Source organism: Canis lupus, chromosome 34 (genome assembly GCF_003254725.2).
Source record: "Canis lupus dingo isolate Sandy chromosome 34, ASM325472v2, whole genome shotgun sequence".
Lineage (NCBI taxonomy): Eukaryota > Metazoa > Chordata > Mammalia > Carnivora > Canidae > Canis > Canis lupus.
The window spans coordinates 26,298,756-26,357,089 of record NC_064276.1 but is presented as its reverse complement, the minus strand read 5'-3'; the positions used below and the strand labels follow the sequence as shown (position 1 = coordinate 26,357,089).

The 58,334-nt window shown below is 41.6% G+C and overlaps 1 long non-coding RNA gene across 1 annotated transcript; it reads right to left on the bottom strand.

Moving 5' to 3' along the window:
• Positions 1–14,969: 14,969 nt before the first annotated feature.
• Positions 14,970–53,288, bottom strand: LOC112645869 (uncharacterized). The gene is made up of 3 exons (XR_007408151.1): positions 53,153–53,288; positions 51,125–51,275; positions 14,970–15,379 (listed from the first exon to the last, which is right to left on the bottom strand). It is a non-coding gene; the product is annotated as an uncharacterized LOC112645869 (long non-coding RNA).
• Between the last annotated feature and the right edge of the window lie 5,046 nt (positions 53,289–58,334).

The following is a 58,334-nucleotide window of genomic DNA, read 5'->3' as shown; positions in this document are numbered from 1 at the left end:
AGGTCCATAAGCAAGCCCTGGATTAAATGGTCTCTCTGAGCCATTCTTGGTCTTGTTCAAAGTTCTGAGGCTTCTATAAAACGTGGAGAAAGAAAAAGTTCGTTTCTTAAATTCTGGAGAGGGAATTAAGAAATGTTGCCATCCTTCACAACTCTGTGGCTGCTTAAATTTAATTAATCTAGCTAATGAAATAACCATAGTCTGGTAAAAATGGTTGGTTTCAGGATAGAGAAATGAGAAACTTATTGTCAGCCTCTAGATGGAAAAAAAAAAAAAAGCTAAGAGTTCATACATTATTTATGAAGTAAAAATAAAAGTTTTATATTTTCTTTAGGTTTGTTTTCATTTTTTATTTTCAACAATGTTAGACAGGAGGCAGCCAATCAGAACTGTGGAGCTCTTTGGTAGTAATTAGCCTTCATCTGCTAATTTCTAAGCAGGAAAAATATGATTAAAATGAGTTTCTGCACGGCTGTTGATTGGGCATAATGGCAAAGTAATCATCATAAAGCTAATAAGAGTGGAGCTAACATTTCGAAAGTTATTGTTGAGTAACCAGAAGACTCTAAAAGCCAAAAACAACATCAAACTAACTAGAAAATGACACCTCACCCCACACACACTTTTTTGTCTGCAATTCAACATCAATTAAACAGAGCAAATGAAAACCAGTTAATTATATCAATTTTGAGGTCAACTTTCAACAGCTCAAACCTCCATGATAAGCAAACCACAATATTGAAAGCTCTTTTGAAAAATCAATAAATAAACAGCCATCATACCAGGAAAAGCTGCAACACATTTAACATCACGTCAATAAATTCTAAACAAGCCTTGTACTTTGATTAGCTCAAACCCCCTGCTGCCTGCCCTTACTATGCATTCCTGGTCCACTTAGGCAAGTGTGCCTGCAGCCTGGTGGCACTGCAATTGGACAGGTGTGACAGACCTCCACTGAGTAGTTCTTTGGGATTGTGTGGTTCCCTGGAAAATGGAGATTAATGAGCTCACAAAAGGGACAACGCATAACTTCAGATCTTGGTGATGATCACAAGGAGCTATTTAGGATGCTTGATTAATAAAACCAATTTCTTATATTCATTATCCAAAAGTCCAAAGTCAGTGGCATTAAGGGAAAGTTGAGTTAATGTGGAGGTATTCCAAACAGAGTAAGAGCAAATGAGGTTCTTGGCTTGTCTTTCACTGTGATCCTGATTGAAGACCATCATACAAGGTCTGTTAGGATTCTAACCACAATCCAATAGAAATCACTGGAGAGTCAAGGGTGAATTGAGAGATATGAGAGAGGGGTGGTTAGATGCCCAGTGGCAGAGAAAATTGTGATCCAAGGGCATACTGATTTGGGGTCCCAACATCCTTTGTTGTTTTCTCTCTACTTTTGCCTTCTCTTACCTTTTTTTTTTTTTTTTTTTTAATATGTGTAAGTTCCTTAGAATTATCTCCTACCACCCTGGGTGGAAGCACTGGATTTCCTCTAATAAACTAGGAAGTTTCCCATGATGTCAGGTCACTCTAGGCAGATTTTCTCAGCATAACCACCCCTACACTTTAACATTCTTTAAAAATTTTTTTCCTTTAAAAATAAATGTGTACTTCTAAAAGTCACTGAATCGCATAGACTCTGGCCAATCACTGCTTTGAGACCATCTAGATGCTCTGCCATGTGATTTTATATTTTAATAGAAGAAGGCTGACTATGGATTTCAAAATTATCTAACTCCTTTCCCATTGTAAAATCATGTCAAATCATTAATCTTAATGCTTCTAATAGCAGTCCTTTTAAGTGGGTAAAATTCCACAATGTTAAAGTCAGTGCTTTACAAAGACACCATTAGACTCTAGTTCCACAGAAACGCCAAATTTCTAGTGTCATGAGTGTTAGTCACTTTGACAGGAGAAGAGACATGGTCAAATATTTGCAATTTATCAGGGAACTACAAATCAAAACCACAATGGGATATCATGTCACACCAGTCAGAATGGCTAAAATGAACAACTCAGGAAACAGATGTTGGCAAAGACACAAAGAAAGGGGAACCCTCTTATACTCCTGGGGGGAATGCAAACTGGTGCAGCCACTCTGGAAAACAGTACAGAGGTTCTCAAAAAGGTAAAAATAGAACTACCCTAAGACCCAGCAATTGCACTCCTGGGTATTTATCCAAAAGACACAAACATAGTGATTCAAAGGGACACATGCCCCTCAATGTTTATAGCAGCAATGTCCACAATAGCCAAAATACGAAAAGAGCCCAGATGTCCATTGACAGATGAATGGGTGAAGATGTGGTATACATATATATAGTGGACTATCAATCAGCCACCAAAAAGGATGAAATCTTGCCATTTGCAAAGACATGGATGGAACTAGAGTGTAGTATGCTAAGTGAAATAAGTCAGTCAGAGAAAGACAAGTACCAAAGTATTTCACTCATATGTGGAATTTAAGAAACAAAAGAGATAAACATTGGGGAAGAAAAGGGGGGAAAATAAGATAAAAACCGAGAGGGAGGCAAACCATAAGATACTCTTTAACTATAGGAAACAAACTGAGGGTTGCTGGAGGGGAGGTGGGCGGGAGGATGGGGTGATTGGGTGATGGGCATTAAAGAGGTCACATGATGGAATGAGCACAGGGTGTTATATGCAACTGATGAATCACTAAATTCTACCCCTGAAACTGATAATGCACTGTATGTTAATTAACTCGAACTTAAATAAAATCTTTTAAAAAATATTTGAAACTTGTGTTGAGATTCAGAATTATCTAGATTGTTTTCCCCTGGGATCTCTTTGAACAAAAGGAAGAAGATGTAGAAGTTCTGCCTGGAAGAAGCACAGACAAAGGAGACAAAGGATGGGAATTATAGTGGCTGCTGAATTAGCAGGGACTAGGCATGGGACTCTCCTAAATCCTAAATAATATTGGTCAATATATTTTCCTCAGTTCTGCATACAAGTCGTGGGCCTCATACCCTTCTCTTTGTGTACAAGTGAAGCTAAGAATCATGTTTCCCTGGGATCAGATGGGAGTTCAGGTCCCTCCCCATTCCTGGTTCTGGGCCGGAACCAATTCCTACCTACCCCCTTTATGGAGATGCTCTTCTTCCCTGCCTGGTGAAGGATTCCTAACAGTGTGCCAGAAGGTATTCCTAGAGATTTTGTGGGATCTCAAGGGAAAACTGTCCCATAGTTTCTTCCTTACTTCCTATATTCCTACCCCCATATTTTAGGACATCTCTATTAATGTCATTGTGTAGAATGGTTTGAGGTTGACTAAGGTAAAATTACTAAAGTCTTGGGATGTTAAGATTTTTTGTTTCTACTGTAAGTTTTATTTCTATAAGCATTGGAAGCTTTGCCAAAGAATGTCTAGAGACCTCAGAACTACTTATTAAATCTTTGCTTCTCGTAGTTACCATGTTCTAGATTCTAGGAGGCCTCATTTTAACTTCACTGAATTTCTCAAATTTTACCACCTATAGCCCAAATTAGACCCTCTGCCTCTCCTGCCCTTGCCATCGCCAGGAAAAGGGTAGGAAGAGTGATGTTGAATAGAAAATAATTGCAGAGGGATGCCTGGGTGGCTCAGCGGCTTGGTGCCTGCCTTTGGCTCAGAGTGTGATCCTGGAGTCCTGGGAGCAAGTCCCACATCGGGCTCCCTGCAGGGGGCCTGCTTCTCCCTCTGCCTGTATCTCTGCCTCTCTCTGTGTGTGTGTCTCTTATGAATAAATAAATAAAATCTTAAAAAAAAAAAAGAAAAGAATTGCAGGAACTTACTTTGACCTAGTGTGAGAAAATAACTCTATGCCCATCTCTGCATGAGTTGGTATTAGACAAGACAGTTTGATGGGCTGAGTGGATTGACTGGATATCAGAAACTAGCTCCTTTTTCTCAACCTTTTATACCCTTATTGCTACTGATATTTTCAGCTGAGGATTTCATTTTCTTTTTTTCTTTTTTTTTTTTAAAGAGAGGGAGAGAGACAGAGAGAGAGGGAGAGAGCCCATGCACATGCATGAGTGGGTGAGGGGCAGAGGAAGAGGAAGAGGAAGAGAATCTCAGGAAGACTCCACGTCCAGCATGGAACCCGACTTAGGGCTCAATTACCATGACCCTGAGATCATGACCTGAGCCAAAATCAAGAGTTGGACACTCAACTGACTGAGCCATACAAGCACCTCTTTATTTTCTATTTTATTAGGAAAATAGAAGCCAAACTTACAAATCTATTGACATAAGCCTTCCTCCTCTCCTGTTTCAGTTGAGGAAGTGCCTCTCCTTGTCCCAAAGCTCAACTCCCACCATACCAAAGGGTATACCAGCCATATAAATTTCCTTTTAAAAGCTTTCCTGGGATCTCCACCCAGGGAATTCCACTTATATCTCATTGGTCAGACCTATGTTGTGTGGGCCTCTTAGCTGCAAGGGAGTCTAGGAGGGAAAGTATTTTATTTATGTATTTATGTATGTATGTATGTATTTATTTATTTTATTGGAGTTCGATTTGCCAACATATGGCATAACACCCAGTGCTCATCCCATCAAATGCCCCCAGGAGGGAAAGTATTTTAGTTTTTTAGCCTTTTTTTGAGAAGAAGACAAGGGAAAATTGATCTATGGGTGACTTTTGGGTAGCTAACAGTGTGTGGCAGATACTAAGATGGTAGAGCAGGAAAAGAAAAGTTTTCTCCCAAACCAGGGGTTCTCAGTCTAGATGTGCCTTAGTATTCCTAGGGGGTTTCTAAAATTAAAGCCCAGCCGGGATGCCTGGGTGGCTCAGTGGTTGAGCATCTGCCTTCGGCTCAGGGCATGATCCCAGGGTCCTGGGATCAAGCCCCACATTGGGCTCCCTGCATGGGGCCTGCTTCTCCCTCTGCCTATATCTCTGTGTCTCTCATGAGTGAATGAATAAAAGAAAAAGAAAGAAAGAAAAAGAAAAGAAAGAAAGAAAGAAGGAAAGAAAGAAGGAAAGAAAGAAAGAAAGAAAGAAAGAAAGAAAGAAAGAAAGAAAGCAAGCCTACTCTCAGACCAGTTAAATTCGAATCTCTGGGTGGGACTAACATCATTAATTGTTAAAGCTTCTCGGGTGATTTCAATGTGTGGCCAATGTCTGGAATCACTGCTACATTTTTACCTGAGGACTTGAAAGGAGGTCCGAAGCATCAATTTTGACATGATTCTCATTAAAAAAGAGTGATAGATTGTAAAATGTTAGAAGTGGGCAGGACCTTAGTGATCACAGAATAAAATTTTCTCAAGGTCAAATATGTAGTTGGTCAACAGTTTGGGTGTTCTCAACCCCACCCTCTACCCCTCCAGCTAGCAGTATCTCCTATACCACATCCAAGTTTCTCATTATATCCAGACAAATGCAGGGTGAGCTATGTGGCAGTTTGGGAGAATTTAACCTTGATCCAATTAGCACTGAAGGTTGAGGAGAGCAGGTGACCTTGGGCTGCAGCTGTCTCTTCTCCACTTCAGTAATGACACTCAGCCTGAAATCTAATTTGGTATGAGTGTGTAATTTCAATGTGTGTTTAATCCAGAGCCACTTCTCAGTAAAGAGGATGCTTAGGGGCTTGAATTATTAAGACTTTTCTATGCCAGCCTCCCTTACTAATCTGCTCTCAGCAATGTTCACTGGGTGTGTGCAACTGCCAAAAAGTCCAAAGTAAATGCCCCTCATTCATCTGGAGGTTCCATCTTCCAAAGCCCAACAGCTGATATGTCTGAACCTGTAGTGATGTTGATTAATACAGAATTTTCTAGACTGTTAGTATTGGAGGCAGACTTACAGATCACCCATTCATGCTGAAGCTTGGGGAGGTGGAGGGATTCACCTCCAGCATTGTGAAAATAGCAGTTGCCTTTAGGTTAAATTGATTGGATGTTTTTTATACAGCAGAAACCTAACAAATGTGACCAAAGATACATTGACGTCTAATTATTGCCCTCTAAGTTTTCAGTATAAATCTTTAAGTAATTCAGGACCCCAAACAAGTTAATCCCATTTTGCGGGATTAACTCAGTTAAGTGGAGGGCAAAGCAAACACATATTTCTATATGCATTTCCTGGATTGGTTGCTGGTGCTGCTCAATGACACTGGAAGCCCTTTTCAGAACCTAGCACATACTTGGCCTGTGTAGGTTTGCTCCGCATGTTTATTGGTTTGAATTGATCCCTGCAAGCCCTTCACTTTGCTACCCATTATTTAGAACACCGCTGCAGAACTACATTATTACTAGCTATTACACTGAAAGCAAAGCAACAAGAAATCAACTATCTTTGGGATTTATGTGAAAAAGACTTGGAGTAGCTGGAAGTCATACATAGACCGATGAGTGTTTTACGGTAATGTGCTCTCAAGTTCAATTTCTTAAGTTCTCTAGGTGATGCAAAATGATTGATTCTGAAAATGAACACTGAAGAAATAAATTGATTCCTTTGAAGTAAGCGGACCATTAATTCTTGACCTTAAAATCTCTAAAATGTTTTAAAAGGAGTTGACTTAGCAGTTATTGCATTTTATAGAATTAACTCTTTTTTCTTCTTTTGTTAATCTCTTATCTTAGTGGGAGTTATCCACAAACTTCATAGTTTCTAGAAAAATAGGATGGAGCTGGCTGTATGCCACACATGCAGTCAGTGGTTGAAGGAAGGCATAGTGGGGGGAATTAAATCCACAGAAAAACTCAAAAGCTGCCTTCTGGACCACCTTAGAAATTGGCTGGTTATTTTGGCTACGGTTCTAATTTGATCTCATTAGTGAGGCTGACTCTGTCCTACAGCAATCCCCAAGGCAGACTGATTTGACCCACTCTGGCACAAGCTCCTTAGGAGCAAGCATATCCATGAGAGGGGCGGCTTCATTCTTTCTAGAAACTTCACCCAACTGCCACTATGGAAACTTTGGTGTAGGGTCCTAAACTTCATTCATTTGATCATTCACTTACATATTTAGTTAGCCAATGCTTAATGTTGTCTGCTGTATGTTAACAGGCCTATCCCTAACATTTGTCAGGCTCTGAGTGAGAGAATAATTGGAAGCCCCCAAAGTTATAAATCAAAATAATACACTGTTCAATAATAGACCCTTATAATGACCAGGAAGACCAGGTTCAAATGTACAGTTCTAGGGCTTCCTGGAGTTCTGCATTAAAACTCAGTGGCACAGAGAGCTTCCTCACCATCTCCATATCCCCAGCCCTTAGCTGGAAATCCCTCTTTTCTCCCCATCATCCTGCCCTGTTTGCCTCAGGGTCTGAGGAGCCTCAGTTGCATATGCTTCTTCTTAGCCACTCCTCAGGCTTCAAGGTCTCATACCAGTGGTGTGATTTGCCCTTGGAAAGATGAATCTCACACAAGCCCCAGAAGTGCTTTAGGGCCACGTGGCCAGGAAACTCCCAGCTCTGGAGTTCCCCAGGGCGTAGTCTAGAAGGGGAGGCAGTAGCTCTGGATGGGCTTGGCCCTGTGGACTCCTTACCCCACAGGGAGGGCACAGCTTCAAGGGCCCAAGGCAGGTCCTCTGGGACCAGTTCAAGGGTCTTAGCTGCTGAGTCTGAGGATGGTACTGTGTGCCAAGTTCTGGGAGACAGTAGCAAACACAATTCCTGAGGCTCTTGCCTAAAGAAAGAATCAAAAATAAAATGACTGAGGTAAGGAATGTGAAGGCATTGAGATGGATGATGAGATACAGAGTGACTGGTGAATGCTCCTTTAGAGTAACCAGGGAAGGCTTCTTAGAGGCAATGACATGCATACTGAAGGAACATCTACTTCCAATGTGACAGAGTGCTTTCTAAGCCAAGGGAGCACAGGGAGTGCAAAGGCCCAGAGGCAGGAAAGGACTAATTTGTCTGAAGAACAGGAAGGTGGCCAGGGGTGGCAGCAGTGGGAGATAAGCTGTTTGTGGAGGTCAGCAGGGGACATGCCATCCCCAAGAGGAAAGAAACACGGGCTAACACTTAGAAAAACAGACGGAGGCATGGGTTCTCTGCTTAATCATTGGCTGCCCCTGAGCAAAGCCTGTCTCCTGGCCTCCATCATTTTACCTGTAAACTCAAGATCCTGTCTCCATCAGAGCATTGCAGGAGGACCAGATGGGAAGCTGCTGCTCTACATATTAGACACTAAGTAACTAAGCAGTGATGAGCAGGGATAAGCTCACCTAAGCTGTTCCAGGGGCTTGTTGCTGGGAAATGTTTGATAGTCACAGGAAGTATCTTGTTGTGGCTTAAATGGGGGATTGATTTTCAGGCAGACTCAAGGCCACCTTCCTACCTCCACTCTCAGATGGGCTTTGAAGCCCACCTCATGTGCTGTGTATCCTGGCAGAGAGCAGAGGATGCCCTACGTGCTATGGAACAAACAGTCTGGACAAAGTAGCTCTTTTGCCATCCTTCTTCTCCCGTCAACAAGTAAAACCCAGCCTCCCTCAGAACATTCCCTGGCTAGGAGCTTAAGCAATGACTCAGCTCCAGATGTCAACAGCCAGCTTGGCACAAGGGCAGCATGGGCCCACCAATCGCTGACTGGCCAGGACCAGCACTGAGGCTGTTAGCCCAACTGCTCCTGGCTAAGGACACTGCTTAGCAAAGAGGAACCAGAGATCAATATTAGATCCTTGTGTTTCTTTTATAGGTCATCGCCTAGGCTTTGTCTTGTGAGTTATCTATTATCAGTACAGACTGTTAGCTCAGACATTTCCAAAAGATCCTTTTGCTATCTCTACAAGGTCTCAAGTTAAAGATGCCCTTGAGGTGTGATGTAATAGCAATGATTTCAACAATGACCATAGCTACCATTTGTTGACCTCTTACTATGTGCCAGGACCTGCGCTGAACCCTAATTTCACAACCACTCTACAAGGGAGGATCTCATTATTATCCCACTTTACAGATTTATTATCCCATTTTACAGAGGAAATGGAAACTTAAAGAGATTGAGTAACTTCCTCAAGGTTGTACACCTGGGATTTGAACTTAAGTTTGACTCCAAAGTAATACTTAATCACAGTGCTATGAAACCACCACCAGAACCATCACTAGTAACAACATCATCATCACCAGAATCAACCCCATTTTTTTAAGCAGAGTTTTGCAGATTAACTCCATGGTATAGATAGTACTGTTATCCTCATTTTGCAGTTAAGGAAACTAGGGTACAGAACTTTTAAACAAATTAAGTCTCATTGCTTGGAGATAGATAGTTTTTAAAATAAACATCTGTCACTCAGAGGGGTCAGCTAAGGCTGGGTGACATAACCAGGGCACATGACCAGTAAGTGCCAGAGCAGGGACTAAAGCTAAGGTTTATCTGTCTATAGGTTTGAACCACCTCAACAGAGAGCCCTCAGTCCATATTTCAGTGCCCAGAGTGGGAAAACCTGGTTAGGGGGTGCCAGAGTCATTTTCATGGAGTTCCTTCATGCCTGGGTATGTTGTGAGGGGCTTGAGCACTTAGGCAACTGAGAGTTCTATGGTCATCACCCAGGCTGCCCCTGTGGGGTGAGTTTTAACAAGTGTCACCCAGAGACAGAAGATGAGAGAAGAAAGGAAAGCACAGGAGCTGGGTGATCAACAAACTGGATACTTAGGGTAATTCAGAACAGTCACTACTGAGAACTACCTGGCAAGAGTCTCCTGCTGGTTCCAATATCAGAACTGATAGTTGAACCTGAAGGTTAAATGGCTAATTTTAACTGGATTCCAGTGCTTGGGCAAAATCATCTTTAAAAATGTTTGTTTTCCAAAGGGAGGAGACAAACCTAGCATTTTTTTGTTCCCCAGCAAATTTGTACAATTGAGATCATTTAACTGAAGACTTTGGTCCATTAATGATAGTAATGATAATGATGTTCCACTTTACTTTAAGGTGATAGTTATAATTGAAGACATGGAGACGAATAAAGACCATTTGTTCCCTTCCTTAATGCCATTGGTTTAGATTAAGTGTATATGATGTGTCAACCTTTGAGTTAGGCAGTGAAAACCCATGTGCGAATGTGGTTTGTGTTCCTGGGGGGCCGGGGTGGGTAGATGTCAACCAAGTACCATATAAGTAACTTTCAAAATCTCAAGAGTCATAAGAGTTAAGCAGGACACCTGCGTCTCTGAGGGGTCCTTGAGTCTCTGAGGGGGACCTTCCGTAGAACGGAGGACCAGGAATGACAGTCTATCGAGATGGAGGAATAAAGGGAATTGGCAAGAAGTAGGAGGTAGGAAGAGGGTGCAAGTAGGCTGGGGCCATGTTTGCAGAGTCTCTGAGAACAAGAATGTGGAGTGTGGAGGGCAGAGAGAGGGCTGGAGTGGCCAGAATGAAGGAAGCAGGAGCGGGGCAAAGGCCTGGAGTTAAGTAAGGGCCACCTAAGGCAGATTAAAGATCTTTAATTTGAGCCTAATAGTAAAGCCAGAAGTGCAGAGAAGTATTATCAGCAGGACCAATCACATGCAAAGGTAAACCAGGTGAGACTTTGGGAGATTGGGATGTCTCCATTGCTCTTTCCTCAATTCCCCTTCCCATGTCTGAAATTTCACCATTAATTGCAGTCTTTTTCCTCTCCCATAATTCCCTGTTGAGGTGCAGGAGGTACTCCAGTACTCCTGGGAGTAGGGGAGGGCTGCCAATTCTGACGTGATGGCAGCTAAGGCTGAGTGAAGCTTTCAGAGCAGACCCCCTGGTGCTTGGAGAAGCTGGGTGGCACCAGGGTCTCAGCATGGAGGGGAAGCTGGAATAGCAAGGGAGGGGCAGGGCTCTGGGCCCACTCTTTTCCCCAGAGGGGCTTTGACTGACAGCTGCACTAATTGTGGATTCCATTGCTGATACATTATCCGTAGGCTGAATTGATAATGCTTTGGCAGCTAAATGTTTTATGATTAAAGACTCCCGCGGTGAAGGCAACCAATTAGGGACCATGACGGAGAATCCGCAGAAGCTTATTCTACTGCTCTCCTCGTGGGCACGGCTGTGTGCGGATCCTGTGTCCGTCCTGGGCCATGCTCTCAGCACTGAGAGGAACCCCCTGCCAGCCCGCATCTCACTCCAGCTCTGACTTAGCTCTTCCAGGGGGTCTCATGCAGTCCCTCTCCCCTCCTGCTCTCTGAAGCCTCATGCTCATTCCTAAAACCATTGTCAGCCAAAGGACTTAATTTAAAAAAAAAAAAGATTTCATTTATTTATTCATGAGAGACACACAGAGAGAGAGAGAGAGGCACAGACACAGGCAGAGGGAGAAGCAGGCTCCATGCACGGAGCCCGATGTGGGACTTGATCCTGTGACTTCAGGATCACGCCCTGGGCCAAAGGCAGGTACAAAACCGCTGAGCCACCCAGGCGTCCCAAAGCCCTCTTTACCCCAAATTCATACATTTCATACATTCCTCTCTTAGTATCTGAGAGTAGCATTGGAGTGTCATCCATTCATTCACTCATTTATTCTAACAGGCAGCATTCATTAAATGCCCACTATATCTATTTAAGCTAAACATACACCTACCCCATTACTCATCATTTCACTCCTAGGTGTTTCCTCCAGAGAAGTGAGCGCATATGTTTATGGAAACATATTAGGTGCATGTTTATGGCAGCTTTATTCACAATTGCCCCAAATTGAAAACAAACTCAAATGACCATCAAGGTGAACGGATAGACAAATTGTAGTTATCTTCATACAATGGAATATCACTCAGCAATGAAAAGGAATAAGCTATGGGGGCACCTGGGTGGCTCAGTGATTGAGTGTCTGCCTTTGGCTCAGGTCAATCCCAGGATCGAGTCCCACATAGGGCTCCCCACAGGGAGCCTGCTTCTCCCTCCGCCTATGTCTCTGCCTCTCTCTATGTGTCTGTCATGAATGAATAAATAAAATCTTTTAAAAAAAAAAGAAAAGGAACAAGCTATGGATACATGCTACACCATGGATGACTCTCAAAGACATGCGGAGCAAGGTAAGGCAGGGAGTAGAGACTACATACAGTACAATTCTAGGGAGGAGTTCAGACACAGGCGAACACATTTGTGGCTTAAATGTCAGAATGTTGGTTGCCTCTGGCAGAGGCGGTGATTGACTGGGAAGGAGCATGGGAAGACTTTTGGGGTGATATACTTTTTAAAGTCTTTGACCAGGTAAGTACTTCCATGGCTGTATCCATATGTAAGAATTCATCAAGCTGTACACTTAAGATCTGTACACTTTACCATAGATAAGTTATGCGTTGATTTTTTAAAAATGTCTGCTAGCAAGGCTCTGTGCTATGAGCTGGGCCCAGCTGTTCCAGGCTGACATTGCTGAGAAGAGTCAGTGGCTCAGAAGAGGGCCCGGATCAGCTCCTCTTAGAGGGGAATGGGTAGTCCCCGGGGGCAGCGCTAGCTCTGGGGTCCCAGGTTCTCAAAGGGACAGAAGATTGTTGTTGAGGCAGAAAGAAGATGCGTCTGGTAGTCACTGCTGAGGGCCTGCAAGGGAAACTTATCCAGCATGGAATGGAGGGGGATCTGAGAGGACCCCTGGGTAGGAAAGAACCTTACTGGGACTCCTGGGTGGCTCAGTGGTTGAGCGTTTGCCTTTCACTCAGGGTGTGATCCTGGAGTCCTGGGATCGAGTCCCACATCGGGCTCCCTGCATGGAGCCTGTTCTCCCTCTGCCTGTGTCTCTGTCTCGTCTCTGTCTTTCTCTCTCTCTCTCTCTCCCTCTGTCTCTCATGAATAAATGAATAAAGTCTTTAAAAAAAAAAAAATAGGGCAGCCCCAGTGGCTTAGCGGTTTTGCGCCTGCCTTCAGCCCAGGGCACGATCCTGGAGACCCAGGATCAAGATCCACGTCAGGCTCCCTGCATGGAGCCTGCTTCTCCCTCTGCCTGTTTCTCTCTCTTTCTCTAATAAATAAATGAAAAATCTTTAAAAAAAGAAAAAAGAAAAAAAGAACCTTACTTCACCAGTGGTCACTGACATGCGAACAGGAAAACCTGCTCAGCCATGGATAGGCGAGGAGCAGTGACCCACAGAACTGAAAAGAAGGAGGTCACCTTACTGGGAAGCTGACACACAGAGGGGCAAATAGCAAAAAGCAACTCCTTTTTATTCTTGGATGTGTACAGACCTTATTTCACTTAAACCTCGTAAATCTGGGGCATAGGATTTGTTAGCCCTTCATAAACAGGAAACTGAGAGCTCAGGGACTTCTCTTGATGTGCTGAAGCTCACCCAGCTGCAAAGTGCAGCATTCACCCCCGGCTGTGAGATCCTGGACACGCACCCTACCCACTGTAGTCTCTGCCTGGGAGTCACCTGAGTGTGTAACCAGTTTGACTGCTGGTTATTGAACCCATGGGGGTGCATTTATTAAAGAGCTTTATTTTTCCAAAGCCTGTCCCCAGCTATGCTCTGCAGCTGGATTGAGGGCTCTCTTTAATGCCATCTCAGTCCACTTCTGTAATTCTGCATTATTTCAGTTACTAAAATAGTGAGACCTAGTTGTTAAAATTCAGTTCTGCTTGTTTTAGAACTTCAAACTTATATATTTTTTTAAGATTTTATTTATTTATTCATGAAAGACAGAGAGAGAAGCAGAGACATAAGCAGAGGGAGAAGCAGGTTCCCTGTAGGGAGCCTGATATGAGACTTGATCCCAGAGTCCTGGGATCACGACCTGAGCCAAAGGCAGATGCTCAACCACTGAGCTACCCAGGTGCCCCTCAACCTCATATTTGATTCAAATCTTTCCTTCTTTCCTAAGTTCAGGCCAAGCTTGTGGCTCCAAGGGCCTAGAGTGGGGGCCAGGGTGTGGTCCTCTCCCTTCACCACCTATTTTCTCTTGCCACACTTCTGCACAGAAGAAAGTCTCCTTAAGCAAGAGCCTGCCTCGAAGTTTGGTCCCCTTTCTGATTGTTGTCACAGTGATCCAGTTTCACTGCTGGCAGCATCTCACCCCCGTGGCACTCCATCTATGGCTTTGGTGGCATCTCCAAGACATTCCTTTCCCCCAGCTCTACGATCTTGGCATCTCCAAGACATTCCTTTCCCCCAGCTCTACGATCTTTCTTCCAAGCTCAGCAATCTGGTAACCTGGTAGCCTCAATCTCCTCCTCCTTGCCTAGACTTCAAAACTGGCAGAGCTATCAGAGCCCTCCTTTATCTCTCTGAGGCCTGGGAATGTGAGAAGTCTCCTTGCACCCCTCCCGCTAGTCCATCTACCATGCCACCTCTCCCCAGTGCTCCTTGCCCAATTTGCAAGCCCTTGGATAGGAGTTCAGTGGCCAAGCAAATAACCAGACAAAGGGCAAGACATCAGTCTTTCTTTCTGGAATAAAACTTTATGAGCAAGTCTTTTGAGGACCTCCTTTCTAAACTTCAGCTTTCAATCAGCAATCCCAAAGGAACAAAAGAGCACCTACTCCCTCTCCTCTCTAGGGTGGGGAGGAAAGTGACTTATCTTCATGAACACAATTCTCCCTCCAAAGGCAGCCTCCTCCTCACTCCCAATCCTTCTGTCCATGATATCTCTATGATGAAAGCCCAAACCTGGGGTGTCTTTTGCCTAGAAGGGAAGCTTCTTTGAGCTAAATCCTGGAGAATTTAGTAATTTTATCAATGAGGCCTCTACCTGAAGGGTAATGTCTGAAGTACTGAGTAAGCTTCAGGGGCAGGAAAACATTTCAGTCTAAATTCTCACCAGCTTATAATCATATGTTTGCCACTGAAAACCCTTTTTGTGGGAGCCTATGTTCCTGTCTGAGGCAGTAAAGTGATTTTCTTCCTTTTATTTTTTATTTTTTATTATTTTTTATTATTTTTTATTTTTTATTTTTTTAAATAATAAATTTATTTTTTATTGGTATTCAATTTGCCAACATACAGAATAACACCCAGTGCTCATCCCGTCAAGTGCCCCCCTCAGTGCCTGTCACCCATTCACCCCCACCCCCCGCCCTCCTCCCCTTCCACCACCCCTAGTTCGTTTCCCAGAGTCAGGAGTCTTTATGTTCTGTCTCCCTTTCTGATATTTCCCACACATTTCTTCTCCCTTCCCTTCTATTCCCTTTCACTATTATTTATATTCCCCAAATGAATGAGACCATATAATGTTGGTCCTTCTCCAATTGACTTACTTCACTCAGCATAATACCCTCCAGTTCCATCCATGTTGAAGCAAATGGTGGGTATTTGTCATTTCTAATGGCTGAGGAATATTCCATTGTATACATAGACCACATCTTCTTTATCCATTCATCTGTCGATGGACACCGAGGCTCCTTCCACAGTTTGGCTATTGTGGACATTGCTGCTAGAAACATCGGGGTGCAGGTGTCCCAGAGTTTCATTGCATCTGTATCTTTGGGGTAAATCCCCAGCAGCAAAATCCTAGAGGAGAACACAGGCAACACGCTTTTTGAACTCGGCCCCAGTAACTTCTTGCAAGATACATCCACGAAGGCAAAAGAAACAAAAGCAAAAATGAACTATTGGGACTTCATCAAGTTAAGAAGCTTTTGCACAGCAAAGGATACAGTCAACAAAACTACAAGACAACCTACAGAATGGGAGAAGATATTTGCAGATATAGGGCTAGTTTCCAAGATCTATAAAGAACTTATTAAACTCAACACCAAAGAAACAAACAATCCAATCATGATTTTCTTCCTTTTAATACACCGCCTATCATGCTGCATGGCTTAAGAAAAGTCAGCTTTCCTGGAGATTTGACCTGTCAGAAAAGTCCTTCCAGACCCACTCTACCTTGCCCCAGGGCAGTCGTTGACAGAGTTAATCATGGTAGGGGTGATGAGTGCTTTCTGTTTGGGAACTGCTGGTGGGGAGGTGGGAACTGATGGTTGGTTGTTCATTTCTTGAGACTTATAGAACAATTGTGGATATTATTGCCCCAGATTTAGTGACATAAAACAATGGCCATTTTGTTATGCTTACAGATTCTGTAAGAATGTGAAACTGGCACAACGTTGATGGATTTTTTTCTGCTCCACATGTCTGGGGCCTTAGTTGGGAGGATTGAAAGGCTAGGGTGTTCTGAAACTCCCATTCACATGTCTGATGCCTAAGTGGAAGGACTTGAAGACTACGGGGCCTACTTGCCTCTTCTTGGCTTGCACATCCTCATGGCATGGCAGTCTCACAGAAAGAAGCTGGATTTGTTACATGGTCGATTAGAGCTCCAAGTGTGAGTCACTTGCTTTCCTAAGTCATAAGCCTTCCAAGATTCAAGGGTAGATGAATATGAGAAGGGAGCTATTGTGGTCATCTTTGGAAAGTGCAACCTGTCCTTAGGAGCCCACATGCTGCTTCCAGCCTTTGGCATTTCACATTCCAACAGGGACAGGGGAAAGAACCCTTCATCTCCAAACCAGTGCATATCCACTGAAAGCACAAAGGATGGGATCACTATTCCATGAAAATACTTCATTCTAGTGAATGACTGATTATTGAGGTGCTTTAGAGTGTCAAAAATAAGAATTATTATCCAGGCTTGTTTTCTCAGTGGTGCATTGTGGCAGTGCCTCTAAACTTTACCTCAAGGATAAAGGCATCCGAGGGCAATTTTCTAATTTTGTGACTCTCCTTTGTCCTTTTGTGGCAAAAGGACAAAGAGCCCTCAGAACATTATCGTGAATGTCTTCAGTGGGACTGCAGATGTCTGAATCTGCTGGCCCTCCTGCACGTGGTGATCAGGCAGGGGGTGGAGGGTATCCAAGAGGGTCTATGAAGCCAGGGCTAAAGCAGAGCTTATCCCTCTGAATTGTGGAGTTGCCAAGACAAGAAAGTAATGTTGAGCCAGAGAAGAGATGAGATCCAGGCAACCACATGGGATTGCAGAGAAGAGGAAAGAACTATGCATCAAAATTTTGATTGAAAAAAAATAAAACGAAATTTTGATTGAGCCTGGTATCTGAGAGATAAGGAGGAATGAGTTGGGGAGGAAATGGAGGAAGAGTCTAGAACTGTGCCATCCAATATGGTAGCTATTAGCTACATGTGGCTATTTAAATTTAAATTAGTTAAAATAAATTTTTAAAGATTCAGTTTCTCAGTCACACTGGCCACATTGTAAGTGCTAAATAACCACAGGTGGCTAGTGACTCCTGCTTTGGATGGCACAGATTATAGAATATTTACATTACTACAAAAAGTTCTATTGGAGTGCATTGACTCTAGAACAACTACCTGTAATAGGCAGCTTGTTTCATAAACCAACCTGAGGATGATTGAGGGAGGGTGGTTTAAGGTGAAGGATGGTTAGCTGAATGTAAGGTGCTAAGAGTGTATTTGGATTTTCCAACATAATGTGGAGTCGTTGGAGCCAAGTCATACACTAGATCTGGGGTACTCATGCTCAATGAATTTGTATTGAATTAATGAGTGAGTGAGCTGGACAGTGCTATTTGTTAGGGGTAGAGTATAGGGAGGAAGACAGAAGGCAGCTATAAAGTAAAGGAGCTGAATTTTCTCGTGTTAGCAGCCCCTTTACTAAAATAAGAGAAATTCTGAGGAATTTTTGAGTAGAGATGTTTTGAGTAGTGTCAGCAACATTAGAATAAGTATAAAGCCTCTCCAAAGTAACTAATTAGAAAGGGACCACATTCAACTGGCTTGTTGTTTAACCATGATCAAGACTCCTAACCACTCTGGCCTTCAGTTTCTTGAACTATAAAATAAAGTCAGGACTAAAGACCATCTCAGCTCTTTCTATGTGTCTACAATTTGGATGTTTTAAACCCTGTTATTATCTTTATAAAAGAGCTTTTCTGTCATACCTTGGAGTTGCTGTGAAAGCAGAAAATAATCAGGGAGAGCAAATGGGGTCATGCTTTCCTAATACATCCCAGATCATACATCTGCTTTTCCAGGGCAAATATAAATTGTCTTTGCTAAACTTCTAGGACTCCTCTTTCTCACTTAACTTCCTACTGTCAGTGGGGGCGGGTGGTGGTGGTGATGTATTCCACTTCCTCCCTTCCGTGGGATTTTGAATTTATTATGTGATGGTTGCTGATATTCTGGAGACTTAGCCCTTCATCCAGAGTATCTGCGAATGCTAAAAACCTGGCTATGGGAAGAACACTGACCAGAATGTCAGGAGGTGTGAGTTCCAGTCCTAGCACTGCCACTCACTGTGTGTGCTCCAGCAAGTCACTTGGCCACACTGGACCTCAGTTGCACATCTGCAAAATGAAGTTCTGGATTAGGACATCTCCAAGGTCTCTTTTAGCTCTAACTCCTATGGATGCTGATGGAAGTAGACACAAAGATGTTTCCTTTTCCTTTTCCTTTAAGCTGACCTCTAGGTATCTGGCATATTTTGATGTCAGTAAATTCCAACATACGTTGTCAGAATCCACTCTTGTTGGTGAAGTATAACTCTTTCTTCAAGTTTTTTAGCAAAGAATAATGAGGAGACTTGGGTTGAGGCAATCCTTGGATCAGACACAGCGTTCCATCTCAGAACTGCGATCCTAATATCTGTTCTGTTCTGCCCTTTGCTTGCCTCATATTTGATATTTAAGTTATCCAACAACCTGAGTTTGGGAACTTCCCCCATGTTTTGGATTTCCCCCCCTTGGATTTGTCCTGCTCTGCTCACCCTCCTACCACCAAACCATTTTTCCCCCACCTCTGATAACCCCTCCCCTTTCCTTAGTGTTCAACATTTCTCAACCTGAAATCTGCAGGGTGAGCCCTGTTGTAACCACAGTCCCTGGTTATTGAGGTGACAGTTGGAAAAAATTGTATTGCACTTATACAGAGGCCAATATCTGTGTCTGCAAGTGCTCCCTTGAATTCCTCTTGTCTTCACTATTAGGATCTCCAGTCCCCTCCTTGTTAATGAGCAAGCATGGCAGGGGTGGTAATGTTATCTTCCCTACCCAGGTTCTCAGAGATGGCTAGCCACATGCAATTTGATCTATTAAGTAACTGCCTTGTAAACACACAGCAGCCAAGGAAAGTCCTTTTTAACTATGCTTCCTGTGGACTTTGAAATTTAAGTTCTGTTAGATACATAGCTGATTCCAGCAATTTGATAACATTTCTATAGCAACCTCTTCAGCATTCATGTGAGTCAAGCACTCAGGCACCTTGGTTCCACCTCTGAGGTGTGGGATGGAGTGCTTATCTTGTGACTTTTAAACAACTATCAGCTGTCCCCATGCGTTTTTCAATTTTCCCACTTGTTACTAGCTAAGGAGAGCTGAGCTTTGGAAGCCATAGGAAAATAGCTATAATATGTAACTCAGTCCATCTTGTTAACAAAATTCATTTAGGTGATCATAAGTCTACTTGGCAGTCAAAGGAGCACAGACTTTGAGTGGAAGATTTTTCATCTTCCTGGAGAGTGTGAAGGAGACCTTGCCTCAGAATCATATCTGTAGTCCTTGCTCCATTCTCATGGGCCTTGGCTCATCCTTACCTGCCCTGGTTCTCAGACCTTCAGCGCCTGACTTCTCTTCTCTATGAATTAACTGCCTGGATTTCTGATCTCTTCTGTTACCTGGCTTTTTAAAACAGCATGTCCTTTTAAGCTTATGTACTTTGATCTCTGATCTCTTGCATGTTGTGACTATGATAATTTATATTTTCATTAATATTGCCTATTTTTTTTCATTGTTAACGTTTCTCTAGAGTAGTCCTGCTCACTATAACCCTTACTCAGGATAAAAGCCGGATACAATGATATGTATGTGTACATCTACATGTAAATATTTAATAACAGGCTAATAAAGGGTTATCTCAGAGACTGGTTAACATTTCAGAATACAATGTAAACTCTCACATTAACTCAAACACAAGGTAATCAGCTTTCCTTTAGCTTAGATTAGCTAAATCAGTCTTGAAGAATAAAAACAGATCCAGAAGTCCATGTGTACTTTAATGGGTCTTCCTAAGCTGTCCCTCCCCTGCAGCCCTCTCAGAACATCTGTAGGAAGAGGTAGAAGTTATTTATTTATATGGAGCATGATTATTGGAATAATTCCTGTCAAGTCTTCAAATGGATGGTTAAGTCTTGCTAACAATATCTGATGGAAACTTAAAAAAAAAATCAGATCTCAGTTACATAGTTGGCCCTTGAGATTCACATAAAGGCACATATTCAAAGATGAGGGGAGTTTCTTTCTGGCTTAGAAACCTCCCATCTCTGGCTATGAAACCATTTTAGAAGCAAGATGACTCTGCAAATTGGAACCAAACAAAAGGGATGTGAAACATTCTGCTGCAACCAAGTTATTTCCTTTTAAGCTACGAAGAAAGGCAGATTCAGCACTTCCACAAGATTGTGATACTTTCCTTCTCAGATTAGTGATTTCTTCCAACAAGTTAAAGATAGTAGTATCCAAGAGCAAGCTAAATTACTTAACTTCACTAAATCTTGAAAAATACTGCAACAAAATCACATCAATGCCATGGATATTGTAAGTTTCCAGATTCTGGCCTTGGGTATACTATTCAGTGTATTTATCAATGTGTGTGGGTGTGTGTAAGAATAATAATGATTATCTGAACCTAATAATACTTTCTTTGTCATACAATAACTGGCTAATGTTTAAAATAATAAACATGTCTTTACACTTCACTGCAAAAAATACTGAAAAGCCACCTCAGTCCAGAGCAATAACCCGATGATAGCCCAAGTTGCTTTTCCTAATACATGAAACATTAAAAACCATACATCTTAAATCATTGAAATGTATAAAACCAATTATTACATTTGTAAGCCTGGAAAAAATTCAGAAGAATGACCTGATGTAATAATAGCAATAAAAAGCCATTTATTTTACAATGAATAGGTTTTCCAAACCAGAGTTTTAAGCAGTCACATTTCTCAGGCAGCAGTTAATGTTATTGCCATGGATTTTCCGGAGAACATTTCACTTCATCGTTATTTATAACTTAGCTCAGCCTCTTTCTATTATTTATATTTAAATATAGAAAGAAATCTTCTCCCATTCCTCTTTCTTTGGATTTGTCTTTTTAACACCCACACAAATCCATGAGTCATAAATGAGACTATGAAAATGAATGGTCCCTGTCGCACAAGAACACTCTGGCTACCCGTGTGAATTTAAATGATATAATTGTCAGGGTAAGTTCAAACTGCAAGTGAAACAATGTCTATATGAATTCCATTCACAAAACCCAGAAACTCTGAAATTGAAAGATTGTCTATATGTTCAAATATAAAGCATGGAATTTATACACAAACACCCATTTCTGAACTCTTACACACATCCAATAAAATACATATAGCTAGATGGAATGGGATGGGGGAAACCCAGCTTCCGACATTAGCTCTCTGCTTCCTGAATGATTAGCTAATCTATAACCGTCTGCGAAACAGACATAATAATGTCTGTCTCACCTCCCCTATAGGGTTATTAAGACTGTCAAATGCAATAAAATATGTAAAAGTGTTTTCCAAACTATAATATGCCATCGTGATTTTAAGATATGTTTATTACTGTTTCTTCAGTGAAATTAATTGTATAGGCAGAAGAATGACCAGGCAGTGGAGTGAATTGACAGGCAGATTATGAATTTGTCTGCCACTGCAAACATATTTAATGCTAAACTTAGTCTCCAAGGATCCGATAATGAATTTGGTCCTGTAATACAAAAAGCCATAATTGATCACCATAAGTCAAGTCCAATTCAACTTGAATGATCCAATGATGAATAAGAAACAAATGTCCGGTACAGAGAGATCTATTGCTTCTATAGATGAACTCAATTTACTTATATCCAAGGGTAAGCTGCCCCTGCAAAGCTCCATCTTGATGACTTCACATCTTATAAACTCTTACAAATGTTATTCCCTTAACTTCATAATAATATATCTGTTTTAGAGAGGGAGAAATTGAAGTCTTTAAATAAATTTCTTAGCAACTTATGTTGCTAAAATCTGGACAGAGTTCTTATTAAATGTCATTACTACTATATGTGGACAGAAGTTGTTAGAGTATTTGAATTGCATCTTGTTATGGTTTATCAAATGTACGGGTAAAGGCATAAAACACACAAAAAAATTTTAAAAGATTTTATGTATTTATTCATGAGAGACAGAGAGAGAGAGAGAGAGAGGCAGAGATACAGGCAGAGGGAGAAGCAGGCTCCGTGCAGGGAGCCCGATGTGGGACTCGATCCCAGGACTCCAGGATCATGCCCTGAGCCAAAGGCAGATGGTCAACCGCTGAGCCACCCAGGCCGTCCCATGAAAAAATTTTTCAGTGGATAATAATATACGTGGTAAATGTTCCAACAATATTAAAGAATATATACTGAAAAGTTAGTGGCCCTATCAGGACAAACCCCCAAGTATTCAATTCCCTTTCTTACAAGAACATACTCTTACCAATCTGGTGTATCTATGCTTAGATATATTATTTTAAAAACAAAATACAAAGGGTAGCATAATAAGCATGCTATTCCACATCTTTTTTTTTTATTTAACAATACATCTTGTAGGTAATTCCACACCTAGGAGGTAGTACCTATAGATTTTGATCCATATTTGTAATAGCTACATAGTAATTTATTTCATGTTTGGATGTATAATAATTTAGCTAGTTTCCTATTTGTGAACAATATTTTGCTGCTACCAAAGCTGAAATCCTGTACTCCATCTGCATAATATTTTTAAAGGAAAGAATGAATTGATACTCTTAGATTTCATGAAATACAAGTAAAATAAAAATGAAGAATTATCCATAAATTTTTTAAGACTGGAAAAACCTCTGAGTTGCTTTTTAGCCAAATGAGGAAAACAGGATTGAGTGGCGTAGTTAAAATAGATTTGACACCATGCTGACTAACATTTGGATGTCACATCTGACCACCTAAAGGAAATTATTCTGCAGCCAAGTTCACGTGAAACTAGTGTTTAGACAATAGGAAACTTCTCATAAAAAGTAAACAAACCAAAGTCATCTTTAGCAAGCAAAGGGGAAGCATGAAGAAGATAATCGTCAGCTTTGCTAAATGGAAAAAAATGTGAGATTTTGTTATTTGGATTTGCTTCTGGGGCTCCTCTGTGGTAAGTTTCAGGACATAATACAATTTTACAGAAATGATACTGTGTGTGTCATTTTGTAGTTCAAACACTAGCAGGAATGCTAAGTTAAATCTGGCAACCTGAGACTTGCAGGGGACTCTTGCATTTTTTAAAGCAACTTTATTGAGATGTAATTTATATACTGTAAAATATGCCCACTTAAGAAGTGTATTTTAATGACTGTTAGTAAGTTTAGCAAGTGTGTGGCCATCATCATTCCAGTTTTAGATCATTTTCATCACCTCAGGAAGATCTCTTGAGCCTGCTTACTGTTCATTTCCAGCTTACCCCAGCTCCAGGCAGCCATTAATCTGCCTCCCATTTCTAGAGATCTGTTTATTTTAGACATTTAATATAAATGGAAGCATAATGTGATGTGGACTTTTGTGAATGTCTTCTTTCACTTAACATAATGCTTTGGAGGTTCATTCATGTTGTAGTGTTAATAGTATTTTGGTTCCTTTTTACTGCTGAGTAGTATTCCATTGTATAAATGTACATATACATTTTGTCAATCCAGGGTTCTTGCATGGTTAAGGGAAGAATAATGGATTTTACCTATTGTAGAATCTAGTCCTCATTTGTAAAGACCGCATGTCTCTGCAGGTCTGTTTTCAGGCTGTGTCATTTGCTAGCAGAAAGAAAGCATTAAGAACACCTGGATTCACTTTGAATAAGTAGACTCAGAATATTTTTTATTCCTATTTCCAAACTGCCAGTCCATTTATTAAAGCCTTACTTGGGAATGTGGATAAGGGAGAGGCTTTCCTTTATAGAGGGCCTGCTGAAGACTGAGAAGAAAACATATTCTTCGAGGTTTCTTTTTATTCTTCTAATTTTTAAAGACTAGTTTTGTATCTATAATGTGTTCCAAAACTATTAGAACAAACTGTCTTAAAATATGATATCTAGCCATTTTAGAAACTACTTATTTATTTATTTGAGAGGAGAAGAGATTCCACACAGTGGGGAGAGGCAGAGGGAGAGAGAGAGAGAGTCCCAAGCAGACTCTGTGCTGAGCTTGGAGCCCAACTCGGAGCCTGATCTCACAATCCTGAGATCATACCTTGAGCCGAAACCAAGAGTAATTAGCTTAACTGACTTAACCACCCAAGAACCCCTAGAAACTATTTAAATCATCTCTTTATCTACCTTACTTTATCAATCTATTCCTCTTCCTTCTTTAGCTTAATTAATAGAGCAATGAATTCAGCTCAGTGTGGCAGCGGGAAGGAGGCAAAGGTGGCCAATAAGAAAAAGAGCAATGGTAAGGTTTGTGCTTGTATATATGATGAGAATTAAAATGAGGTTGTGGGCTGTATTCACGTCCTCATGTCTCTCCATTTTGAGGTCTGGCACTGAAGTTGGAGTTGAGAAAAGGTAAGTTTTATTCTTATTTTTGTCCAATCACCTTGAAGAATTTACATAGTGATTTTTCATTTCAATTTTTGCCTTTGTGAAACAAACACTGGCCATCCCAGAGGCCCAGCGATGGCTTCTTAGCTCCCAGGGGAGGAGGGTGCAGCCCCTCAATCAGACTGGCAGGGGAGGGGCTGCTTTCCCTGCATCCTCATTCTCCTCACTGTGTATCAGGACCACTTTGGTGGTGACAGAATGGAGAGGGGACCATACCACGTGCCCACAGACCCAAGACCCTCCTGAGCATTGTACTCCACACCCCTCTCTAAGATTTAGAGAAAGCTGGGCTGACCACTGATTCCCCTCATCTATGGTTTTATTCAGAGGCTCAGTTTCCCTTGCATTTTCTGCATTGTTCACCTGCTACCAGTGTTTCCTCTTTGATGGATACATCATTTGGCTGTTTGGGAAGCAGCATGTTGGCCTAAAAATGAATTGTACTCATTATTAAGCCAGTTAATTCTAGGATGACCACTTTTGCTGGTGAGCATGGGACATTCTGGGGTCTGGTCCTTCTGTGTCTTACTAAAGCGCCTCCTATTCTGAAAAACCTGCTTCCCAAAGTTTCTGGATAGGAAAGCCACACAATGTGGCATAAAATGGATGTGAAAGACTCTGAAATTTGTGGCTCATTGTAAAAATGCCAGCAATTTTAGTGATTATTTATCTTATCTCTGTTGCTTTTATGGCGAGGTAGGTCCCGAGGCCTGATGGGAAGGATGGGGTTCTTTAAAGATGAATTGCACTTAACATCTCTCGTTTTTTCCACAGCCAAACCGGTGTGATTTCATCATGATCCTAATTCCCTTCATTGGCTTAATGGCCACATTTCCTACTGCGGATAGAGACTCAGGGATGGATGTTTTTTATGGATTTTTTCCCTTTGGCCATATTTCCAAGTTGTAATGCCTCTTGGGCTTGTGTTAGAGTTCTCTCAAGCAAGATTTCTAACGACCCTGCTCACCAGTGTCCTGTTGGCAGAAGGATGTGTTGAGAGCCAGCCAGTCATAAAACTCTGTTGCCAGGAAATGAGGCAGCAGTTAACAGACTGAGAGATTAGAGCCCTGCTTCAGGCTGTGTTCCTCCCTACTTAAACATATATTGTTTTCTTCTGTGAATAGGTGCTTGTGAATAATTCAAACAATCCAGAAATATATGATGTAGGAAGTCAAAAGTCATTTGTTATTCCTTCCTCATAACTACTGTTATGAGGGTTTGTTGATTATTTCTCTAGATTTTTAAAATGCATGTACCAACCTACCAGCATTAGTTTTCAAAAGTAGAATCAAATTAGACACACAGTTCTGCACCTCGTTCTTTCACTTCCCATTACATAGGAGAATTTTTTATCTTTAAATTTATCTCAGTTTTTTAAAAAAGATTTTTTTCATTTATTCATGAGAGACACAGAGAGAGAGAGAGAGGCAGAGGCAGAGGCATAGACAGAGGGAGAAGCAGGCTCCCTGCAGGGAGCCTGATGGGGGACTCAATCCCAGGACTCTGGGATCATGACCTGAACCAAAGGCAGATGCTCAATCACTGAGCCATCAGGTGCCCGACCGTAGTCTTGTTAAAAGTTGTGCATGTACCACACTTTAATTAGACCCCTACTGAAGGATATTAGGGTGGCTTCTAATATTTCAGTATTATAGAATGTACAGCAATGAATATTTTTGTTTCTATTTTTTATAGGCTTGTCTGTTTTGGCTGGATAAGTCCCTAGACATTTTTGCCTATTCCTGAATAATGTTAAAATTTTAACTGCAAAATAAAACAAAGTATGTTGCATTTTATTATTGGGTAATAACTGGTGAGTGAACGCAGTTGGTCAGACTAAAGCATGTGAATAAAATGTGTGGATCATTTTCCACGCTTCTTGCCAGCTCTCACAGTTGTGAAAAGCATAAACAATTCCTAATCCCCCTGGCTTACTTCTTGGATTCCTTGTTAAAAAGGGAAATGGATCTGGGATAACAGATTGATTTGGTTCTGGAACTGCTGTGATTCCATTATTAGAGAGTCAGTGTGGCCTAGTAGAGCAGAGACAAGGCTCTGAGGCCAGCCTGCCTCATCTCCCATCCCTGCCTTACTGCTTGCTTACCTTGCTGTTCTCATTTATGGGACCAGAAGCAATGATAGTGTCTACCTCAGAAGATGCAGTGGGGATTCAGTGAATTAATACCTACTAAGCACTTAGTAGCTACGCTGGATATGCCATAAGTACTCAGTACATGTTTAATACCAAAAATAGCAAACCATTTATTGAGCTCATATTCTGTTCTGCACATGGAGGAGGCATTTCACATAGATTGTCTATTTTAATCCTCACAAAACTCTACGAGCTAGATATTACCATCCCTACTTTGCAGATGAGGAAACCAAGACAGAAAAGTTTAAATAATTTGCTAGTTACTGTCCACTAGTCAATGAAGGAGCTGCCCCTCTGGTAGATGAGAACACTCCCTGCATGTAGTGTGGTCAGGAAATCAGGGCTTATGTATGAGAGCAGCAAGAAAGGATTCTACACTAAATTCTTCAGGACAGATCAAAGATATATTCCCAGATAGGAGCCGAAACTGTTGTCTTCCTCCAGTAGCTGTGGACTAAGAGTACCATCAATAAACATTAGCCACAGTATTTATTTATTAATTTATCTACATTTTTAAAGATTTTATTCATCTATTCAAGAGGGACACAGAGAGAGAGGCAGAGGCATAGGCAGACGGAGAAGCAGGCTCCCTGTGGGGAGCCTGATGCGGGACTTGATCCCATGACCTGAGCCAAAGGCAGATGCTCAACCACTGAGCCATGCAGGCATCCGTAGGCACAACTATTTATGAGAAAACTCCATCTGTGTTTGATATTGGCTGTGGTAAAAAAAAGTTTTATGAAGCAAAAGCACAAGCTATGTACTTCATCTCTCCTTGGTTTTGTTGACATTTCTTTAGGCTGAACTGATGCCCTTTCTCTCTCTCACAATCCTTTGCTTCACTTTCTTGTCTTCGAGGGTCAGCCGATGCCACCTGCTCTGAGAAGCCTCATCACTGAGAAGGTGCTGCTTCTTTCTCAAAGTTCTTGCATTCTCATGAAGCCACAGTTCATCCCGTGGTGTTTGCGCTCTGGTGTGTGCTTCACTCACCTGTCTTCCACCTCTGGACTTGATCAACTTGAGGAAAGAGTCCATTCTTTACCATTTCTTTTTCATTCAACACATTTTTATTAAGCGTCTACTAGATGCTAGTTCATTCGTGCACTGGATCCTATCCCCTCCAGTACATTCAAGACTTTGCTCTTGCAATTGTCTTTTCTCTCTCACACACTTCAGATCTTCCCCTCTCCACTGGAGCACTCCCATCAGCACCCAAACATGTTTTAGATAATATATTTCATCTTATAAAAAGAAAAGGCTTGCATCACATTTGCATCTAGCTGTAGCCCCACTTCTCTGTTCTGCTTTGTTGAAATGCCTTTAAATTAAAAAAGAAAGAAAGAAAGAAAGAAAGAAAGAAAGAAAGAAAGAAAGAAAGAAAGAAAGAAAGAAAATGCCTTTAAATGACATGCCTGTGCTGATGTCTTACTTCCTTACCTCCCAGTCCTTTAATCCCCTCCAGTTCAATTCCCCTTTCATCTCCATCATTCCCTACAACCATCCTCATGCAGTCACCAATGGCTACCTCTTGGTCAATTCTTGGCCCTCCTCTTCTGTGACCTCTCAGACTCACTGGACATGGCTTATCACTTCCTCCTTTGTGAAAGACTTCTCTGAATTTTTACAAGCCTATTTGCTGTCTTATCAGAAAGTTTTTATTTGGGGGATGCCTGGTGGCTCAGCCAGTTAAATGTCTGATGGTTGATTTCGGCTCAGGTCATGACGTCAGGGTTGTGAGACTGGGTGCCACGTTGGGCTCTGCACACAGTGTAGAGTCGGCTTCAGATTCTCTCTGTCCCTTTTCCTGCCCTTCCCCTTCGCTTGCACACACTCTCTCTCTAAAATAAATAAATAAGTCTTAAAAAAAAGAATTTTTTAAAATTTTTATGAAAGTTATACATGTCACATCTTTTCACCATTGTTCCCTGCTCTCCCACAGTTCATATCTCATTCATTTTTACGTTCTCTTTGGTCGTAGAGCACAATGTCTAGTATGAGGAAAATCTTATGAATTTATATGGAGTTACTTCATATATATATATAAAATGCAGATGTATTTTAAAAAATAGATGAATTGGCCAGGAAATTTTTAGAATTGTTCTATCAAGGGTGTAGGAGCAGATAGAATGGAGGGAAAAGAGATGAGGAAAAGTTTAAGTATACTTTTTATATAGTTTCAACTTTTGAACTTCCTAAATGTTTTACATATTCAAAAATAACCTCAAGTGTATAATAAATAAGCCCTAATATTAGATAAAAACAGAAACAAATGAATATAAGTATATAACAAATTGATAACTTGGGAAAGAAAAAATAAGTTCAATTAACTTTTGAACACAGCACTCTTCATATTTTTAGTGGAGTATACTCTGAGAACAAAAAGAATAGTGAAGAAATTTTGGGCTTATAATAGGTTTATGATAAATAGTAGTATTGGTATTGGTGATGTAATTTTGAAATAATTTTGTGTATATTATGGGTTAGATCAGGTTAATAAATAGGGGTGCCTGGCTGGTTCACTCGGTGAAACATGCAGCTCTTGATCTCAGGGTGGTGACTTCAAGCCCCATGTTTGTCATAAAAGCTTACTTTAAAAAAGAGTTAATGAATACATTAATGTTTTTATGAGCCAGAGTTTTCACCATGGGTGAAGAGAGCGATACAAACATGGAATGGGGGAAAACTAAGGGAAAACCTTGTGCTATTGGTTTTGAATGGAAGATATTGAAAAAACATATGTGTGTGTGTGTGTATATGTGTGTGTGTGTGTTCTAGTATGTACACTGAAAAGACCTAGAAACAAGGAGACACACTTGTAGAGAGGAGCATACCTAGAGCTCAGATCATGGTTTCTGAATACCATTCTTCCCTGAAAAAGAAACAATACTTTGGGGAAATGAGTGATTCCATGTCAAGGACAGAGAAAATACAACATAAGCCTGGAAATTTCTGTTGTGTCAGACAGTAAGAAAAAGCTCAAAGACTAATGGGGTCATGTCAAAAAGCACAGCTCGAAGGGGCTCCCACAGCCCAAATCTGACAATGTGAGCATCAAAAATCATGGCAGTAGTGGGTGGTAATCACTGGATACAGAAATTTATGAGGATATTATGATAATAAATAAATAAGAAAGAAAGGGGAAAGAGAAGAGAAAGCTTTTCTCTATAGAATTCCAGATAATAAATTTAAAGCCAATTATAAAATCATTTTGAAATCTCTGATCTAATCATTGTGTGAAAGGGTGTTAGGAAACAATATTCTCAACAGTATCATTCATCACAGATTAATTATTAATTCCAAAGGGGAAAAGTATCTTTCTGAGATATCTGGCCAACAACCTTAACCAAGTGATCAAATTTTGTATTGTGAATAGTGAGGAACCCAGTATAAACCCAGCATTATGTTCCTCTTGATATGATGTAACAAGAAGTACACAATGTTACCTACGGAATGTTTTTGCCAAAATCCTTTAGTCTGGATCTAATCATAAGGAAATAAGCTAATCCAGAACAAGAAAACTGGACTTTTAAAGAAAATCAGTATCTTAAAGAGTAAAAATAAGGCAAGGAGACTGTTTTAAAATAAAAGAGTCTTGGGACATCTGGGTGGCTTAGTGGTTGAGTATCTGCCTTCTCCTCAGGGTGTGATCCTAGGGTCCTGGAATCGAGTCCACATCGGGCTTCCTGCATGGAGTCTGCTTCTCCCTCTGCCTATGTCTCTGCCTCTCTGTGTGTGTGTCTCTCATGAATAAATAAATAAATCTTTAAAAAAATAAAAGAAAACATTCTTTTAAAGAGAGGTGGCAGTTAAAGAGACTACTGTAAAAAATTTTTCAGAGACAGGGAAATTTGCATATGGGCTCTATACTAGATATATTATTGAACTAAAATTAATTTTCTGTGAGGAAGGGGAAATAGGAAATTGTTTCATTTTGCAAGATGAAAGAGTTTTGGAGATCTGTTGTACAACAATGTACATATAGTCAACACTACTGAACTGTACACTTAGAAATGATTAAAATGGTAAATTTTATGTTTTTTACAGTGATTTTTAAAAAAATGTTAAATCCTTAAATGGCCTACATAAGGACATATATAAGAAAATACATGTTGAAATATTTAAGGATCAAATGTCAGGCTATCTGCAACTTTCTTTCAAGTGGTTCAGTGGGAAAAAAATGTGTGTGTTCTTGGGTATGTGTGTTGAAAGAAAGATGAGTAAGCAGTAAAATGTTAACAAATGTTGAATCTAGATGATGACTATCCAGATGTTTATTATTCTACTCTGCCCGCTTTTCTATAAATTTGAAAACTGTCTAACTAAATATTTGAAAAAAAAGGCAATTACTCAAAACTGTATCCTGTTTTGATTTCCATTTCTTTCATAAGTCAGGTTGAATATTTTTCCTTGTGTTGATTTACCAATCCTCATTTAATTATGTGACAGGTCTGATATGACCCTTTATTCTTCAGTGAAGTCTTAATTATTTCTTGCCTACTTACATAAGCACTTTGTGGATATAGACATTAAAACCCTAAGCCATATAACTACAAATATCTTTTTCTCAGACTATTTTCCTTTAGAGATCCTGAGTCTAGTCTGTGTCCTCTTCTCTCCGCGCTTTTCTCTGAGTAATCTTACTTAGTCCCACAGCTATATAGATCATCTATATGCTAATGATTTCTAATTTTAGATCTATAACCATGAGCTTTCCAGTGTTTTCCAGTAACACCCCAAGGACAATACCAGACATTGGTTTTTAAATACCACTTCCAACTAAAAGAAACCAAGGTTCCTTGGAGAAATTGGCGATTCCATGGAAAAAGTAGGAAAAGCCTAGAAAATCTTGTATCAGAAAGCAAGGAAGGATTCAAAGAACAATGGAAACCTGTCAAAAGGACACAAGAACCAATTATGGCTGATTCTAGGACAATTAGAGCATCAAATAAATAATGATAGCAATAGCATAAAATAAGACTACATGAGTCTACACGATATAAATCAGGAACTGGCTTTTTCTGCAAAGGGCCTTATAATAGATTTTTAGGTTTGGTGAGTCATGCAGTCTCTGACACAACTGTTCAATTCTGCCACTGTAGCACAAAAGGAGCCGTAGATAATACATAAATGAATGAATGGCTGTATTCCAATAAAACTTTATTTACAAAAATAGACAGCAGGCTGGATATGGCCCATGGGTCACAGTTCTCCTACCTCTGCATCTAAATAAATGAATAAATAAACAGAAGGGAAAGCTCTCATCACAATAAAATGTCAACTAGTAAACACAGAAGGAATAATGGAGTTAAAAATCTCAATGTGGCAACCATCATAGTAATAATTAATTCAGGCAAAAAACATCAATAGATGCTAAAGATAGTGCCTGAAAGAAAGAAAAGAAATAGATTATTTATAAAGTTGCAAAGTAGTTCCATATAAAGTTAATTACAAAGGTAAGAGGAATATCTTTACAGTGAGAAATCTGCAGACACAAGCAATGGGACACATGGACATCATTTGCCACCTGATAGGATGCACTGAGGAAAACACAGCATCATTCCTCTGATATTCCTGCCAAAGATTTATAATTTGGGTCTAAACATGAGGAAATGTTAGACAAGTGTAAGAGAAGGACACTAAGAGTGAGTTAGAGTGATGTGGGAGTTGATCAAGGAGAAAGATACACTCACAGGGTGGTGTAGCACACAAGCTTTATTGGATAACACTTTGACAGATTTTCCTGTGAGGGAAGTCCCTCATGGAATGATGCTGTCCACAGGCTACCCTGTGGGGACCACTATCTAGAAGGGGAGGAGAACAAGGGAACTCCCAGGAAGAGGGGCATTAGAGGGGGGCTTAATGTTTAGGTGATGTTGCATGATTGGGTATCTCTCAGTCAGAGAGTTCTGAAGAAGAGCAGTAGCCTGGGGGTCTTTTATATCTACAGAGTTTATATTATTTATGGTTGGCAGATGTTGAGTGTAATTTCCCAGGGTATGCAAAGTAGGCTGTCTACATAGCTAAAATCCTGCTTATTTGAGGCTATGTTGAAAGAGCTGGGTCTGTAAATATTTGAGTTTGGCATCAGTGGGCTTTTGAAGTTCCAGCCTGCTATGTCCTTAAAACATAGGACGTATGGTGGAAAGTTTTGGGAATTGTGCCAGGGCCAATCTTGGGGATGGACACTGCTTTTGGAGTGCAGTAAGATTACAGTGGTGGAAACATCTTGATCAGAAAAAAACAAACTTCCCTAGAGACAGCATGGATACAATAGATTCTTGTGTGACAAAGTATTTTTTGACAGAACATGTATTTTCTTCTCTTCAAGTTCTAATTTTTAGATGCAATAGTACTTATGAATTAGTGTGGGTTGCAGCAATTGCTCATAGTAGCTGAAGAATATTTTTCAATTTGGTATAATTCATATTACTCTTAAATCTGTATGTATATGCATATTTATCTGTGTATATGTGTATCTGTATGCATGTATATGAAACTTAAATCTAAAATACATGAAGCATGTTATTGATTACCTGCACTAGCAGTTAGACATTTTTGAATGCTAACATTTCAAATTATGATTTAAAAAATATTAAATAATATTTCATTGATTCTTCAAGAAATTAAATTCTTGAAATCTGATTTCAAGAAATTAAACAAAATTTAGTTTCATTTAAGTCTTATTACTTAAAAATTGATATTTGTTAACAGAAGGCATGTAGCCTTCTGATTTAATAGATAATTAATGAGAGTAACTTATTTGCAGTATTATAAATAATTTTGATTTTTTGCATCTTATATTTACTTTACATTTTGATGAAAATATATACAAATTTTGACCACTTTGAATATGCTTATATTTTACTTTTTAATACATTAAATCTTTACTATTGATGGAACATGAATTAAGAAAACTTCTTTTTTTTAAAGATTTTATTTATTTATTCATGAGAGAGACAGAGGGAGAGGCAGAGACACAGGCAGAGGGAGAAGCAGGATCCTCTCAGGGAGTCCCATGTGAGACTCACTCCTGGATGCCGGGATCACACTCTGAGCCTAAGGCAGATGCTCAACTGCTGAGTTACCTAAGCATCCTGAATTAAGAGAACTCTTAAGTATTAAACATCATTAGTGATTTTGCTAAAGTAAAGGCACAAATAAACTATGGAATAAATACATAATACCTTATGAATTAGTTAGCTCTTTATTTTATTCATCCAAATATTTCTGGCACATCCACAAAATGTCTAGACTTATGCAATAATAATTAAAACTAGTATCCTTGATGCTTTATCAATTTTCAGTCATATTAAAAACATAGATTTACATATATTTTTTATTGTCATTATGGCATTTAGTTTGTCAAGGTCAGTAGACAGAATATATTTTATTTTATAGTTTGTCATCTTGAATTATAAATTCTGATTATTTAGACAGTGATATATGAGCCGCCATTTGTAATATTGATCCATGCTCCACAATTGCTAGGGTCTGGCCTGGGTTGAGGAACACTTTGTATTCTACTGACTTTAGGAAAACAAAGAATAAAGAGCATTATCCCAGTGGGGCAATAATTTACGTAAGGTTAAATCTGTATATGTTCTGTCTCTTTTTATAATAAATTATAATTTTTGTCTCTTATATTTTCTGAGAAGGTTAAGAAAATCTTTGAGGTATTCAAGTAGACTGCAAAAGGTTTTTGTGAATCTCCCAGCACTATAACCTTTAACCATGAGCCTATAGCATCCACAAAGCCTGTAAAATGTGCTTGTTATAGAAGATGGTATCTATTAGAGTATATCTGAACACTGAGTTGCTTACTTGAACTGTACACAAACTCACTCCTGTGGTGTCATTACCTGAAAAAGAAAATATAAGAGGAAGCATTGGTCGGGGGAAAGAGGACTGGATAAGGTGAAGTAAATTCATTTTGTGCTTTTTGAATTTTAGGACATATGAAAGCCCAATGGTGGTTGCTTTTCTTAAGCTTATGAAGGGAGTGGGAGGGGGAGATTTAGATTTAGGACCTGGCTGAATTCAAGAGATGAAGGCCAGGCATTAGTGCAGGGAGAGACTGTAGGGTTAAAAGAGGAAGAGTCCAAGGCTCGAGGCCTAAAGGCAACTCGAAGATGTAGAGGAATGAATAGGAGAAGAGCTGGCAAAGCAGGCCAAGAAAACACAGTCAGAAGAGAAAGAAAACCCAGGGAAAGAGGGTGTTGCAGAGGCAGAAGAGGAGTTTCATAAAAGAGTGATCAATCATTTTTGCTGTGACCATGTGCCAAGGAGAATGGGGGCTGAAAATAAGCTCCTGCAGGATGGAATGAGAGGGGATGGGATTTGGTAGTTTCAAGGGCTGGTGGAAACAGAAGCAAGATTGCAATGGTTGAGGGTGAAGGTATTAATAAGTGGTATATCACTTTTTAAGAGGGTGACGATGAAATGGAGGAAGCCTGAGTGGGGAGCACAATACAGGGAAGGGGGGACTCCTTTCTCTCCCTCTCCCCTGACCTCCCTTCCTCCCTTCCTTCTTTCCTTCTTAGGGTGAGGAAGCTTTAGGCAAGTTTGTAGACTACAGAGTGGAGAAGAATAGGACTAAAGATACAAGAGGGAATATAATCAATGCCTTGAAATTCTGAAAGAGGCAGGAGGGATGAGATAAAAAAAGCTAGGGGAGTTAATTTATCTGACAACAGAATTGCGAAATGTCTTCTTTTGAGGCAGGAAGCAGAAGTAGAAAGGATGATTAAAGAAAGATATGTTTGGAGATGTAGAGGATGAAAGCAGAAGCTTGTTCCCAAGGGGTGGCTTCCACTTCTTGAGAAATGTTAGAAGCTCAAAATGTCAGATGCCTAATTTCCTAGCCTCCCTGCAGCCAGGGTATCAGGACATGTAGTAGGGCTGCCCATCAGGCACATCTCTTGCCACTTCCCTTAGACCCAGGTCCTCCTCCTCCCCCAGCCTTGTGCCTCAGAGCACCCACATTTTGGAAAGACTTACTCAAAATTTTCCAAGTCCCCCTCTGTTGCTTGTGACTGGTTAGTGCTGTTCAGGAGTGGTGTCCCGAGCCTAGACGTGAACCTACATGGGTTTTGTCTCTGTTTCTTCCCGTTGGAGGTATTTTCTACCTTTTCCTTCATGATCGTGGTTGATGAGAATCTGTGAAGTGCCATTAGCAGTAGGAGCAGTGGTTCTAATGCACTGTCCATGGAGAATGTACATGGGATCAGTCTGTACAGTTGTTCTCAGCAGCTAAGGCAGTGGGGTCTTTGGACTTAGGATGGCTTTGGGTGTTGCAGGGCTTGCTTTATGGGCATGTGGGCTATATAGCCCACAAATGCCCTGAACGTAAAAGGACCTCACACTTGTTTTAATGTTTGGCCATTGCTCTCTTAAAATTCTTAATAATTTTGAATGGGGGACCTGCGTATTGTATAACTGGTCCTGCAGCATTGATCTCACTAAAGATTTGACTGTTGATCCTGACTGAGTAATCTAAACCTACTCTTACAGCCAAATCTGGACATTTGCTGAGTTACTTAATACTAATGATGTGCCAGTAAACATTTAACAACCAGCTCTTTGAGTAAAAACAAACAGACCAACAAATCAGCTGCCTTGCAGATTTGCCAATTCCCAGGGTGTAAATGTACTCACCATTGCTGTGTTCAAGCTACCAACATGATGCTCCTGAACACTGAGTTGGGAAGAGTTATACAATAGCACTGCTATATGGTATTTCTATCATACAGATGCAATTTATGTAATGACTTCAATAGTATAGATGTTAATAAAAATGTAAAATAATTAGGAGGTGTTGTGTTTTGAGTTGACTTTTGACCTTTGTTCTTTTTTTAAAAATTATTTTATTTCCTTATTCATGAGAGACACAGAGAGAGGCAGAGACACAGGCAGAGGGAAATCAGGCTCCCCATGGGGAAGTCCGATGAGGAACTCAAACCCAGGACCCTGGGATCATGACCTGAGCTGAAGGCAGATGCTCAACCACTGAGCCACCCAGGCATCCCTGAACTTTGCTCTTGATGTAATTTATTTGATTGTAAGTTTATATAATCTAATTTTTAAATAATGGCTGCGTTTAATAACTAACTCACAAAATTCTTGAAATTCTCCTTTTAATGAATTACTTTTTTTAAAATTTTTTTAAAATTTTTTTTATTTTTATGATAGGCACGCAGTGAGAGAGAGAGAGAGAGAGGCAGAGACACAGGCAGAGGGAGAGGCAGGCTCCATGCACTGGGAGCCAGATGTGGGATTCGATCCCGGGTCTCCAGGATCGTGCCCTGGGCCAAAGGCAGGCGCCAAACGGCTGCGCCACCCAGGGATCCCAATGAATTACTTTTCCATTTAAGTCAATCAGAGTTGGTTTCTGCTGTTTGCAACTAAGAACTTTGAATGACAGGAGCAAGAATTATTAAATTCTCGTGCACAGGACAGTTAGGGAATTACCTCACTTGAAACAGGAAATAGGTGGCAAAGCAGTAGGGTAACATCTTAAACCATGAGATCACATAGTTCTTGGCCCACTTGTGATCCCATGGAGACTGGACTGGCCAAAGGAGAGTGAGTGGAAGTTATCACCAAGTGAGGGCAGTCCCAATGCCGTGTATTACATGGCTATGTGTTAAATTCCAGGGTTCACACTGTAACTGCTTCAAAACCTTGGAGATGGGTGAGGCCAGTTCTGGGTAGGACAGTCAAGAACATTTTAAGAAATTGGATTTGAGCTGCCTTTGAAATAGAGGCAAAGTTTGATAAATCTTGGCTCCCATTTATAAATGTGGGAATATCTTGAAACCCAGCTGCCCTGAAAAAAGCATACTCTTGTTAACTAATAAGCAGTGGTTTTTGTTTTCTTTGTTTTTTGTTTTGTTCTGTTTTGTTTTTGGCATAGAAACCTCAGGAATATAAAAATATGGGTGAGGAAAGTTGGAGAAACCCAAATTTATCCTTTCCCATGAAGTCCCTGTTATATCAGCCAAGTAATCTCAGTTAAGAATTTCTGATCCTAAATGATGGATTCTCCTTGAGCAGCCATGCCATGAGGCACAGTCCCTGTTATTTAGATGAGACAGGGTATAGGAAAGTGCTGAAGAAGGCCTTGAATGGATAAAAGACCATGGTCACAGTCATCAGTGTTAAATTCTAATGACTATGGACTGATTGTGCCTCCCCCCTTCATAATTGAAGCTTTAATTCCCAAAGTGACTGTATTTGGAGGTTGGGCTTTTAGGGGGTAATTAGGGTTAAATGAGGTCATAAAGATGGGGTCCTAATCCAATAATAGCAGTGGCCTTATAAGAAGAGGAAGAGAGGGTTATCTCCCTCTCATCAAACACACACACTGAGGAAAGGCCATATGAACACACAGAGAGAGGGCAGCAGTCTAAAAGCCAAGAAGAGAGCCCTTACCAGAACCCAACCATGCTGGCACCCTGATTTCAGATGTCCAGATTCCAGAACTGTGAGAAAATACATTTCTGTTGTTTCAACCAGCAGGTCTATGGTATGTTGACATGATACCCCAACCCGACTAAGGCACTAACAGAAGGAAAAGCAGCAGCCATGTTATTATTCTGTTGATAGCTTTCATTCTGCTGTAATATTTGACCAACTGCTTGAGCAATGAGCCTCCTGCAAGCTTATATTTCTTCCCCAGTGAGGCATGGAAAATTTTTTCACACACCACAACTCAACCTAAATTTTAACTTGCCAATTAAGAGTCTTGTGATCTCTCCCATTTAAAATAATCTCCTTTGGGGATGCCTGGGTGGCTCCGCGGTTGAGCATCTGCCTTTAGCTCAGGGCGTGATCCTGGAGTCCTGGGATCCAGTCCCGCATCGGGATCCCTGCATGGAGCCTGCTTCTCCCTCTGCCTATGTCTCTGCCTCTCCCTCTCTGTGTCTCTCATGAATGGATAAATAAAATCTTTAAAAAAAAAATCTCCTTTGGAAGACTCTGTCTCCTTCAGATATAAGTGCATGATTTATCTGATTACTTCCTGTTTTAAAATATACCTGGGGTTTATTTTAATCAGGGACAGAAAGGTGATAGACGCAGAGACAACTTTCTTGATAGAAGAGTTTATCTTCTTACAATTCCCAAGAGAAGGGAGCACACCATAGCACTCAGGTCACATGAGGGAAGCATGAAGGCTGGTCAGGAGGCAGGAAGAGTGAGAGGAAAAACAGGCTAGAGGATTTACTGTGATTTTCATGGGAAGGAATGGGCAAGGTAGGGTAGATTCACTGAACGGGATTAGGATTGGATAGTTGGAATGATTATGGCAGGCCCCAGGCTATAGAGGCAGTCCCTAGTTGTCTGGTACCTGGCCTGAGGTGGAAGGGCAGGGGAGGATTGGGTTGAAGTGTGAAAATTAGACAGAAGAGATAATTAAGGATATGGACTCTGGACTGGTTGGTTTGCATATAAAAGGTACACTTAGAGACAAGTTGTACTATCTCTAGGAATTCACTAGTCCTGGGAGGTGCAGTTTCTCCAAGATTAGCGAGACACCCCCACCCCCACCACCATCAAGATGTCAAAGCATTAAAAAACAAACAAACAAATCATAAATGTGATGGTTAGTTTCATGTGTCAACTTGACTGAGCCATAGAATGCTCAGATACTTGGTCAAACATTATTTGGGGTATGTCTGTGGGGGTGCTTCCAAGTGAGATCTACATTTGACTAGGTAGACTGAGTGGAGCAGATTGCCCTTCCTAATGTGTGTGGGCCTCATTCAATCAGTTGAAAGCCTAACAAGAACAAAAAGGTCAACTCTCCAGCAAGTAAAAGGGAATTCCTCCTGTCTGAGTGCCTTTGAGCTGGATATATATATATATATATATATATATAAATATATATATATATATATATTTTTTTTTTTTTTTTTTTTGCCTTCAGACTCAAACTGAAACATCAGCTCTTCCTGGGTCTCAAGCCTGCTGGCTTTTAGATTGAAACTATACCATCAACTCTTTGGTGTCTCCACCAAAGATCTTGGAACTTCCATAATCATGTGACCCAATTCATTATAATAGATTTCTTTCCTCTGCATCCTTGGTGGTCTCTGTTACTAGTAGTCTGCGCAGGACAAGCTCTAGGCTGATGTATGGAGGGAGCAACCTGCCCCTTGGAGTCTTCTGGACATCATGCTGGCACATGCTTGAAGCCTCTGGCTTAGCCATTTGCCTCTAGTTCTGCAGTCCCAAAACATTGTGACTTTTGTACCAAATCCAGCTTCCACCAGGGATTATGGAAAATCTCTGCCCAGATATACAGTGTAGATATGAACAAGAATCAGAATGTATTGGCTTAATATCTCAGAATATAATTTGTCTTCTGGGTCCTTTCTCCTTCAGCTAAGGCTATGTTGAAGGGTAGGCACACATAGCCAGTCAAAAGAGTAAGCTGGGGTTCTAAATGACTTGTTGCTCCAATTTGCAAAAGACAGGTACTTAGGTGGATATTAGCTGTGAAAAAAACATTGTCTGAAGTCTCTGGAGAGATAAATGTCTAAAAGAATGAACAGATACATTACCTGAGACTGTTCTTAATGGAGCAAGGTATTTATTTGGTCCAATTGGAGTGCTTAAAGTCAAAATAAAATTATGGCCAGACCATGTTGTTTGGGCTCTTGCCAAATCACACCTCAGGCAGGGATTCTGCTTTTCTGGAAGATGTCAATTTGCTAAGGTCACCCGTTTCAGTAGAAATCAGGAAAAGGTGGTGGCAACATACAAGAACCTTAACTTACGAGGTTCAGGTTTAAATCCCTGATGGGGAAGGAAAAATATGTGTTGTTCCTAGAGCCCTCCTGATTTTTAAAAGAAAGGGAATGACTTAGTTTCTGTTTATCGTTTGTGTAATGAAAATCTATTTTTATTTACTCTTTCAGGTTCCAATCCCTCCCTTCATTTCTTCTTGGAGTTTTATTTACTCACTCAGGTTCCAATCCATTCACCTTCATTTCTTCTTGGAGTTTCCATTGAATGCATCCTCAGAGAGACAGTTAACAAGGCCCCCTGCTCTCCCCAGCCAAGGATGGGGGTGGGGGGCAGTCAGGCCGGCAGACTCTCCTCTACCCATGCTGTGAAAAATGCAGCAGGGTGGGGGATGCATAGTGCTGGGGTGGGAGTACAATCTAAAATTGGGTGGTCAAGAATGGCCTCCCTGAGATTTAAGACTTGCCTGATGCTGTCTCCCAAAATAAACCTTGTTCCACCCACATAGTCTTTCCCATCTCAGTTGATGGCATCTCCATCCTTTCAGGTGTGCAGGCAAAAAGCAAGCAAACAAAAATGAACAACAGCCTGGAATAATCCCTCTTACTTGCTCATATGCTACATCTTATCAGTTATCATATCTTGTTTACCTTTGAAATAAATCCAGAATCAGACCATTCTTCAGCACCTGCATAGCTACCAGACTGACCCAAGCCACCACTATCTTGTGCCTGGAGGATTGTAACAGCCTTCTTTTTTATTTATTTATTTATTTATTTATTTATTTATTTATTTATTTATTTATGATAGTCACACACAGAGAGAGAGAGAGAGAGAGAGAGGCAGAGACACAGGCAGAGGGAGAAGCAGGCTCCATGCACCGGGAGCCCAATGTGGGATTCAATCCCGGGTCTCCAGGATCACGCCCTGGGCCAAAGGCAGGCGCCAAACCGCTGCGCCACCCAGGGATCCTTGTAACAGCCTTCTATATGCTCTCCCTGCCCTGCTCTTGCTCCCTAGAGTCTAGCCTCAACACCACAGCTAGAGTAACATAGAAGTCAGTTGATGTTACTCCTTTCTCAAACTCTTCTGGTGGCTCCCCATCACTCAGAGAAAGGGCAGTCTTGCCACCATGGCCTGCAAAATCCTAAACAACACGGTTGTGTTCAGGAGCATATCTTTGGTCATGTTCTCCTGGCCTTCTTTTATTCCTCAGGTCTTCATGTACTTTAGGGCCCTTGCAAGCGCTGTTCCTAACTTTTGGGTTATTCTTCTCCCAGATATATGGCTCAACTTCTTGATGTTTTGTTTTTTTTTTTCCCCTCCAGTCTCATCCAGCTGTGCAGGCACAGGCAGAGGAGATGAAGTTGAATTGAGATTGATCATAGAATTTAAACTGGATAAGGAAACAAGAGGAAGGGAAAAGGAGGCTATGGGACAAGTATGAGGTAAGAGGGCAGATGGATCATCAGTCCAGCTGAGATACCAGAAAGACTGAAATGGAAAGACGTGGTGAGGGGCGGGGCAGAAGGTGTCACAGAGTAGACTAGGGAGGCTGTGGCTGTTGCTAATGACATGACTGGAATAGAAGATGCCTCTGGATGTGGTAGCCAAGGTGTGGGGGGGGGCGGGGTGTAGGGAGGCAGGAGCACTGGATGAGAAGAAAAACTGAGAGGCCAGCTTTGGGAGGATCATCTGAGTGGGTGTTAAAATCATCAAGAATTAAGGCAGGAACGGAGTTGGAGAAAGCAACAGTGAGCCAGCAGCAATCATCTCCAGGGTCTCAGGGGCAGACCCCAGAGCTGGTAGAAGACCGAACAAGGAGACACATGGGTGTTCCCACCTGGTGACCTGAGACTCAAAGTTGTGGGAGGATGGCAGGAAGTGAGGGAGGCCACCTCCAGGGGCATGAGGGCTGTGAGGAGGGGAGTAGCTACCACAAGGGAGTGTTGCAGGAGAGCAGCGTCCTCAGGGAACAGCAAGGTTTCCTGAGAGCAAGGTGAAGGCTGCCTCTAGAGAAGAGGCTGGGATAGTGGGAGTTATTTCTGGGGACTGTGAGTTTCCTAAAGACCCAGGGGAAGGCTTCGGGAGTTTGGGAATGGTGGCTCAGGGCAGAAAAGTTAGGTGACCTGGAGTCCTGGGTTCTTGTGGAGGCCACAAAAACAGGATAAAGGACATAATGAGATGAGTAATGGTGGTAAAAACCTAAGTTCCTTCCACTAGTTGAAACTGGAGGAAAAAAAAAATTTTTTTTTTTAATTTTGCAGCTGGAATGACTCAGCAAATCAACTGGTAGACTGCTATTGTGAACAAAAGTAACTTTTTAAAAGTTTGTTTTTTAAAAATGTAAAAGCAATACATGTTCATGCTAAAAAATAATTCAAATAATTTAGAAAAGGGTAAATCCAAAAATAAGAATTCCTCCTCCCCCTCCCAGTTCTACTCTCAGTGGTAGCTACTATCAACAGTTTCTCCGGCATTCTTTCGGGCATTTTCTATCACATGAAAGTATCTACAACATGTAGCTTTTAAGCGCTTGAATCCTTACAAATAGATGGGAGCATTACTGCTTTACAGCTTGATTTAGCCCCTTAGCAATACACTTGATAACATTTTCCATTTCCATATGTAAATTATATCATTCAGCTGCATACTATTTTATTATATATGACCTGTGTAATCAGTCCCCTATTGCTGGACATGTTTCTGTTTGTTTGTTTTTTTCCAGTTTCTAGTGTTTTTTTGTTTTTTTGCCTTATAGACAATTGTTGCCATGACCATCCTTGAACATAAATCTTTACTTCCAGTTTTATCTGAAAGTACAGAACAGCTGTAATATCTAACTATGTGCGCACTACTAGGATTAAATACATGTTAATATTTTACCATAATTGCTTTAAATCAACTTTACTAGGTACCCCCACCTTGCTCTTCAAAGAAGTTGTGCTGAGTTCTACTCTCACCAGCAATTATAAGCATTCCCATTTCCCCACATTTTTAACAACACACGGTATTTTCAGACTTTTGTCTTGCCAGTCTGCTGGGTAGGAAATGGTATTGTGTTGCTTTATTTTCATTTTCCTGAGTTTCAAAACCTTCTAATGTTTCTCAGCCATTTGGGTTTCCTTCTTTATGAATAACCTCCCCTTCAAATTTGTCTTTTTTTTTAATAAATTTATTTTTTATTGGTGTTCAATTTGTCAACATACAGAATAACACCCAGTGCTCATCCCATCAAGTGCCCACCTCAGTGCCCGCCACCCAGTCACCCCCACCTCCCCTTCCACCACCCCTAGTTCATTTCCCAGAGTTAGGAGTCTTTCATGTTCTGTCTCCCTTTCTGATATTTCCCACTTATTTTTTTCTCCTTTCCCCTTTATTCCCTTTTACTATTTTTTATATTTCCCAAATGAATGAGACCATATAATTTTTGTCCTTGATTCTTCTTGGTTACCTGCTCTTTCCAAAGGATGTGGGGTTAATTTGCCAAGTTCTGTGGAAAAACCTTTGTTGAGCTTTGTAGCTATAGCTCTTTGCATTCTTTTTTTTTTTTTTTCTTCCTGTGATTGCTATAGAGATGACACTGTATAGCCTTAAATTTGCATAGCCTTTCTAGAGTTTACTCTGAAGCAGGATCTCATGGAATGGATGAGTGAAGACTGGAGCCGTGTAGGCTGGGATGAGATCTCAGCTTCAGCATATACCAGTTCTATGGCCCAGGACAACTTAAACTGGTATATTACCTATTCATAGGGCTGTTGTAAGGATTCAAGTGCTTAATGCAGAGTCTGGTACATAGTACCCAATAAATATTTCAGAAAGATCATTCTGGTTACTACTTCAGTAGGGGAGTAATAATATATATCTTCATCCTTTTGATGTTATCTAAGGAATATGCAGACCTAACAATTCTAAATTGATTTCTCTTTTTGATTCATCCTAGAAAGTTAGAAAACAGGTTACTTATGATAGTTATCTACTAATAAAGAACTATCCCCACCTGCTGGCCATACTCACAAATGAAATACAAAGGTCTTGCAAGCGCGGTTGTTGAGGAAATCTTTCATTTTGTAGTTACTGTGACTTGTAGCAATCTTTGCAGCAGGGAGCACCCGGCTTTTCTCCCACTTCCACACTCACACACACTCTCAAACAAACTAGCACCCCATCACACAGTGCTGGCTAACTGTTGGCACATGGATCCATCTAAGTGAGGTAAATATTTCTTTTCAGTTTAGAATTTAGATTTGTCTTAGATGCAGCCTGGACATGTTCTCCTTCTTGCTGGCTTGGTTATTTCATAGGGTTGGTCTTCCAAGTCTTGAATCTTTGTCCCAAGATGGGGACTGCACCTAATGTTTCTCTTTTTTCCTTCTTGGGACTAATTGAAGTCACCTTTAGAACTACTAGACATGGCATATAACTAACACACATTACTAACTCCATTAATGTTCAACAGGAAAGAAAATATCTCTTAATTGGCTATTCTATTTTTTAATTGGTCGAAGATGTTCCAAGAAGAGCTAATAAATGAGCTGCTGGGGAGAGCTATAATTAAGTTCTGCTTGGAACAAAACCATTTCAGACTGAATCACGAAGGCCATGCTAGAAATTGGCTTTTGAGTCTGGAACCATCTGAGATCAGTACATTTCATGAGAGCTTTTCTTGAGGTACAAGAAAGTGGTCATTCAGACTCTGCTTTCCAGGGAGGGGGTGGGGGGGGCCCCACTGTTATGGGTCACAGGGGGATGGGTTAGTCCAGTGACTTGGGTCAGCATGACTGGAGAGGGAGCAAAGAGCAGCAGTAGTGGCCTGTGCAGAGAAAGACCCGAGATTCTGCCCTTGGGTTTGTAAGTAATGCATGTCAGCTGGACTGCCCTCTTCCATCTTCTTGCCACCCGGGTGACCCGCTGGACTTATTCTGAGCAGGCTGGGAGGGTACAAGCTTCCTCAGCCATCCAAATAAATCCATTTCCGATTTTCCTTTCACTGTGGCCTCACTCTGTGACTACTCCCAAGGGACTCCTGAGGAGCCATCCCATGTCCTCATTGTCATTCTCACCCCTAATCACAGCCCTCTCCTGCCACCTACCAACCCTCTCACTGTCTCCTCTCCTACTTCTCCCAAATCCCTCTGCTATTCCCTTGCCAACCAGCTGTATCTCCTTTCGCTCTATCCTGCCCTCTGCACCTTCACGATTGATTGATTGATCGTTCCTGTTCACTCCTTTCCCTCCTCAGAATCTCTTTCCCAGGCTTTCGGAATGTCTTCATGCTACTTTTTGTCCATTTATGACACATCCTAATTTTTTATTACTTCTTTCCCCTCTGTGATACTGTAATACTTTGTTCGAGTTTCTAACAGCCCCCAATCACAGCATCCCATCATTTATTGTGTCTGGATCCTTCTAGTCCAGCCTGAGTTGTCTTAGATAGCAGGGACTGTCTTCCTCATTGTTTTCCCCAGCTCCGAGCAAAGCCCCTGGTGCAGAGTAGGCGCTCAGTTTGCTGAACGAACGAGTTGTTCTGTTCTTTCAAATCTTATTTGTTGCACAAGTTTGCTCTGATGTTTATTTTCCCCCAATTTCATCCGTGACTAAAGACTCTTTTAACTTTTTCATTTAAAAGTACTTTGAGACTTCCAAAAAAGTTGTAAAACCAGTACCAAAAATTCCCATACACTCTTCAATTATATTACGCAACCCTAGTGCATCTCCCTTAACCACAGTAAGTTGTTCAACACCAGAAAATAAACATCAATAGAATACAATTAATCTATAGACCTTAATCAAATTTGTCAATTGTCCCATAATGCCTTTTTTTCTGAACCAGAGTCCAAATCCAGGATCACACATGACATTAGGTTGCTGTATCTCCTTAATTTCCTTTAATCTGGGATAATTCTTAACGTCTTTCTTTGTCTCTCGTGACCTTAAAATGTTTGAAGGGCACGGGCCAGTATTTCCATAGAATGATCTCCAAATGGGGTTTGTGCAGTGTTTCCTCTTGATCATCTTTGGGTTTTACATTTTTGCCAAGAATACCCTTCTCAGTGTATCATAGCAGAGGGTATGTGATGCATGTGCACCATTACTGATCATGTAAACTTTAATCACTTGGCTAAGGTGGGCCTGGTGGGTTTCTCCACTCTAAGGTTATAGTTTTTCCTTTGTAATTATTAATTATCATGTAGGAATATATCAATATGCTGGTTCTCATTAAACTGTCCACTGATTTTAGTATCCTTTGATGATTCTGGACTGCTATGATTATTACTGTGGTATTTTCCAAATGGTGGTTTTCTATTTCCAAAGTTTTAAAGAGGGGCAGGTAAAATGTCTTGCGCATGGTGAATCATTCAGGATGCAACCCCAGAAATGACTCTAAAGCATTCTCCAAGTGAGCCTGAGCATTTAACGGATCACTTGGGACCACAGATCTCTCTATACAGTTTTAGTCTATGGACTGTTCCTTCCCTTTTCTCCCCTTGCCAACACCCAAATCTCCTATTTGTAGATACAAATAGGCTCTCCTGATGAGTGGTGGTGTTCCTGATGAGACACCAAGAAGGGCTATCACAAGTAAATTGATCACAACTTAATTATTAATTCATGCCCCTAAAGTACATACTGTGGAGATTAATGCTCTAAGCCAAAAGATCCTTGGCTCATTTTTAGAACCACTGTCTTAAAGGAGAGCTGCATAGACTGATATCAAGGTGGCATACAGTAGACCAAGACCTACTGTCTTTGGGAGAAATGTTTCCCAATCCATTCGGAGCTGTGTCATGAAATTGATGACTTTGAGGATTTTTTTTTTTTTTTTTTTAAGCATTCCGGAAGAGTTACTGAGTTTGGGGGAGGGAGCTGGATGTTGTATGAAATTAAGGAACATTACCACTGTGGATCCTTCACAATATGCCTATTAGTTTCCATTAGTTCCTTCAGTATAGCATGTTTATAGTCTAGGAAAATTTTCGGATCCATAGATAGTGTGTCTGAAGAGAGAACATTTTTCTTTTGCTATGTTTGCAAGAGTTCGTTTTCAATGCAACCAAACTTAGGTTACTAATTCTCTGGTTAAAGATATCAAAGTGGTGCAGATCTGCAGGGTTTTGTGGGACTGCAAAGCAGACCACCAAATATTCTTGGTTACATGAGGACTCCTTGGGATAAACAAGTAGGTGGGCACTGGGGTTTACAGACAGGATTGAAATGAAGACAAAGGGACACCTGGGTATCTCAGCGGTTGAGCCTCTACCTTCGGCCCAGGGCGTGATCCTGGGGTCCCAGGATCGTGTCCCACATCGGGTTCCCTGCATGAAGCCTGCTTCTCCCTCTGCCTGTGTCTCTGCCTCTCCTCTGGGTCTCTTATGAATAAATAAATAAAATCTTAAAGAAAAAAAAAAAGAAAGAAATGAAGACAAAGATAATGACTGTCCCAGGACCTGGGGTCCTTTGGCCACTGAAGAGAGTGGAGAAGGGCACAGAAGGAAGAGACAAAGAGATGGCCCTGTTTCTAGATGTAGTATCAGGGCCAGAGAAGGAGTCTCTTAATTAAAATCCCTCTTTCCCCCAAACCAAGGGATTACCAAGGGAAATAAACAAGACCAAAAGGCCAGAGTTTGGCTGAAAGACATGTGACACTTGGGGACCAGTTATTCCCCCCTGCTTTCTCCTCTGTGGAAGCACTTTGGCAGCAGCTAAGGATGGTGTGTGTCATCTGGAACCCATGGGCGATGTGGCAGGGGCTGGCAGCAGCCCCAGGGGGACATTTATGGAATCAGGAAGAGTTCAATGCCAGTAACAAATGGGGTAGGGACTGGAAATTAATTCCTGCTGTGCTTAGAACCCATGTCTGTGATTTGCCCCCATAGTTGGTTTAGCCCAGGGAAACAAAGGTTACATTCATGAATAAATTAAAAGCAAGAGCTATTTCTTCTTTTTTTTTGTGGGGCGGGGGGGGGGGGGGAGGAATTCCTTAATCCTGATCATAGTATCTTTTGAAATCTGTAAGAAAAAATAATCTTCCCTAGGGTGGGAACAGGAAAAGCTTTATGTTCAAATGGCAGTCCCAAGTGAACTTTTCAGAACGCTTTACGAATAAACTGCTGAAATACTCTACCATAACACAAAAGCTGTTTGTCATGAGAATCATCTCCTAAACAGAGGCCTTCTTTGGAGCCATAGGACTGTATTTAGTGTTTCATAACTCATATATCTCTCTGGTCAGCAGTTGAAGATGCCCTTTCTGAGAATAGTTCTGTCCAAAGGGATGGCACTGTGTAGGAATGAAGCCACATTTCTCTTGTTTCTTAATTGGGTCTCTGAGACAAATGTCTTATGTCATGGCTCTGAGCTGCTAGCTAACAAGGTCCCTTTAAAGCTTGGCTTCACCCAGCTGGATTCTCTGAGAGAGTAGCCACAGGGGATGCTTGGACATACATATCACCCTTGGACACAGTGAACTTGAAATAAGCAGGGCGCAGGTGGGATACTGAGATGGGCATTTGTAGTTGGAGAGGAGGATGAAGAAGTCCTATCCTCATCCATCACTGAGCACTGTAGACTCGGGGGCACAGCTCTACACAAAAGTCATATCCCAGAGAATTGATTGGTGGGGATTTTCACAGTACCGCAGGGAAACATTTTGCTCAGGACCTGTGTGAATTTTACCAGTCATATCTGTCTACAGACCTGGCCTGACTTTGGGACTACTTGATTTGGAAAGGCACTTGAAGAGGACTCAGAGACCTGGGCTGCAGGAAGGGGTAGTGACTGAGCACATGTTGAGGCCATTTTTATTAGTTGCATTAATATTTCTTGTGTAGGAATCATTAGTTACACAGTCCCAAAGGATCCATCCTCTTCTGGAAAGCCCTGGGAACACATCAGGAGGAGAAGATAGAGCTAAGTAGCCTTTCACTGAACGTTTTTCATTCATCCATTCAACTATTCATGCAGTTGTTCAATGAGTATTCATTGAATGCCTAGTAAGTGGCAAGCTCTGCACTGGGTGCCAAGAATGACAGCAGTGAACAAGACGGACGAGGCTCCTGCCCTTAGGGAACATTTCAATGAGATACATTCTAGATATTAAGCATTACAAAGGAAATAAGAAAGGTTAATGCAACAGAAAGTGCTTGGAGTTTGAGGAGGGCTGCCTTAGCTAGGGAAGGTTTCCCATAGTCTGAATGGCAGGTTGGAGTTCACTGTATCAAAACCTGAGGAATGAGAATTCCAGGCAATGGGACAGCCTCATGCAAAACCCCATGGTAAGCCTGTGTTTGCAAACAGAAAGAAGGACAGAGCTCAGAGAGTGAAAGTGGGGTGGGCTGAGATGAATCTAGGTAAGGTCAGAGAGGCAGGCAGAGGCAGGGTCCTGGAGGGTCTTGTTCTTCTGCTGTCATCCAGGTCAGGCTTTAAAAGTTCTCTTCCATAGAAACCTTGGTTTCATCGAAAGTCCAAGAGAGCAGCAGGGTGGACAAGGCTCTGCACACTCCCCTTAAGTCCCCACTTCAAACCGATGTGTCTCCTTCCCTTTATCAGTTTTGCACATTCAAATTCTGCATAGGATTTAGCCTCTCAGAGGTTTCAAAGCTGTGCAGATGAAAGATGGCCAGAAGTTCTTTCACTTCCCCCATCAAGAGGTGGAGTTTATTTACCCAGCTCTTAATTTAGGTGGCTCCCATGACTGCTTGACCAAAGAATGTGATAGAAGTAATGCTGCACCAGCCTTCAAGATGACTGGCAGCTTCCACTTCTCCTTTGACAAGTGGGCTCTTGGGGCCTCAGCTGCCATCTAAGAAGCCCTACTTTGCTGAAGAGACCAGGTGGCAGTGAACCAAAGAACCAGCCAAACAGTAGACCTGAGGCAGGAACACATGCCTCCAGGTGAGCTGCTCCAGCCAGCCCCCAGCCATCTGAACCATCCCAGGGGACATGAAGACACTGTCGCAGACATTCGGCCTCCAGCAGACATCATGTGAAGCAGAGACCAGTCAACCCTGCTTGTCTTGTTGCAGACCTCAGAATTGTGTTCAAAATGAAACACTATTTTATTCTACTACATTTACTGGTGGTTTGTTACACAGCAATAGAACACTGAAGCAAAGGCTTAAACAGAATTTGAAAACCACCCCACCAGCAAAATCAATGGTCTTACAAGGAACTCAAAGAGCTTATATATCTCACAACCAGGAAGGGTGGAGTATAGTGGACAGGACAAGAACTTTGGAGTAAGATGGTCTTGGGATTGAATCGTGACATAACTTTGATTCTTTGCTTCTTCATTCCTTTTTTTTTTTTTTTTTGAGATTTATTTATTTGAAAGAGAGAGATATAGAGAGAGAGTGAGCAGGGCGGAGAGGAAGAGAGAGTCTTAAGCACTCCACGCTGAGCGCAGAGCCCCATGTGGGGCTTAATCTCACCACTCTGGGATCATGACGGGAGCCAAAACCAAGAGTTGGACATTTAACCAACTGTGGCACCAGGCACCCAGCCCCTGCTTCTTCACTTCTAAAATGTAAATAACAATGCAAAAAATAAAAAAATAATAAAAAATAATAAAAAATAATAAAAATAAATAAATAAAAAAAACCAATGCATGTCTTAGAGATTTAAAATCAGACACTCTGTATTAAGGCTTGGCACATAATAAGAGCTCAAAAAATTATAACTATTCCATGGTCATCAGGGCCCTTCCAATGGGAGCAGGCTGCTGGCTTGGGAAGCCTACCTGTTGTGGCCGAAGTCCTTTCCCAGGGAGAGTCCATGTGAAATCACAATGCACATGGCAGCAGGAGCGGGTGGGGTAACCAAGCTCACTGGCAGATTCCCTTATATGTTAAGGTGTTACGTGGACACAGAACTTCCACCCTGAATTGGAACTGAGAACAAAGTCAAAGCATAAGCACTACTATGGCTTTAACATTTCTAACACTTGCTAACCTACCTTCCTGCCTTTTTGCTTTCATTTTAGCACAGAGAGCTTGATGAAACATATAACCTCAGGTTTAGAGTATTTGGCAGGCTGCAGTATATCTAAGATTAACATTGTTCGATATCATTGTTTAGTTTTCATTGTACTTAGTTTTTGGCCTATTACTAGCTTCCACCCCCCCACCCCGACCCTGCACACCTGGACAAAAAGATTTCCTAGGAGACAAAGGGAAAGAAGTAAATCAGTTTAAAGTGGAGTGAGATAAGAAATGATAAAGGTGGCACAAGATGTGGCAAGAAGGTCACAGACGCAAAGGCCACCACAGCGAACATCCCCACACTTTGTCTCTGGGCCCTACTTTAGGTTGTCACAGTCAAAAAAAGCTGAGAAGCCCATCACGTGGGTGTGCTCTCCCCCTGTGGCCCCTGAGGCCCATTCTCACCACAGCCCTGCTGAACCCAGAGGGGTCAGCCTGGATGGCAGGAGGGGATGCCAGGTTCACGGTTGATGCTTCAACACAGCTCTTGGCGTGCAGGCGATGGCCTCCTGGTTTCTAAGCTCTGTTGAGAGCCACGATGGCCCATGAGCCACTGCAGCTGCCCCGGGACTCCTGCCCGGGCAGTTCTGTTGGCTCAGCTCTCTCTGACCTTCCCCCCTGTCTGCAGCTCTAGCCTCCCTAATGCGCTCAGCACTTTTCACTGTTCTGTGATAGTCTCAGAGGGCATGGAGATGAGAGCTTTGCTGAAAATGTGCATCTTCTGCAGAAAAGAGCCACAGAACACTTAGAGAGGAAAGGACAAAAGGATCAAAGTGGTTTTGGAACAGAAGAGGGAAGGAGAGACTATAAAATTTGAATGAAGTGCCTGGAAAAAAGAAGCAGGAGGAGGGAGATGGCTTTGTTCGGTGTTTAGAGCTAAGAGGGGAGACAGAACAAGAGCAGGGATGGAGAATTTTATTTTAAGGGCTGCTTAAAAACTGGAAATGTTAATGTCACTCAATCGAAGCATCAAAACTTACCATGGGGAAAAAAAAAAACTACCATGGTGTTGATCTGGAAGCAAATGTAGCATTTTTGTCACTGATCCAGTGTTTCTCCATGGCTTCTTTCTCTCTCTCTCTCTCTCTCTCTCTCTCTCTCTCCATGGCTTCTTTGTCCTCCCAAGTATCTGCTCTCTGTTACCTCCTTAGTGAGGCCTTCCGGGATCACACAGTCAAAAACACTGCCCTCCAGTCTCTCTGGCTCTGATCCACTGCATTTTTCTTCAACACACTTACCACTACATGGAGTATTACTTGGTCACTTATTTACTATCATTCTCTCCCTGTTAGGTAGCAACTCCACAAATGCAGAAACTGTGCCTGTCTCTTTGTATCCCCAGTTCTCCTGGCATGGACGAGGCACCCATTAACAAGGTTTGGGAGACTGAATTCCAACTAGGTAAGCCCCTAATATGTGCAAGACAATACGAGAAATAAAAGATGAGTCAGATATGAATTTTGCCCTTGAGAAACTGCTGATAATCACTACCAGTTTTAGAGAACGAAATCCATGCCAGGTACCTTATACATACTGTGTTGTTTTATCTTTGATAACCAGGGGTGACAGTTAATGTAAACATATTTAACAACAGGTATTGTAGACATACACCTATCTCAGTACCATGAACGAGAACTCAGCGACATTAAATAACACTGCAAAGGTCTGAGACCCAGGAAATGGCAGAGCCAGAATTTGAATGAAGGTGTGGCTGACTTCAGTGCACATTCTAACCCCACTCTAGGAGTACCTATTGTCCTACTTGTAAATATGTATTGGGCACCTACCGTGTGCACCAAAATAAAATGATCTCCACCATCAGAGAGTTGCAGGTCTCATGGGAGAGCTGAGGACTTTGGGTCCAGATAGCCCCTGCCGTGGCCAGCCAGCCTCTTCTCCCTCCACCATTTTGGCTCTAACAGGTGGTAGGGGCAAAGTCCGAATAAACAGAAAGAAGGGAGGAGGGCAGAGGGGGAGGGGGAGTGCTGGGAAAACACAGGGCTCTGAGGACATTTGCAGAAGTCCAGAGAACAAGCAGAGTCTGAGGCTGGGTCCTTGGACAGCTGCTGTGTTCCATAGGGCCACCTGCCTGCTCACCTTTCTAAGTGACCTCTGCCCTGGGGGTGCCTGGCCCGGAGTGGCAGCGGACAAGATTCTCCCTGAAGACGATTTCACGGGCCCAGTAGCAGAATCTGAAGTTCATCTCAGATGATGGCTGATACAAACAATACCACCACACTAAAGGGAAAACCGGGCCCTGAGCTGCGCACTGACTACAGCGCTTGGGCCATGCATATGGGACTGTAGCACATACCTGACGTGCAGGTGCAGCCTTCCTTGTGGTTCACTTGAAAGGAAATGGGTCACTTTCCCATCTAAACTCCTCTCCGCTGTTGCAATGGTCTGGGTGTCACATTTTCAAGTTCCTGGTTGCACGGTGGAGGGCAGCCTCCTGACTCATGTCCAACTTTACTGGAGCAGCAGCAACAGCGATGAACTTTTAATAGGCCAAACCACTGAGAGTTCAGGTTGGTTTTGTTGAAGCAGCCCCTGTTAATTACTATACTAATATGTCTCCCTGAGGCCCTCTGCACTTCTTGCTGAGTCTGTAATAATCACTGTAAATCACATCTGTCAAACCCTCTCAGTGTTAGCAGGGTTCGCCTTAAGCTTCCATGGGCTTGGCTCATGGCACAATTTTCTCCTGGAGTTGCTGTTGAGAAAGTAATGATAGAATGAAATCTGCTTCTTCCCCTCAGTGGTGTGGCACAAAACTACTCAGTAGCTTCTAGTAACGTAAGCCTAGAATTTCTAAATGTCATCTGGGTAAGTAGATAGTAAATTTTGTATCTTTTGTATATGTTACAAAGAGGAGAATGGTACCAGAAGAGAATGAGGCTCAGGACAGTCAGTGAACTTGGCCATGATCACATGGTTACTGAGCTGTGAGGCTGTGGTTGCTACCCAGGGAATTCTGATTTCAAAGCTCATTCCATAATGCCCTGCTGCCCTGACTGACAAGTTGTCCCTATTTATTTATTTCTTATTTTTATTTTTTTAAAAGAGTTGAGCATCTTTTTTTAAAAAGACTTATCTATTTATTTGAGAGAGAAAGAGTGAGAGAGAGCATGAGCTAGGGGATGGGCAGAGGGAAAGGGAAAGAGAAAAATCCCCAGGCCAACTGCCCACTGAGCGTGACTCCCCACTGAATGCAGAGCCCCATGCAGGGCTGGATCCCACAACCCTGAGATCATGACCTGAGCCCAAATCAAAAGTCAGCTGCCTAATCAACTGAGCCACCCAAGTGTCCCAAGTTGCCCCTATTTAATTCACTATGGGAGATAGTCCACAAAAGGAGAATACTAGTATATTTTATTTTTTTAAAGATTTTATTTATTTATTCATGAGAGACAGAGAGAGGCAGAGACACAGGTAGAGGGAGAAACAGGCTCCATGCAGGGAGCCCGATGTGGGACTTGATCTCGGGACTCCAGGATCAGGCCCTAGGCCAAAGGCAGGCGCTAAACCACTGAGCCACCCAGGGATCCCACTAGTTTATTTTATTTTTCATTTATTAGAGAGAGAGAGAGAGAGAGAGAGAGAGAGTGCACAAGTAGGGGGAAGGGCAGATAGAGAGGGAGAAGCAGACTCCCCATTGAGCAGGGAGCCTGACTCCGACTTTGGGGCTCAAATCCAGGACCCCAGGATCATGTCTTGAGCTGAAAGCAGAGGCTTAATTGACTGAGCCACGCAGGTGCCCCAGAATACTCGGTTATTAACCTCAAGGAGAGTAGGTCAGACGAGATCACTAGGTGAACCAAGGTAAGATAGTTAAAAAGCAGTATTAAAAAGCACCCATGTATAAAGAAGATGTGGTTTATGTATACAATGGAATATTACTCAGCTATTAGAAATGACAAATACCCACCATTTGCTTCAACATGGATGGAACTGGAGGGTATTATGCTGAGTGAAGTAAGTCAGTCGGAGAAGGACAAACATTATATGTTCTCATTCATTTGGGGAATATAAATAATAGTGAAAGGGAATAGAAGGGAAGGGAGAAGAAATGTGTGGGAAATATCAGAAAGGGAGACAGAACGTAAAGACTGCTAACTCTGGGAAACGAACTAGGGGTGGTGGAAGGGGAGGAGGGCGGGGGGTGAGAGTGAATGGGTGACGGGCACTGGGGGTTATTCTGTATGTTGGTAAATTGAACACCAATAAAAAAAAAAAAAAAAAAAGCACCCATGTGAATGAAACAGATTTGAAATACTGCAGGCATCCAGACAAGGGGAGAGATAGAGGCATGCACGTCTGGGAGTACCAGGCTTCTCAAAGCTTAGAGAGTTGAAGGGAGCCAAGAAGGATGGATAAATTGTGGAGCAAGAGGAGGAAAGTTCTATGCAAGAGAGAATACCCTAGCAGGCCCTGAGGGGGGAAACAGCCTGGGGGCATTCAGGGGTCATAGGGGAAAGCAATCGGACTCTATGGAGATGAGTGGGGTGGAAGTCAAGGGATAGGAGGCCTTAAAAGGCCTGGCTGAGGAGTTTGGACTTGACCCTGAGGCAAGGGTGAGACATGGAACAGGAAGGAATCAGTTGTTTGAGGAAGCAGGTAAGCTGAGGAAAGTTTTGGAACGTTGAGTTTTCTTTAAAGATATAATTGGTCTCAAGTGGTTAATGGTCCGGGGATTTGACTCCAGAAAGATGAAGATCTAGAATGTCAATTTAGTAGATATTTCATGCTTACAGTTGGTCTTCCTTCCTGACTAGCAGGCCATCCTTTCAATAGCTTTGAATGAGAAATGTATTCATGTACTGTTTCAATTCTGGACACTAAAGATCAAAAGGGCCGTCCTCTGGCCCTTAGGTCTGAGTCACTTTCTTTGGCTTCAGTTATTTCATCTGCAAAGTGACAGTGTTGGACCAGTCTCTGGTAGTCAGTTATGGTGACTATGAGCTCTTAATTTATATCTTGCTTTTCATAAACCATTCTGTCTCTCCCTGCTGCCACCCACCCTTTCCCGCACCCTAGCCTTGCCTTTTTTTTTTTTTTTTTTTTTTTTCCTTGGAGGTTGTCCTGGGATATGTGAGCAGTTTTCCTTTCTGGGGTCTTTGGTTGGATGGAATATAAGCCATCTGACCTACTTTTTATGGGGCCTGACTGCCTGTTCTTGTCTTTTGGCCAAAGCCTCATGTCTCAAGGAATGCAGTTCTCTTCAACTGCAGCATGTGAGGACCTTGGTAGACATCAGTGTTCAAAAATCACCTCTTTGAATACACACTGAAACATTTATGGATAAAATGATAGGCCATCTGCCAAGTGGGTAAGGTATAGATGAAACCAGATTGGCCAGAACCTGATCATTGTTGAAGCGGGTTGATGGTACGTGGGGTTTCATTAAACTATCCTGGCTACTTATGTAAATTTTTAAAACATTTCCACTAATGAAAAGTTAAAAAAAGAAACACACACACTTTTTTGTTTCATGCCGCAGTGTCCAGAAAGCCAAACTGTTGAGTATCTACAAAGCAATATCCCAAAGCAATCTTGAGACATGAGAAAACAGTAAAGTTGATACAACAAAATAACTTACTGTAGAGTCTCTCTGAGGACACTGGCCTTGGATGACTTGTTGACAAGAACATCTCCATTTATTGTGAGCTGTTATTTTCCTGCCTGCAGTAAGACTCCGCCTTCCACTTGTCTTTTCCTTCCCATTCCTTTGTAAGTTAACTTTCTCCCATGGGTAGAGAGAGCTGCTCTTTCAGGAACTGTAAAGAAAGGATGACAGAGCCCTCCAAAGCAGTGGTTTTCCATTTTTTTTTAAAAGCCACAATTCATTGTAAGAAATATACTTTTAATCATTACACACAAAACAACTGACATGTAAGTTTCACAGCATAACACCCTCTACTTAGTGGGGTACGTTTCTGTTCTGTTCTTTTCTAGACTATTCTGTTCCAATATTTTAAAAGGCTGTTGTGATCCACTAAATTGATTTCAGGATCACTAATGGGTTGCAGCCTGCAGTTAAAAATTTTTGGTTAATGAAAAGATACATTGGGCAGGAAACTTAACATTTAAAACATCTGGCCTGGGGTTGAAGTCATAGGCAGCTGGATCTCATTTGTATCTGACAGTGGAAAAGATCTCCACACTTTCTTTAAGTGGGTGGAAGGTCAGATCTACAATGCTAGCCAAGGATTGACTAAAGTATTAAATTTCAGGAGATGTGTTAATTGATGGGCACATCAACAGGAAATAATCACAAGTCATAGGGTTAAGATGGGACTTTGGTTGAACTGGGCTCAACCACATGCCATCTTGTAGTTTTATGGTGGTAAAAATGGGAGTAGCCCCGTTATTCACACTCCACTGTGGCTGTTGCTCAGCAGAGGCACTAGGCAATGGCATGAAGCCATACATGTTCCTTGGAACCAGGCAGACCTGAATTGAGACCCCATCATCATGTGACTTTAGACAGCTTACTCACCTCTCTGATCTCAACTTTTTTTCTCATCAGAATGTGGATTATAATACTTCTGTATTAAATGAGACAACATAGAGCATCTAACCGGAGTCAAACATGAGGGCAGACCTTCAACAAATCTTGTTAATCCCCTCTACTAGCATGGAGGCCGTGGAAAGTTTCCTTCAAAGATTGCTCAATCTAGTTCCCTGTGTGATGGATCTGTCACCTCTGCTTTGCCCAGAGGTTTGCTGAAGGGGAAAGAAAGGCAGGGCACTTGTGTAGAAATAAGTATGAAGTGCCAGCTAGCCAAGAGAGAAGAAGCCAGACTAAGTGACCTAGGCACCATCCACCAGCTCTTAGGTCTCCAGTTCTTCAGGGAAATGTTGTTCTTCTAAAACTCTTGGCTTGTGTTTCTTAAAGATATTTAACTTCCTGGGCACCAACTCAGACCCATTGAATCATAATCATCCCAACCTGATGTCTAGTAATCC